The sequence below is a fragment of the Microtus pennsylvanicus genome, chromosome 11 (assembly GCF_037038515.1).
Source record: "Microtus pennsylvanicus isolate mMicPen1 chromosome 11, mMicPen1.hap1, whole genome shotgun sequence".
In the NCBI taxonomy this organism is placed as follows: domain Eukaryota; kingdom Metazoa; phylum Chordata; class Mammalia; order Rodentia; family Cricetidae; genus Microtus; species Microtus pennsylvanicus.
This window is the reverse complement of record NC_134589.1, coordinates 77136836-77208287: the sequence shown is the minus strand read 5'-3', so window position 1 is coordinate 77208287 and position 71452 is coordinate 77136836. Positions and strand designations below refer to the sequence as shown.

Genomic DNA, 71452 nt, shown 5'->3' with positions numbered 1-71452 from the left:
CACACTTGAGATGTTTCCTGCCTTTTCATTCCGTAACTGGGAGAGAAAACAAACCTGACCAAGACTCCTAGATGGTAACCATTCTCTCCTCTGGTGACCTTCAGTTTGGTAGTGAGCTCTTGGGAGGTGGGTGTCCCCAGGCCAGCTGGGTTGTCCTGATTGTTGCCTCCACTGCTGTCAAGGTCCTCACAGGGAAAGCCATGAACTCATGTATATACAGAATGTTATAGGGAAAAATCCCAGGGATTTGGACCAGAACTATGCATTTAGTCCATGACTCTATGAGGAAATGGATCTATCTGTAATTGATGAACTGACTCTTTCGTTGCCATGGGAAGACGGTATTTACTCTCCACCCCATCAGAAACATACAGGGGAGATGGCAGGAAGAAGTTTTTCAAGTCGCCCACATGGGCAAGGAATGACATGATGGTGTAGGCAGTATCTACTCTGAAAGCTGGGGTAGGGGGACCACAAGTCAAAGGCCTGCCTAGATAACTAGGGAGACCCTGGCCCAAAACAGGAAGTAGCTAGGCACTTGTTGGGCTCCAAAGAGACCTCAGCCTACTCACTTTCTCCAGATTTCCCCAATCTTAGGCCACTGCCCAGCTGCTTTCAGTCTCCATGGATTTACATAGGCAGAATCTGAATGGTGCGGTCAACACGTCCTTTGTGTCTTTTTTTGTTGTTCTACAGCCATCCAGGGGGTATACTGATTTCTTGTCATTTTCATTTGCATTTATCTGGGGGGTTAAAAAAAGATAAAAGTGTGCTTTTGTATTCTCCTAGCACTACTGTTACCTTCTGCTTAAGGCAGATTAGGCCCCCACCCCCAAAGTTTTTTGTTTGTTTTGTTTTCGAGACAGGGTTTCTCTGTGGTTTTTAGGAGCCTATTCTGGAACTAGCTCTTGTAGACCAGGCTGGTCTCGAACTCACAGAGATCTGCCTGCCTCTGCCTCCCAAGGGTTGGGATTAAAGGCGTGCGCCACCACTGCCCGGCTCAAAGTTTTTAAATTAAAAATAAAATAAAGCTATGGAAAAACATTTTTCAAATTCTCTTCCCTTACCAGTCGTTCTGTTTATTCCTGGCTGTCCTGACAAAAAGGAAGACCTTGGGGTGGGTTTGGTCTGGCAATGGGGTGAGTGGGATGCGAACCAGTCACCCCCTCCCCTACAGTTAAAGGAAGAAGCCACTTTCCAATCCTCCAATAATAGAAACCACTTTAAATGCACTTCACAGTGCCGATTTGCACACACATCTTTGTGTAATCGTCCCACTTGCCTGTCTTCTGAAGCACGCTCTCCTGGACTCAGGAAAGCTAAATCACTTGTGTAATGTCATTCGGCAAGGCAATGGCTACTTTAGCTTAGAGAATCAAAAGTCACTGCCTGGATGAAGGAGCTTCTGTGACAGTACTCCACAGTAGTGAAGAACGGCCCTGCAGCCCTTCCGGCACTGCGGCCCTTCGAGATAGAGCGTTTGGGAGTCTGAGGAAGGAGACCCAGGAGTTCTAGGCCAGCCTGGGTTACACGAGACACTGAATGAACTAACACACAGAATAATATCAACAAAAAGAGTGGAGTTGGGCTAGGCCTAATGGCCTGTAAGTCTACCACCCAGGGGGCAGAGGCAAGAGGATGTCAAGTTGGAGGCCAGGCTGGGCTACATAAAAAGACTTGTCCGAAAGGGAAAAAATATTGTGGAAAAAGCCTTACGTTACTTCTTTTCATTCCCCAGCATGTATGTGTGTGTGTGTGTGTGTGTGTGCTGTTGAAGATATATGATTTCCATTTGTTCTTCACTCCAAAGCTCGGGTTTGGTTTTGTTTGTTTTTTGCAGGTGTGTAGTGTGTGTGTGTGTATGTCTGAGTGTTCTCTGTATGTGGGCACATGTGCAGATATGTGTGTGCGTGGGCCTATGGAGGCTCAAGGTTGATCTCTGTCTACCTTACTCAACAAAACATGATCTCTCAATTAAACCTAGAGCTCACTGATGAGCATACTTTAGCTGGACAGCTTGCTCTGGAGATGCTTGTCTCTGCCTCCTGAACCCTTAAGTGGGCATTTAAGTGGGTTCTGGAGAACCAAACTCTCATAGGCAAAATGATTTGACTGCTGACTCATTGTTTCAGTTTATATTTTTTCTTTTTGTTTAAAATTTTAGGATTTATTCAAGTGTGTGAGTGTGTACACTCATAAAGGCTAGAAGTATCTAGTTCTCCGGGAGCTGAGTCCCAGGCAGTTGTGAACGGCCTGATAGTTGATCCTGGGAATCAAACTCAGATCCTCTGGAAGAGCAGCAGTGTGCTCCTAAGTACTAAGCCATCTCTCCAGCCCTCACACCCACATCCCTTTGAGCTGTGGTCTGGTGTACCCAAAGTTGACTCCAACTAAGTAGCTGAGGATGACCTTGAAGTCCTAATTCTCCTAAACCTCCCTGAGGTCGAGGGCTTGGACTACTGTGACCTGCAGCTTGACCTATCGTGATGTACAGTTAGTTTTCTCATTTTAAAAGAACATTATAATTTTCAGAATTAAACGAGCTAATTCACTTGCAAATTCATGTCAGATGTGTGGGTCTTTGGCTACAGAAGTTCTAGTTTAGGCTGCTAATGAAGACCTTATGATCTGATTGCCACAAACACCAGTGGTAATCCTGGTAAGTATGAGCCCAGCTTGGCACAGAAGGCCAAGAGCCAGGCTATCTAAAGGGTCCTGTGCGTCCATGGTTACCAAATGCAATGAGAACTAAGCCAGGGCTCAGGGCTTCTGCTTTAAACCTGGCTGTACCAGATCTGAGAGTCTCAACAGTAGTCCATGTTCGCTCTAAACTGGAGGCCTAGGACCCAGAGGCAGGTGAATTCCCTGCCAACTCTGACCTTTTCCCTTCTGCTTAGAAGAGGACCACCTATCCTCCTGGACTCACAGGGCTTAAAGGCCTCATTTCTTCAATCTCCCTGTCTTCCAGTGCATCCAGTCCTTGCTTCCCAGTGGGCGGAGAACTCAGGGGTGGTCTTATTGTGAATGAATATGAAGCAATAACAGCAGGGTTGTGGCTTCAGAATGAAGTCACTATGGTGACCAAAGCTGAAAGAAAGGGTACAGCTTCAACAACCCTCCAAGGTCTTGCCTCTTTTGTTCCAGAACTCTGCTAGGTTCCCCATTGATAGCTCTGCTGAGTTAACTGCCTCAAGGTCAAGGAAACACCTAAATCTGCTCGTCTGCTCCTGGCTTCCTCAGCATCCACCGATTGGCATGGGGTAGACCCCGTCTGGAAAGAATATGAGAAAGGGGTTTGCTTCTGAAGTTTCCAGGGGCAGGAGAGAGGCAGCCTCAGGCAGGACCCAGGCCTTGCCTCTGCTGGAGGGCAAATGCTCTTCATGAATCATTTAGAGTCCTTGCGAAGCTATTCTAGGAAATGCTTCTCTTCTTCCTCCAGCAAACATACCTCAGCAGGGAATGTGAAGGTATCGTGACCCACAGAAAGGCAAGGGCAGGCTGCTGGAGTCCTTGGCTTCTCAGATAGGGTCTCATATATCTCAGCCCTCAGATCAAGAAGGTTCTGGGAATCCAGTCACCCTACCCATGCCTCTGCAATTCTTATTCAAGAACCAGGTTTGGGATCCTCCTGCTACAGAGGACCTCAGCACCACCCCCACCTCTTCTTTGTTTTTGAGACAGCGGCGGCTCCCGTAGCCAGTGCTGGCCTTGATCCTTCTACTTCTAACTCCCAAGTGCTGGGGTTTCAGGCATGTACCACCAAACCTATCCCAGGCCCTATTTTCTCCACTTATTTTTTTCCTCCTGTCCTCCCAATCTTTTCCTTTCCCCTTCTTCCTTTCCCTGTCTCTCCCTCCTTTCCTGCATTGCTTCCTAAGGGACCCAGGGCCATAAGCACACCAGGCAAGTTCTCCATCACAGGGCCACACCCCAAGCTTTCTGTGTATTTTCCTCCCCAAGAAATCCATGTTCACTGAAGAAAAGTTAGAAAATTAGGACAATTGAGACATGTGCCTGAAAACACATGAGACAGAAAGCCCACAGTAATATATCACCTAGAAATAATTTTTCATTTATTCAGTCAATTGTTGATGCTACAAATATGTTTTGTTTCAAAAGCCTCCTGTATGCCAGCCAGGCTCTACTGCCTGCAAGGGGTGCAGTGGTGACCAAGACAGATTTTGTGGGGCTTTTTCCTTTAAATAAAATTTACAGTATATGCTGAAAGTTCCAGGGGACTTTTATTCCATTTTATTTAGTTTGCATGTATGTGTGTGTGCATGCATGCATTCATGAGTTGTAAGTCAGATGCATTCACACGTTGTAAGTGAGATGCTAACTTTCAGAGCTGGTTCTCCCCTTCCACCATGGCTTCTGGGGATGGAACTCAGGTCCTCAGGCTTGTCACCTATTAATCCACCCTACTGGTGACACAGGGATCTATGTAGAGCTCTTTGTATACAGATTTTTATGCTTTTTTTTTCTTTTCTTTTTTGAGACAGGATCTCACAGAATCCAGGACGGCCTTAAACAAAATAGCTGAGGCTAGTCTTAAACTCCTGACCCACCTGCCACACATGTGGCATTAACAATTCCATCTGTATATCTATCTATCATCTATCTATCTATCTATCTATCTATCTATCTATCTATCTATCTATCCAACCTTGATAGTACTAGAGAATAAAACCCCAAGGCCTCATGCATGCTAGGCACCTTCTATCACTGAGCCAGAGCCTCAGGCATCTGTCTCTCAGGTAAGCCAAGTGGAGACACCAGTTCCCCAGAGTAGGATCTTTGCTGTCATACAAAAATATAACAGAGGCTGAAGTTCCAGTTCCAAGGGATCTGACACCTTCACATCATTGCACATAAAAAAGAATAAAACATAACTCTCACTTCAAAGAGGGTAAGATACAGTTCATTATGAAGCCAAGTATGAATGACTATGGCGTGGGAACAGATTCCCTAGAGTCCATGTTCCAACATGGTCATAGTTTGCTGAAGTTTCTATAGTAGCAGAAGGGAAAGCCGTGCATTCAGGCTCTTTACAGATCCATCGGTGGTAGTTTCCATGATGGTCTAGTGGTTAGGGTGCAGCACACTCACAAATACCTTGGAGGAAACATTGCATAGGGGGCACAATGAAGTGGGGGACATCTCAGTCATAGGTTTCAGATGCGGCCCCAAGGCATTCTCAGCTTTTTGGTTGGTGGAAACTAAGTTAATACGCTCTAAAAGGTTCTATCTGTTAGTCACACGGATTTTAGGTCAGATACAGAGGTAGGCAAGGGATGTTTATTTAGGGGGCTAAAGACAGCTCCAGATAAATTGCAGTTAGGCTCTGGACTTGCAACATTCCAGCCTTTCCACAATCATTTCAGTTTGCCTTTGAATAAAACATTTGTTTACTTTTGTTTTATGTGAATGAGTGTTTCGCCTGCGTGTATGTATGTGCACCGCCTGTGTGTCTGCTTCCCTAAAAGAGCCTAGAAGACAGTGTGAGATCCCCTAGAACTGGAGTTATAGACGATAACTATAGAGAGCTACCGTGAGGGTTATGGGTCCTTTCAGAGAGTAGCCACAACTCTTAACTGCTGAGCCATCTCCCCGGCGCCATCACTGAAGCTTTAATTAGTTAGCCAGTGTTCCAGAAGGTTTGTTGTAGGGTACGGTTTCTTTCCAGAACTTCCGTTCAAAAGGTCAAATTTAAAAACATCTGCAGGTGGGGGCTGGAGAGATGGCTCAAAGGTTAAGAGAAGTGGCTGTTCTTCCAAAGGACTTGGGTTCAATTCCCAGCATCCACATGGCAGCTCACAACTGTCTGTTACTCCAGTTCCAGGGATCTGAAATCCTCACACAGACAAAACATCTAGTGCACATTAAAAAACAAACAAATAAACCAAAAATTAAACAACAACAACAACAACAAAAATCCAGCCATTATTTGCTGGGTGTGGTGGTGCCCACCTTTATCTCAGCACTCAGGAGGCAGAGACAGGTGGTCTCTGTGTTTGAGGCTAGCCTGGTCTACAAGGAAACACAGAGAAACCCTGTCATGAAAAAACAAAAAACAGCCAAACAAACAAAAAACGAACCAAACAACAACGAAAAACATCTGTAGGCAAAAACACTCATATACATAAAACAGTAAATCTAAAAGCAAGCAGACAAAACCTACGCGAGAGGGTATAAAAGCGCCTCTTGACAAGCTTGGCAGCCTGACTTAAATCACCAAGCAATGCACGATGGGATGAGAGAACCTAGTCCTGCAGGTCGTCCTATGACTGCTATACATGGAGCATGGCATGCACGGGGTCCCCCTCCCCACATGCACAAAGATAAAATGAGACTTTTTAAAAGGCCATGTTGATGCAGCAGCAGTCACACTGGGTGTGGTGGCACATGCCTACAGACTTAGGTGAAAGGATCGCTTGAACCCAGACGTTTGAGATGAGCCCAGATCACACAAGAGATTGCAAAAGTCCGTGTGTGGGGCTGGAGAGATGGCTCAGTGGTTAAGAGCATTGCCTGCTCTTCCAAAGGTCCTGAGTTCAATTCCTGGCAACCACATGGTGGCTCACAACCATCTGAAAAGAGGTCTGGTGCCCTCTTCTTCTGGCCTGCACACATACAGAATATTGTATACATAATAAATAAATAAAATAAAATATTAAAAATAACCCCCAAAGTCCGTGTGTGTGTGTAGGGATGTCCATGCATGTGTGTGCTTTGCAATCAGGCAAAGCAGGGAGGGAGAGCAGGAGGAAAGACCACCGACACTATGAAGGAAGATACCTCAGGACAGTGCCTACAGTTTAAGGGGCTTGATTCCCCAAGCTCACCCGGTTACTGCCTCTGCCTGGCACACAGTGGGTGTTCACCAAAAGGTTGGACTAGTTGCGGCTCTTGTTATGGAGAATGCTGTCATTACTGGGGTTATCTTTGCATTGTGTGGGCCCTTTTCCAGACGCTGGGCTGAGTGGGGCTGTCACCTCAAGCAGAGGTAAGTGAAGAGGGCACTCAGGGGAGCAGCAGCTCCTAACAGCCTGCCAAGGTGTGTGTGTGTGTGTGTGTGTGTGTGTGTGTGTGTATGTGTGTGAGAAGGGAACTGGAAATACCCTTCCTGTGTTGTTTAGACCTTAAGCCAGGCAGCGTTTACTTCTGAAGGGATCTCGGTGAGCTCTGCCCTGTGCTCTTGCTCTCACACGGTCCCTGGTGGGATTCTCTCCCTTCTCCTAGGACTCTGGGACTAAAGTGACAGACTTGTGAGTTTAGGGTACAAATACACGTGGCTTCTCTTTCACTCACATCTCTTTGTTAGTCCTCTGAGCTCATTCTTAAGAAGCGAGCTACACATTTTAAACTGTCCTGTGCGGCAGACTCCTGTGGCCAGGAGCTGAGGACTGCCTCTGGGCATCACACAGGAGAAGAATGCCCTCAGTATTTGTGTTAGCTTGCAAGTGTCTGCATTAGTCAGGATTCTCAAGGGAAGAGAGGAACGGATCTTGGCTTGGTGGCTCATGTCTATCACCCCAGCACTGACACTGAGGTCGGAGGATCACCAAGAGGTAGAGGACAGCCTGGGCTATATAGTGAGTTCCAGACTAGCCTAGGCTACAGAGTGAGGCTCTGTTTCCAAAAGATAAAACAGAGGGGCTGGTAATGTGGCTCATTAGATAAAGCTCTTGCTTGGCTAGACTGACAACTTGAATTCAGTTCCCAGAACCCACAGAATATTTGGAGAGAACCAGCTCCATGAAGTTGTCCTCAGACCCCTACGTTCACATGATGGTACCCATGTACCCATAGCAACAGTAATAATAATGATGATAATGACAAAGGCAACACAAATTGGGCATGGTGGTAAATGCAATCCCAATTTGGGTGGTAGAAGCAGTAGGATTAAGGGTTCAGAGTCATTCTCTGCTACAGAAGGAATTTGAGGCCAGTCTGGGCTACATGAAATCTTTTCTTTTTTTTTTTTTTTTTTTTTTTTGGTTTTTCGAGACAGGGTTTCTCTGTGGCAATCTTTTCTTTTAAAGAAAAAGTTAGCTTGTTTGATTTGGAAGTGAAAAAGTCACCCACACCCAGCACTCGGGCGGCCAGCCTGGTCTACAGCAAGTTCCGGGACAGTCAGGGCTACACAGTGAAGGCCTGTCTCAAACAAAAAGGAAACAAAAAAGTCACCCTGACCTGATATCTGCAGGCTGGAGACTTTGAAAAGTCAGCACTGTTTTCCCCCAAAGGCCTGTAAACTGAGGAGGGAGCCGCTAGTGTAAATGCCAGTTCAAGGGTTGAAGAAGACTGGCATTTCAGTTCCGGCAAGCAGGCAAGCAGCAAGAGGGTGGGTTCTTCCTTTCTTTGTCTGCCAGGCCTTTGAAGGACAGACTAGGTGACATGCAGCCACACCAGGAAAGGCTATCTTCTGAAATGATGTTCAGTCTGGGCTCCCTGTGACTCAGTGACGTGTAAATTAATCACCACATGGCTTCTTCTTCCTTAAGGACCACAATCCCTGCTGGTGCCTAGATAGCAGCCCTGTCCAAGAGGACCCAGTTAAGTCTTGCCCGGGTCCTGATTTAGTCATGAAATGCATGACTATTGTTTAAGAAGTGATGGCACTAGCAGTTATAGGTAATACAATTTACCTATAGAAAAGTACACAGGAGAGCAAACTTATAAAAAGTCAAACATAACTGTGTAACCAGTATCCAGGCCAAGACACAGAGACTAGGTTAAGAATGGCCGCTCACATTTCCAGGTAGTGACCCCCCCCCCACACACTCTGGGATTACAAGTGTGAAGCACCATGCCTGGCTTTGGCTTTGTTGTTTCTATCTTATCTATATGGGTTCATACCATGTGTGCAAAACAGCTTCAGCAGATTCTGATTCCAAAGAAACTGAAAATCACTGAGACACACAAAGAGAACCAGTGCTTGACAGATTCACCGGGAGTTAACCTTTACTGACTCCATCTGGGAGCAGGCAGATTAATTCTAGAACAGAAATACTGGCGTCTAGACGGAAATTGTCCCAGATCAGGAGAAATACCTCATTTGGCTCCTGTGTTTGGCCCTTATGTCCCATGAGTCTTTAAAGCCATTCCCTTTACTCTGGTCTCTGCTCCCTCGCCTTTTCCCTATTACTCAGCTTTCAAAATAAGCATACCCCAAGGAAAGAAAATAATCACTAAGCCATATTTAAGCACTTTTCCCTCTGTGAGCCAACACCCTAGGGCTTGGGGCTTTTGTTTTCAGAAGTCTTTCACAGGTTTCATTATTAGCGGTCGGCAGCTACCAAGTGTGATTAATCCAGGATATGGCAATCAGATTGAGCTGCTGGACCTAGCTGCTAATAACTTAGTATTCTTTAAAACAACTCTTACCATGATTAGAGGTCTATGCTATACACTCAATATAAGTTATGTAACCAGGCGTGGTAGGATAGTTCTGGATCTCAGCGCTTGGGAGGCAGAGGCAGGAGAATCACCAAAAGTTTCAATCTGTCATGGATTACATGGTGCATTCCAGAGTACTTTGTCTTAAAAAGTCAAAAGAAAATATGCTTGTTACATCATTTAAAAAATAAAGCAAGCAAACAAACAAAAAAAAACAAAATCAAATCCGAGGGCTGGAAAGATGGCTTGATGTTCAAGAACACTTGAAGAGGACCTGGGATCAGTTCCTCAGTTCCCAGCATCCCAATGGCAGCTCACAAACACCTGTAACTAAAGCATCAAGGGATCTGATGCCCCCCCTCTAGTCTCTGCAGGCTCCAACCCTCCCACTCTCTTCTGATCTCTGCATGCTCATGGTGCACACACACACACACACACACACACACACACTAAATAAACTTTAAAAAATTCCCCAAGTCAAATTCTCTTGGCAGATAGTTATTAAAATATAAGATTCAACAAAACATACAGGGATTGGAGAAATGGCTCAGTGGTTAAGAGCACTAGCTGCTCTTTCAGAGGATCTGAATTCTGTTCCCAGAAATTTGTGTCAGGACTATCTGTAATTCCAGCTCCGAAGGATCCAGTGCCTACGGCTTCCAAGGGCATCTGCATTCATGTGTACATACCCACATGTGAAACACACATGCCAAAGGATCACTTTTAAAAGGATTACTTTTAAAGTAAATCTTCAAAAAGAGCAGTATTCAGTGGGGTGTGATGGCGCATGCCTTTAATTTCAGCAAAGAGGCAAAGGAGATTTCTGTTGAGTTCGAGGCTAGCCTGGTTTACAAACTGAGTTCCAGGGCAGTGAAGGCTGTTACACAGAGAAACCCTGTCTCAAAAACAAAACAAAACAAAACTACAAAATAGTTTATAACCAAGGAAACAGAAGTCAAATGATTTAGCTGAGATCGTGGAAGTTTCATATATCCCAGAAACAGACTAACTGGAAGCAGACACAGGTTTAGTCTTGAGGTCTAAACACTCTTGAGGCTTGGCCAATATTGGAGCACCCCAAAGAACTTGAAACTAAAGTCTGTGACAATCAGGACAAGCTCAGGCTGAGCTTCTTCCTCTCGCTGATATGGGGTCTCACCCTAGCCTAGCCTGGAATTCAAACTTGTCAAAATCCTCCTGCCTTGGCCTCCTGAGTGTGGGAGCTATGAGGCCCTGCTCCATCCATCTGGACCCCCCTTTTGCTTTTTATCCTAGACGGGGCCTTAGACATTACCGGCTGGCCCTGAACTCTGACTTTGTGGTCCTCCTGTCTCTACCTCCTGTGTGCTGTCTATGTCACTGGGCCAGGCTGGTTTCTCTTTTTCTTTTCTTTTTTGAGACAGCTCTCATGCTTGACATGCTGGCCTTGAACACAATATGAAATCAAAGAGGACCTTGAATTCCTGATTCCACTGCTTCCAGCTCTGGTATGCTAGGCATGAGTCACCACGCTCAGCTCAGCTGGATCTCTCTCTTTCTGAGGCAAGAGCAAAGATTCTTATTGTCAATATAGGAGACAACACAGATAAATTCTGATGACAACTTTAGATTCTAGGGTTTCTGTGTGAGGTTAGCTCATTATGTAAACAGACTACTGCCCCAAATAAAATCCAACATTTGGGACAGTGCTCAAGATGGTGGACCTGTGCATGGTGAGGAAAAAGAAAAAAGGCATCTGCTTGCTTTCTCTCCTCAGTAAGATATGCACAGCACGCAGCTCGTTTGTTGGAAAATGTTTTCATTACAGAAAAGATTTCAATTTTTCCTCTTCCTCTCAAAGACCAAAATCCTAGGCCTTGACCTAAACAAGGAAATCAAAATAAGGTGGTTTCAAGAGAGCCTCAAGTCTACTACTTACCTGCCATCGGTACTCTTAAAAATGGTTCTCTAGTCACGAGACGTGGAGCTTAGTGAACGCAGACCTAGCATGAACGAGGGCCTGGTTCAAGCTCTAGTAAGGAAAAAAACAAAACTGTAACAAGCCCACTTAGAATGCTTTTATCAATATGAACTTAGTAGGCTCAGTTTTCTACTGTAGGAAGTTTTCAGCCAAACTGGAGTTAAGCTAAATTTCACTTGCAAGGGAGGCCCTGTGAGACTAGTATTTATTCTATGACATTTAGTAATGAAGTTCATTAGGCTAATAAAAAAAACCACACACACACACATAGTCTCTAGCTTCAGTGTGAAGAAGCAGGTTAGTTAAACCCAGGTCTGAGACAGGTTCGGCCCTGCTGAGGAAGCTAGAAAATGTCAGGAGGTCAGAGTTTTCCAGGCTCGGAGGTGAACATCTTTGTCAATACCACTGTTGGTCACGGGAAAAGAATCAAGAAACCTAGGTTTGGGAATTGCATAAGCACTATTTACTCAGGAAGCAAGGATCAAAGTCCTTCTCTAGGACAAAGGATTCGAAAATAGGTCACGAGGTCCTCCAATCAGCACAGCTAGCATTTTGTTCAGTCAACTTTAAAGCGGTGCAGAACCGTGTCTTTCACAGAAGGATAATCGCCGCACTGAATGTCACTCAGGCCTCCACTTAGAAATACCACATTCTTATTTCAGAGTTAAGATTAAAGAACAGAGTCCCTGGGACTCCTCGAAGCATTCTGGAAGGCAATGGGCATGACCGCATTCAAGGCATGGGGTCTGAGATTATGGGTTCATGGTGTTTGCTTTTTCCCTTCTAAAGTTGGGACATTCATCTTGGGCATCTTGAAGGTTGCTGGATTGTCAGCTACTTGGGTGGTGTGGACAAGTCTGAGCCCCTGAGAGAGAGAGAGCTCTGGGCTCCTTTGTAGGGCTACATGGCAAAACCATTAAAATCAGACCTATGGATCAGTCTTGGTCCAAGGGGCTCCACTTATCTGATGAGTTCTTATCAGTCCCACTTCCATGGTCCATAGTGCCAAGATTTGGGTCAGATACAGGTAGGAAGGAAGCAGCGGTAAAGCAGCCTGTGATTTCTGCTTATTGGATGAGTGAGGGGTGTTCTGTGTGGTAGATGAACATTCTGAAGCTTTAACTTACGTAGTGCTACTTGGCCTCCTCAGTGGGAAGGCCCTGGTGACAGAAGTAGCCAGCATCTCTCAAAATGTCAGATGCTCTCCTAGGTTCATTTTGTGGTGAGAGAATTTATGATGACATGGGTAGTCTTAGCTTTCACCATGGAAATTTTGTTCACTGTCAGTAGTATTGACAGAGTCTTACAGTGGGGAGGTGACAACTGGCTTCTCCTTCCTCTGCTGGATGAAGTGCTGATATGTGCACTTTGGAATCTCTGGCTTCCAGGGGATGCTGCTCATGTCCAGTGGAGAAGGAGTCACGGGTGCAGGGTCCTCAAGGCCATCATCATACCTGGATGCCTGGCAACATAGCTCCATGGGTAGGGACATGTCTAGATGCCTTGTGTCATTGGGCCGGGAACATAGTGAAATGATGTTAGACTATGGGGAACATTATCCAGGTACTTCACATGAACAAAGCTTCCATTCAGAGGGTCTGCCCAGCTGCTGCAGCATGGCTACCAACCAGGAGATCCAGATCTCCACAGGGGGCTGTACCATACATAGCACAAAGACAAACCATTATGAAAGGGCAACACCCACAGTCTACACTACCCCTCTAGAGTGCTGTTGGATTTTGTCTCTCCATGTGAATCCCATGCCAGAAGGAACCTGATGGCAGAAGTGCCTAGGTTACAGCAGAAGATGTAAGAGCCAGGTTCTCTACTAGCTCTGGGGTTCCTAGAAGAGGCATTTCTCACTAAATCATAATCATTTAGGTCCTGTTTGCTTTCCAAGCTCATTTTACCTACTCATCTCTTGGTCATTGTCTTCAACCACCAATGGTCTTTCTTCTTTCTGACCAAGCCAAGCCCTCCTTGGCCTTGGAATTTTAAGCAACTGCTCTTCTTTTGTGACATGAATGTTCAGCCAGCCATGTAAAGAGCTGGCTCTGCCCGTCCCTTCACATCCTAAAGTGTCCTGTCTTCAGAAAGGCCTTTCTATACCCACCTTCTTTAAAGCGTGCATCTTCCACCCTGCCCACCTACTTTATTACCTCACCCTGTTTATTTCTCTTATAGAATGCCTCAGGATCTCTCATCATCTTGCTTATTATTTTATAACTCACCAATAAAGAAGAAGAAGACCCAAATGGGAAGTTACCAGATCGCGTATTCTTTACGGCATGCCTTCTGCCTGTCTCCCTGATTGCAGTTCCTGGGGCACAGCAGTCCTTCAGTGCTCGTTGAATGAATGAGAGAAAGACGCATGAGTAGGCCTTCCTAATATTTGAGAGACTTAAGACTGGTAGAGAAGAGATTCTGGAAGAAAGAACGGGATTTAAGAGAGGGTCTTACTGGTGAAGCAGAAGAGCTGACTTCACGTGAACACAGGATGAGTGGAGTCTCTTGAGGGGTACGGTGAAAACAGTAGCTTAGGAGGGTGTCTTGTTATGTATGCCATGATCTGTGATAAATTAGAGATTTAAACTACTCTCTGCAGAATCTTGTAATTACTTTGAGAAGTAATGAGGTCCCAGGACCCAAGTTATATTTTCCTCCCTGTGGGGATTATACAGCATGGGACTTCAGAGTGTCATGGCTTTCATAGACTGCATGTTATTGTTTAATTAGCTGATTATGGTGGACTATAGACATAGTGTCATAACAAACATTTTGCAAGGTAAGACCCATATATGTTTAATGTAAGCATATAGCTCATAAGAGAGTTTTTTTTTTTTTGGCTCCCTCCCCCCCTTATACTATGCTAGGTATCAAAACCAATGTCATGTGCATGTTAGTAAGCACAGACTTTTTGAGGAAGGCTTAGTTTCTTCATCTGTAAAAGAGAGCTTAAACATATCAGTGGGTTTTAAAAACTGACTATTGAGATAGGGTCTCATTTTGATAGATGCCCTGGCTGGCCCAGAACTTGTTAGATAGACCAAGATGGCCTTGAACTCATATAGATCCACCTGCCCTTGATTCTTCTACTACAACCAAGGATTCCAGATTTCATTCTTCCCTCCACATACATAACTTTTCTTCTTTCTCTGTAGGTGTTCTCAGTGCCTCTGATCGCTCCTACAGGAAAGGACTGACTGAGGAACAATCTAAAGAAATGGGCTCAGTGCTTCTTCTAGACTTCAAATAGTTTTAGTTGCTAAACACAGCACATGGGAGACAGAGGCAGGCCGTTTTCTCTGAGTTCCAGGCAAGCCCGACCTCCATAGTGAGACCCTGCTTCAAAGCAAAAGAAAACACCCAAACCAGGAAAACAAGAACATTAGGATACTGGAGAGACTACCTCCCCTTTATTTATTTATTTATTTATTTATTTATTTATTTATTTATTTATTTATTTATTTATTTATTTATTTATTTTCTTTCTTGAGACAGGGTCTTATTCCATAGCTCAAGCTGTCCTGAAACTCAGTATGAAGCCTGTGTTGGCCTAGAATTTTCGCCATGTCTGCCTATGACTCCCAAGTGCTGGTATTACCCCCCCCATGGATAACTATGCCTGGATTGAGTTTTTTTGGTTTGTTGTTGTTTTCTTTCTACACTCAGCACAGGAGAGGGCAAGGAACGAAAAGGCTTCCACAGTGAACTCTCTCCAGTGGATCTAGGGAGAATAAGCAACGCGGCAGGACTTCACGAATGCTAGCATACGGGCTGCCTTTCCTCTCATTAGAATTTTCCTTCTTTGAAATGAGCAGGTCCCTGGAAAGAGGAGATTAGTCCTTTGTTTCTAAAAAGTGAAGCCAAGAAAAACACTCTTCGTGCACACGGTGGAGTTCCTGTCATGTGGTTATGGAGACTGTCTGGTCCATCTGTCCTAGTCCCAGCACCTGGCAAGTTGACTACCGGAATAGCCACGCAAAAAGTGTTTCAGAATTATTTTGGAACTTTAGTTATCTTTCCCACAGAAGCCTGTTGTGCCCACACTCGGCCACAAGCAATTCCACGCCTAGAAATAACATTCATTCTAAGGATCTCTGCGCAAAGATTCTTGGGAAGCGGTTCCCCTTCTGCATTCTCCCGCTATTCCTCCCCCGGGTCGTCTTTGAAAGAATTGGCACGACTCGCGTTTCCTTCCCTTCTCCCACCTCCCAGGAACAGTCCGAGGACGGGCAGGGGCAAACACCAATCATACAGCTGTATTTTCCTTCCCAACCAATAGATCCAGGCAGCAAGTATAGATGCTACCGTCCATCCCGCCTCTCACGCCTCCGCTTAGAGTCGACGCTTGACAACTCACCCGACCAATGGGAAGTTCCTACTCCGAGCGCGGGGGCGGGACCCAGCCAGTGACAGACGGCTCCCCCTGGCCAATGGGCTGACCTACGTGCGGGAGGGGTGGAAGGCGGAGCCAATGGCGCGGTGCCAATCACGAGCATCAGGGAAAGGGCGGGACGACAGTGTTAGCGGGAGGGAGGGGAAGGCCTCGGGAACCCAGCCGCGCTGCCGCCGCCGCCGCCGCCGCAGCCCGAGTCGGAGGAGGGAGAGACCAGTGAGAAAATGGCGGCCGTGGCTGCTGAGGCGGCGGCGACCGCGGCGTCCCCCGGGGACGGGGGCGCCGGCGAGGCTGAGCCGGAGCTGGAGCCCATCCCCGGCAGCGAGGCCGGCACCCCCCTCCCGGTCACGGCCACCGAGGCGGCGGTGCCGGACGGCGAGGCCGACGGGCGCCAGTCCGCCCCTCAGGCCGACGAGCAGCCGCTGCCGCCGCCGCCACCGCCGCCGCCGCCGGGGGAGCTGGCCGGTAGCCCCGAGGCTGAGGCAAAACCTCCCGAGCCCGCGGCCGCCCCGGCCCCGCCGCCCGAGCAGCCCCCGGCCGCCCCCGAGCAGCCCGAGGACGCGCCGCGGCCGCCGCCGGCTCCGGTGCTCGTGCCGCCGGCGGGCGGGGACTCGGCGGTGTCTCAGCTCATCCCTGGTTCGGAGGTGCGGGTCACGCTGGACCACATCATCGAGGACGCGCTCGTCGTGTCGTTCCGCCTCGGGGAGAAGCTCTTCTCCGGGGTCCTCATGGACCTGTCTAAAAGGTACCCGCCGGCCCCCCGACAGCACGCCGTCCGATCCGCCGCCAGGGAGAGCGCGAACCCCGGCTGCTCCCGCCCCGCCCTCGGGTCCTGCGCGCCGCTGTCCTCGTGGGGCGCGCTCCGCGTGGGGCAGACGCGCGCGGCCCCGGAGGGCGGGCCGGGCCCAGGTGTGCGGCTGGGGACGCGCGCGCGGGTGCAGATGGCTGGCGCATCCCGCCTCCTCATCTCCGGCCCTCGGCGACCCTGGCTTGCGCACCGGGGCAGATGGGTTAATGCAAAATGCAGATGGATCCCCCGGAGGACCGGGTGCCGGGCGGGGGAGAGGTGCTGCCGAGGCACTGTCTTGTCCTCACATCAACCTTTAAGTTTAGAGGGGCCGAAGAAAGGGGTGTGTGCATTGGGCTTCCCTAAAGGTTACCTGTCACTTGTTAAAAGAGGAACAACCTTGAGTTACTGAACCTTTTTATGCTGTTATTCTTAGTGCTGGAAGTAGTTTCCCCGGGGAGGGGGCGACTCTTCAAAAAGGAGGCGCATTTTGCTGATTTTACTTATAGCTTAAAGAAATAGGTAAAGACGGGATGAAACCCTTGCCTTTTAAATCTTTAATTTCAAAGTAGTGGGTTTACAAAAAAAAATGTTGGAAACACTTTTTCTTTGGTAGTGCTAGAGATTGACTCCCAACTGACTTCTGAGACTATGTTTACAGTTAAATTTGTCTAGACCGGAAGGTTAAGTTCACCTACAAACCTCTGTCTAATTCAGTATATTTTCATCTTTTTTTTAAAAAAAAATGTTCTGGGCACTGCTTTAAACAAGTAAAGAAGATAGTCTTTTTTTCAGTTTAGAGTTAACCTTTTTATTCTCTTCTTTTGCAGATAGGAAGTGCAGAGACTCCCATTCATGGCTCTCCATTCTGTTTCCTGCAACAGCACACACACTCTGGTGTCTCACCTGTTTGGAAATGGTTTATTATTAGTGTGTTTGGTGTGTTTCTATATTTATTTAATTTCTTTTTGCTGTACTGGGGGCTGCACCCAGAACCTCCTGCATGCCAGGCAAGCATCCTAGCATCAAGCCACACACACCCCAGCCTTTTCCCACCTTTCTGTTATTTTTGAGACACGGTTGGGTTAAGTTGTCCATGCTTGCTTCGAACTTGCAATCTTCCTGACGCAGCCTCTCCCAAGTACTGGTATGACAGGCATTTCCCATCATACCCCATATCCTGGCTTATGCTTTGCTTCTAATTCCTTGACCTCCCGTCAAGACACAGGAATCCTTTTCCATTTGGGAACAAGTCTTTAAAGTTCTTAATGGAATATGGTGGTTTGAGGGGAGGGGGCGGCGATGGGCACCTGTTCTGTCAGTCTGTATACTTTGTTAGTTTTCAGGGTTTTTGTTCTGTTTGATTTTTTTTATTATTTTTAGCAGATTTGGGTTAGTGCTTTCATTAGTACTTTAGTTTTTATGGTTAGAAAGCTGAATAAGACAGTGCTTTCCGCTGTTGTTTTTAATAGCAAGAGAGACACTCTAATGTGTATGCTATTGAATCAAACAGAAGAAGAGGCCAGTGATTGTGTGAGAATCTGAATTTCAAATCTGCAAAAGAAAGGTGCAGAAAGGTAAGTTTTTGGAAATAGAGTGGATTGTTTTCTCTTGTCAAGGTGCTCATTGTGTCAGCTTTAGAAAATTGTCATTTTGAGTTGTGATCTATTTTGCTAATAGCATTTCTTATAAATAGTAATTTCTTTTGTTGGAGGAGTTGTTTTCTGTTTGGAAAGGATATGGATTCTTAGTCTTGCTGTTTTGAACTCTTGGGCTCAAACTGATCCTCTTGTCGTAACTTCCACCTGCCTCAGCACCGACAGTAGCTGTGTCCTCCCTTTGAGCTGTATAGCCAGCCTCGGGAGATACTTTTTATCCACTGCACTCAGGCAATAGCTACACTGTATTCAACAGACACTTTAAAAATAATTTGTATCTTACTTGAATTGGCCACTTCCTGGTAAAAGTAACAAGCGCTCCCAATTGAATGGTAGACATTGTATCACATAAGTTAGAGTTCTCTTAACTCTAGTGGTGGTGTATCATTTATATGGGAGCCAATCGAGGCTTATTTAGCTTGGCCAGTTAGTTAGCTTATTAGTGGCAATGTAAAGACTTCAATGTAAGTTAAAAGTTGGATGGGGTAGCAAGTTTTTTTTTTTTTTTTTAAGCAGGAAGTAGAGAATTGTGTGCTTTTCAGTTTCTGTGCTTTTCTTGATTTCTGGTGGCTGTGCAGAGTAATGCAAAGGATCCTGGATCTTGAAGCCAAGCAGAGTGGTCCATTAATAGGCTGCTCTGGAGAGTCTTTATTTCCTTTCTTTTAATATAGGAGAACATATATAATAATCTCAGAAGTTGGAGTTCTGCCTATCCAATGAGATAATTGGGAATGTGTCAGTGTATTTGTGCTTTGCTTAGTCTTCAAGAGGGTTTGTTATTGCATTTATTTAGTTATTTAGTTAGCTTTTTTTGGTGATAAGGATTGAATCCAAGGTCTCAAACATGCTAAGCATGGCTTCTACCCCTATAGTTCTTTTGAGGGTAATTTGTTTGGCCAATTCACATGAATACATACAAACATAAAAATGCACATAAACCATGTGTCAGCTTACCAGAAAGGACAGACTGTCTTTTGACCAGCTGTACTTTTGATGAAGACTCTATCATCCTGTGATTTCATAGTTCTCTAGTTTGTACAAGTGCAAACTATGATGTTTTCAACAATGGCACTTCTCAGAATTTACCCTTCCTTTAAGTAGTACATCAGCTGTACCTCCCCTTATCTCTAGAAATCTTGGCCGTAAATGGCATGGTTAGCCTAAAATGAGGGTAGTTTGAATAGCTAGTTAAAAACAAATTTTGTTTATCATAGCATAAAAAAATATTGAATACCTTTAAGTGAAGCATATAGCTTCTAGTTCATTTACACTAGCTGTTGTTTAATACCCAGTCTCCTTAGCTAGTTTAAATTACTTGTTTATTCAGGTCATTAGTATTGTGTAAGCAGTTAGCCTTACACATGGATTTTATTTTTTTCTTGTCAGTCTCAGCTTTTACAATTTTGTCATAAAGCATGCTTTAGTAAACTGATTATTTTAGACAATAATAAATTATGGAGTATTTTTTTGGTGGGCTTTTTTTTAAATCATGGGATATAAGTCAGTATGTATACACTGCCCAGCTTCAACGTTTATTATAGTTTAGCTAAATGTATTATATCACATAACTGCTTTTGAATGAGACCCCAGGCATATCCATAAACATTCCATCATAGCCCTTTGTAAAAATAAGGACTTTTAAAAAGTAACCATACTACCATTATTATTCCCAGAATTCTAGCATTTCCTTTGTATCATCAAACCTTTTGGTCAGTAAATGTTAATGTTAACATCTCAGGATTGTTTTGTTCAAATTAGAAAACAAGTAAAGTTCATACCTGTACATGATTAATTTTCCAGGCCTCTGTTTATCTGTAGTTCTGCCATTATATTTACCCCTTGCTATTTGTTATTCTGGATCTTTTTCTGATTGAACCCCAGTAGATACAGTTTTGTTACCTGTTTAGTAATTCTCATAGCAGATTGAAGGGACAGCAGTTTCATTCCGGTCCCCTCAGGACCCTTTTTGCTCAGAATTGAATTAGTTAAAGTATCTTTTACTTCCCTGCAGATTTTTTTCAGTCCATGCCTGAAGGAACATTTTATATGCAAATTATTTTTTTTGTTTTTTGAATCGGAGTTTTAAGTGGCCCAAATTGGCCTTGACCTCTGGATCTTCCTGTTTCTACTTCTCTAGTGCTGGAATTAAAGGCACGAACCACCAAATCTGACTTTTTTTCATTTTTTAAAAGAAGAGGTCTTGTGTGTATAGCCTTTGCTGGCCTTGTACTAGCTCTGTAGCCCAAGTTGGACTCCTCCTTTTGACTCCTATTAGGACTATAGGAGTATGCCATGTCCAGAGGGATTATTTTATTTATTATTATCTTAAAAATAATTATGAAGCTACTTTGAAACCCTGAAAAATATTTCTGAATCCCTGAATTACGGAATCATGAAGTAAGCATTGGTACATAAAAGGCTTGTATATTTTAATTTTGTGGCACATGCATATTACTGTATTTTTACAAGTATCATATTCTATGTATGGGGGGCCATTTAATAAAAATTGAAATGATTTCTTTTGAAAACTTCAGCATTTTCTGTTTAGGATCTTAAATTTGTAGAGCATTTATTTGTTTTAAAGGAAATGTAAACCAAGACAATGATTTCTTTTCTTTACAGAGACCATGAACGTATGGTGCAATAGCCCTACTTTTGGTGGGAAAAATATACAGCCATTCTGGTGAAGCAGTGAGTAGTGGTGTCAGTAGTTTATACTACAGCTTTGAGGTTGAGGTCCTAGGCCCTCGAGTAGTATGTGTGAAGGTTGGCTTGAGCTGTACATTCTGAATTTACTGGTGATGATATCTTATCTTGAAATGTATTAGAGGGCTTGTATAGTAAGTAAAGTAGCATAGGCAAGTGCCAGTCACATTCTGATCCAGACAACTTCTAGGATGCTCACTACTGCACTGAGTGAGGTCCTCCATTGCATATTGCTCTAATCTGACTGTTCTGGTGAGCACAGATTCTTAGTTGTTGGTAAATAAAAACCCAGTTTGAATCTGAGAACAAAGAATTGTGATAATTTTTCACTTTGAGACAGGGTTTTACTGTGTAGCTCAAGCTGGCCTGGGATTTGCAATCTTTCTGCCTTAGCCTCCTGAGTCCTGGAATTTCAGGGTTATAATTGTCTAGCTCCCAAATAATTTTTTTATCAATTTTATTAGATCTATTTTTATATTGTATCCCCCCCCCAAAAAAAAAAGTCTTTTGGACAGGCTTGCCACATACCCATGCTGGCCCTGAGCTCAGATGTTGTTCTTGCCTTAGCTTCCTGAGTGCTAGAGTAACAAGCCTGTGTCACCACATCTACCTAGAGATGTTATATATTAGGTAGCTATTCCAGACATGCTCTATTGGACTTGAAGCTTTTCTTTCTTTGAGACAGAATCTTTGTCTTTGGCCCAGGCAGGCCTTAAACTGTCCTTGATCTTTTCTGTCTTAGCCTTTTTAGTGCTGGGATTACAGGCAAGGCCATGCTTGGCAGGAGTTTCTAATAAGGTTAATTTTCAGTTTTTTACACATAAATAAAACCATACATTAGTGTGTGTTCTTAAAAACATTTAAGTCATGTATTGGTAAGAACAACTTTCTTTGGGGTTCTATTAAGTAGCGTGAGTATTAGTGCTCATCTTCACTGTCTCACTGATTTCAGATTGTAAAAGAGGAAAGATGTTATTTGGCCTATCAAGTACATCATTTCTTAGTAGCTTAGTTCTCTCTGAACTCCTAAATTAAGGTGCATGCTTCCAGAAAGAAGCTTGCTGTAGTGGCTGGCAGATAGAGAAGTGATAGTTTAGTTACATTCTGTTTGGATTTAATGCAGAATAACTTTGCTAAACACAGTTTAGTCAGTGGTTCTCAAAAGTGTATAGATTTCTGGGGTTGGAGAGATGGCTTAGCTCTTCCAGAAGATACAGGATCAGTTTCTAGCATACACAAGGCAGTTCACAACTGTCTTATTCCTGCTCCAGGGGATCCAACCTTCTAACCTTCAAGGGTGCAGCACATATGTAGTTTGCATAAATACATGCAGGCAAAACACCCATACATTGAAAATATTTTTGAAAATAGATTTCCTTCCCCATCAATTTGATTTCATTCTGTGATTCTGGACTTTTCTTTTTCCTTTTTTTTTTTTTTTTGTTTTGGTTTTTTGAGATAAGGTTTCTCTGTGTCACTTTGTTGCACGCCCTGGAACTAGCTCTTGTAGACCAGGCTGGTCTACAAGTGATCCTCCTGCCTCTTCCTCCCGAGTGCTGGGATTAAAGGCGTGCACCGCCACAGCCCAGCAGGAGATACTAGTTTTTAAGGAATAGTTTAGCTCAAACAGAAGGGTAAATTTCTTAATCCTGCTACAAGAAGTTAATTTAGAATGGCATATAATTGCAAACTAAGAAATGCATTTGGAGAATGCACAACTTGGGTAGCATATCCAGATTATTGCTGTAAAGCTGGTATGTACACTTGGAAGTGATTTCTTAAATTTAGCTTCCTGTTACAGGTATAAATTGTCCATAATTTTTGTTTTCTTCCCTCTGAACCAATTCTGTATAGCTGCCTACCCCTGTAGTTTCTCTTCTCTCCTCATATTCATATCACCTAACAGCTGCCAAGCTTTACTTTCTGGACTTTAATAACTATTCTGCACTTGCCATTTCTTTCCCCCTTGATGCAGGGTCTTTGGTTTGATCAATTACTGTGTAGTTGAGGATGGCTTCTATCTTGAGTGCTACAACTATAGGTGCATGCTACCATTTCTTTTAAGAGGTGTTGGGGACCCAGCGCAGGACTTCGCTTATGCTTTGTAAGCACTCTACCAGCAGAACTACTTTGGTAGCCCCTACAGTTGTGTTTCTGTGTTGTATACATTGTTTCATTTCATTCTGAAAGGTTTTTCAGGGTTAAATTTGTAGACATAGTGCCAGAGTAAGTAAATTACTTGAAATTATAAATGGTAGATATTAGTAGGGATATATAAAATGCCTGTTACTGGAGACCACAGGGCCCTGTGCCTTGGCTGGCCTTAGACCTTAAGGCTTCCTGTCTTAGCCTTCTGAGCCCTGGAATTGCAGTGTTTACAACATATCCTAGCCCTTTTAGTTTTTTTTATTTCTTTTTCTTTTGTGCGTTATTGAGAGAGGGACTCATAAAGTCCAAGCTTCCCTCAAACTTGGTAGCTGAGCCTGCTTGAAGTCCTGATCCTCCTGTTTCTTCTATTCCTAAGGGCTGGGATGGCAGAAATGTGCTTTGGTTCCTAGGTAATTCTCTTGCCAGTATTGGGGATTGAATCTAGGGCTTCATGTGCATTAGAGGAGAGGAGCACTCTGTCACTATTCTGAAGCACTGTCGATTGGCCTAGATTGATCTGTAACTTGTCCTCTTGCCCTAGCCTAACCAGTTACTGTCCCCACCCCAGTAGTCACAATGCCAGCCTACTAACCCTACTCTTATTTTATCTTGTGTTTTGGAGACTGAGTTCAAAGGATGTCTTGCAGGATTTGGTGTTCTCTTTTACCATGGTAATTAAATTCAGGTTGTTGGCTTGTTGGCAATCACCTTTACCCACTGAACTGTGAACCATCTTGCATGGCCTTTTATTTGTTAGTTTTTTTGAGACAAGATCTTGTTATTTAGCCTTGGCTGGCTCGGAACTCACTGTGGAGACTAGGCTGGCCTAGAACTTACAGAGATCTGCCTGCCTCTGCCTCGCAAGTGTTGGGGTTAATGCCTGTGCCTTTTTTTTTTTGAAACAAAGTCTTCTGTTTTCTAGCCTACGGTTCACTATGTGGGAAGAAAGTCTTGAACTTCTTACCTTCTGTCTTCTAACTCTCAAGAGTTGGGATTACAGGAAAGCACTACCATACCCAGTTTTGTGTCGTACTGTGGACTAAATTTAGAGTTTTCTGCATGGCAGGAGTAACATTTGGCCAAGTGGCCTGCATCCTGAGCTCTGTTTTTTTATTTTTTATTTTTTTTCTGAGCTCTGTTTTTAACTTACTTTTATTTATTTGGTATGTATGGGCACTCATGTGTATGTAACTGTGCATGCCATGGCTTATGTGTGGAAGTCAAAGACCTAATTTTGAGAATCTGCTCTCTCCTACTGTGGGTCCTGGGGTTCAAACTCTGGTTTTGTCAGGTTCGGTAGATGATCCCATTTACTGGGGGAACTATCTCACTGGCCCTCAATTCAAAAAAAAAATTTTTTTTTCTTGTTTTCTCAAATGCTTTGGTATAGCCAGATATACCTAGTTCCTGGGCTATATAAGAAGACCATGTCCAAAAGAAGAAATGGTTCGGTAAAACAAAGATTGATGGTAGTGGTAGCAGTGCACGGCTTTAATCCCAGCACTCGAGAGGCAGAGTGAGTTCTAAGAGAGGCAGGCTACACAGAGAAACCCTGTCTCGACCCCACTCTAAAGGTTCTTAATCATGGTTACCTTTTTAATTTTAAATTTTTGTGTATGAGTGTTTTGCCTGCATGTATGTCTGTGCATGTATGGCTGGTACCCATGGAGACCAGTAGGGAGTATTGAATTCCCTGGGACTAGAGTTACAAGTAGTTATAAACCACCATGTGTGTGCTGGAAATCAAATCCTAGACTTCTGGAAAGAGCAACCTGTGCTCTTAAACCCTAAGCCATTTCTCTAGCTCCAAGATTAGATATTTTTCTAAAAAAAAATATGTAAATTTTTATGTGCATTGGTGTTTTACCTGCATGTGTGTCTGTGTGAGGGTAATCAGATCCTGGAGTTAAACACAGTTGGGAGCTGCTATGTGGGTGCTGGGAATTGAACCTGGATCAATCAAAACAGCCAGTGCTCTTAACTTCTGAGCCACTTCTCCAGTCCCAAGATTAGATTTAAAAAAAAAAAACAAAATAAAACTATTTTTAATGTATTTTTTTGGGAATTATCTGTCTAAATGGTGTATTAATTGAGAACATTATTTTCCCTACCACACTATAGTAAATGATGTGTGTTTACTTATTGGTAAGAGAGCATAGGCTTGCCTACATGTACACATGTGCTTGCAGATGTCAATTCCTCAGGTGTCATGTTATCAATTATGTTTAGCTATGTGTGTCTGCATGTGAGTGCAGGTGACGGGTAGACCAGAGGTGTTAGATCCCCTGTCTAGAGTTATAGATAGTTGTCAAGCCACCTGACTTGGGTGCTGGGAACTGAGCTTAGGTCCTCTGGAAGACAGGTAGTGCCTTTCTTCTAGTAGCTCTGCTTTGCTTTTGAGACAGGTTCTCTCAGTGGGACCTGGGGCTTGCAGTTTAGACCAGAGTGGCGGCCAATAAGTTCCAGGGATCTGCCTCCAACATCCTCAGTCAGTGCTGGGATCACAAATGGTTCTGGCAATCAAATTATGTTCTCTTGCCAGTAAGGCAGAACTTCACGTACTAATTGATGTTTCTAGATCATGTTTCTGTAATTAAGTTTGTTTTGAATTTTTCTTCTCCCTCCCTCCCTCCCTCCTTCCCTCCCTCCTTCCCTCCCTCCTTGTTTTGTTTTTGAAACACAGTCTCACTATATTATAGCCCTGGCTGTACTGGAATTCCCTATGTATACCAGGCTAACCTCAAACTCAGAAATCTACAAGTGCTGGGATTAAAGGCTTGTGCCACTATGCCGTCTTTTTTAATTATTGTAGAGAACTCTTGTAAAGTTTTTACCTAGGGTCTTTGATTTGTATATCTCTCTCCCTCCAGTATCTAATAGCTTAGGCTGGCTTGGAACACAGTCTGTAGCTGGGGATGACTTTGTACTGATTCTCCTACCTCTCCTTCCCAAGTGCTGAGATTAGAGGCAGCATCACAATAGCCAGATAATCACTGACTAATTTTTTTTACACTTTGCCCCATTGCTTTATCATTAAATTTTTTTGTTTTATTTTTTACTTTAAAAAGATTTTTTTAGTGTGTGTGTATGAATATTTGTGTGTGTGTGTGTGTGTATGTATATATGTATGTATGTATGTATGTGTATGTGTATGTGTGTGTATGTGTGCTTGATGTCAAGGAGGCCAGAAGAGGCCAATGGATCTCCTTGAAGTGGAGTTAAAGTTGTTAGCTGCCATGTAGGTACCTGAACTTGGGTTCTATGAAAGTGCTACATGATGTTCTTTACCACTGAGCCATCTCTCCTTCTTGTTTTAACATTAAAAAAGATTTATTTTTATTATTAAGAATTATATGTATATCTAGTGTGCATATATGCATGTGTGTGCAGATGACTGAGGAGGCTAGAAGTGTGAGAATTCCCTTTAGAGCTGGAGGTACAGGTAGTTGTGAGCTGCCTGATGTGGGTGCTGGGAACCGAACTCAGGTCCTCTATAAAGCAGCACACACTCGTAACCACTGAGCCACCTCTCCAGCCCCTTGTTTTATCATTTTTTGTTTGTTTTTTCAAATACAGAGTTTCTTTGTGTAGCCCTGGCTGTCCTATACTAGTTCTGTAGACCAGGCTGACCTTAAACTCAGAGATCTTCTTGCCTCTGCCTCCTGAGTGCTGGAATCAAAGACATGTGCCACTTGCCCAGCATCAATCTTGATATCAACATCTTTCCCTAAACTTTTTACTATTAGGTTGAAAACATTTTCAGATGTATTTGTATATATTTAAGTTTTAAAAAACGTTGTTGCCGGGCGGTGGTGGCGCACGCCTTTAATCCCAGCACTTGGGAGGCAGAGGCAGGCGGATCTCTGTGAGTTCGAGACCAGCCTGGTCTACAAGAGCTAGTTCCAGGACAGGCTCCAAAACCACAGAGAAACCCTGTCTTGAAAAACCAAACCAAAACAAAAAAACCCCACGTTGTTGTTGTTGTTGTGAGTGTGTGTGTGTGTGAGAGAGAGAGTTCAGGTTCACGTGTTCCACAGTGCCTGTGTGGAGGTCAAAGGACAACTACGAGCAGTTCATTCTCTCTTTCTACCTGGGCTTCTGGAGATCAAATTCACATTGTTGATGTGGATGGCAACACATGTGCCTGGTTAGCGGCTCCACCTGTCTTATTTTAAGATGGGCAGTTTGTCTGTAGTATACAGGCTGGCCCGAATTTGCATCCTTTTGTCCAAGCTTTCCAAATGCTAGAATTAGGCTTGTGGTTGATTATTATTGTAGAACACTTTTATGAAATTTTTGTCTTGGATTTTCTTCCCACATTTATTTTTCTTTTCTTTTAAAAAACAATTTTATTAGACTTACTCTTTTGTTATTGTGTGACCATTTTGCATGCGTATGTGTCTGAACACAATTCCCTTGGAACTGGTGTGTTAGGGATGGTTGTGATCCGCCATGTGAGTGCTGGGAGTCAAACCTAGAGGCTCTGCAAGAGCAAGCCGTGCTCTTAACCACTGAGCCATCGCTCTGGGCTCATCTCTCCAGGCTCACCTTTCATTTTTTAAAATCAACTTTATAGCCTACAGTTTCATTTATTCTACTCCCCATCATCATTGTATATTTAGTTGCAGTCTGATTCAGAAAATGTAAGGATTGTTTCTTAACTTGGGTTTGACTGATGTACTTCTGGGCAGTATAAAGAAATACAAATGTTTTCAGGGCACCATACCTGAAGCCACCAGGTACAATCTTGTTTCCCCAATGAGAAATTTATTTTCCATGCACTAGTAATCACAAATATTATTCTTTTTTTTTCTTTATTGAGCCATCTCACTGGCCTACAGATATGATTCTTTTCACTGTATTTCCTATATATGGGTAGATATTACCTGTCTTTGTTTTATTTGCTTGTTTGCTTTTTGAGATGGGGTCTCATATAGCCAAGAGTATTTTTGAGTTTTTTATCTAGCAGGGATGACCTTGAACTTCTGATCCTTTGCCTCCATTTCATGATGCTGTTTGTTACAGGCATACGCCCCATACCTGGTTTTTGCAGTGCCGAGGATCAAGCCCAAGGCTTTGTATTTGTACATGTTAGGTAGGCACTGTCAATTGAGCTACATTCACAGCTATTCTTCTCTTTGACACCAGTCTCATACTTTAAGGCAAGGCTGGCCTGGAATTCACTGTTTAGACCAGGATGGCCTTGAAGCTAGCTTGGCAGTCCTACTCCAGACTCAGAGTACTAACTGAGCCACCAACCCACTTTCACATTAATTTCTTTTTAATGTAAAAAGTACATACAACATTTAGCATCTTAACTGTTACCTGAACAATTCAGGATGATATTGAGTGTGTTTAATTGTTGAGGCAGATCTCCCATCTTGCAAATTAAAGCTTGCTAGACTACATAGCCTTTTCTCCTTCCCCAGTCCCTGGCACACCATTTCTGCTCTCTGCGTCTGCTTGTTTTTTGTTTCTAGGAATTTAAGTAGAGTAATTCCTCTATTTATGGGGGATATTTTTTAAAGTTCCCTATTGTCTTAGTCACTTCTTCCACGGGCCACACCTATATGAACATATGGGGCCATTCTCATTCAGACCACCACATTATACTCCCTGGTCCCTACATAGGCTTGTAACCAGTCATATCATAATGCAAAAATGCTTTCAGCCCAACTTAAAACGTCTCCATAGTCTATTACAGTCTAAACACTGTTTAAAAGTCCAAAGTTTTCTCTGAGATTCATGGCAATCTTTTAATTGTAACTCCCTGTAAAATCAAACTCAAGGCACACCACATACTTCCAAAATACAATGGCATAGAATATATATTACCATTCCGAAAGGTAGGAAATGGAGCATAGCGGACCAAAGCAAGACTGAAAACCAGCATGGCAAACTCCAAATTTTGCATCTTCATGTCTGATGTCAAGGGCTCTTCAACTTTTAGCCCTGTTGACTGCAGCACACTTCTCTCTCTTGGGCTGGTTCCACATTGCAAACTGGTTCTGGTCTGCAGCTTTCTTTGGCAGGTATCCCAAGACTCTGACATTTGTAACATCTGGGGGTATCCAACACAATCCAGGCTTCTCTTTCACAGCTTCATGTAATGGCCTCTCTGGGCTTCCACGCAGGGACACTCCTGCCTCACACACCTGGCCTTGGTGACTTACCATAGAGCCAGATATCATAACCCCTTTTATTTTAGTATCCCTGACTCTAAAGCTAGTGCCACAGGGCCATAGCTGAAGTTTGCCAAGTTCTGTGCTTGCTAGGTCTTGATTTGGCCCCCACTTTCTTTTCTTTCTTTTTAAAGATTTATTTATTTATTATGTATACAGTGTTCTGTCTGCACGCATGCCTGCAGGTCAGAAGAGGGCACCAGATCTCATTACAGGTGGTTGTGAGCTACCATGCGGTTGCTGGGAATTCAACTCAGGACCTTTGGAAGAGTAGTTGGTGCTCTTAACCTCTGAGCCATCTCTCCAGCCCTGGCCCCCACTTTCAATGACATTTGCATTCATCTTTCTGTTGCCGGTTCCTTTCATTGCTTAAGCTTTCCTTTAATTCGTTTTCACAAGTTGGAAGCTTAGCTTGGAGTGGGGGGGGGGGGGTCTTGTTCTTACCCTGAGGTTACCACCACGCCCTTCATTCCATTTAGCTTCAGGCTTGTCTTTAAACTTTTTACCTCCTGGAGCATAAGACTTGACTCTAATTAAACATTTCCTGATACTCCTTTTCTCTTCAAACTGTACTTTTTGTGTTTCTCCTTGCCCCCTTGTTGCTTTTCATTGTAGATCCTCATAAATGATCACCAGTAACCACATGACAAGTCAATACTAGTTTGTTTTGAAATCTCTGCCAGTGCTATTAACCCAAAACTCTTAAGTTTAGCAGCAGGTAGATTTTTAGACCAAGGGAAAAAAAGCAGCCACTTATTTATTTATTTATGCCAAAATATCACAAGAATGGTCTCTAGGCCACTCTTCACCCCAAAACATGGTTTCTTTGTGTAACAGTCCTAGCTGTCCTGGAACTTGCTTTATAGACCAGGCTGGCCTCGAACTCACACCTGCTTCTCCCTCCTAAGTGCTGGATTAAAGGCGTGTGTCACCACTGCCCAGTTTCCATGCCACTTGTTAATATTCTTCCCCTTTGAGACTTTTTTTAGCTGGGCCCTAAGTACCACCATCTTCCATGCTTCTACTAGGAAGGCCCCGTAAGTCCCCCTCAAAGCTTCAACCATATTTCTAGTTTGAAGTTCCAAATGTTTTGTAATTTTCCAACAAACAGCATGGTCAGACCTGTCACAGCAATACCCCGCTTCCTGCTACTAACTTATGTCTAGGTCACTATGAAGAGACACCATGACCAAGGCAACATTTATAAGAGAAAGCATTTAATTAGAAGTTTGCTTACAGTTTCAGAGGTTTTGTCTGGTATCAGCATGGCAGGAAGCACAGAAGCATGCAGGCAGGTGCTGAAAGCTATAGGCAAATAGAAGCACGGGGGTCTTGCATGGACTTTTGAAACCTGAAAACCCACCCCCAGTGACACGCCTTCTCTCACCAGGCCACACCTCTATGAGCTTATGGTGCCGTTTGTATTCAAACCACCACACCAGTGGGTTCCTGAAACTGAAGTCCAAAAAAAATATTGGATTTTCTTTTTCTATACACTTAAATTTTTTTATTTGTTTTGTTTTGCTTTTTGGGTAGTGACCCCAAAGTCAAGTATATGTGATTTTAAATTCTTTGGTAAATAGCTAATTTGAAGTTAAATAAAATTGGTATGTCTTCACAGCTGTCACTATCAAGTGTAACTTGATCAACTTTATTCTGTTTGGGGCACTAGTTAAGCTGATGATTATTCACTACTTTCTTTACAGCATGTGCCTGTCATCCTAGTACTCCTGAGGCAGGAGGATCATGGTTACATAGTGAGATACCGTCTCAAATTTTAAAAAGTACAGGGTCTGTAGATATAATTCTAATTAAAGCGCTAACTTGTTTTGGGGGATATTGACACTGAAACAGGGTCACGTGCATATTGGGCCCCATCACTGAGTTCAATACTTTATCCGTCTAATCCAGTTATTACTTCAAGTGTTGCAGTGCTAATGATATTTTATAATGATCCTACAAGTGGTTTTCTTGTCTTCCCGATAACTCACATTAATACTACATTAGGAGTAGGATATTTATTATAGATAAATACAGATCTTCTACACATGCTAAGATATTAAAATGTTGATTACTGAACATCAGTTTAAAGCAGCATGTTTCTTGTATTTCATTTTTACAGAGAAACTAAAAACCTTTGGATCTGTTGATAAACACTTTCTGCTATGCTGTAAAACTGGTCTGTGAGCAAACTGGGATGATGCATTAGTAAATGGTCCAAAGTACAGAAAGCTAGAATATAATATTTTCTATTTCCTAGATTAAAATTAAAATTAAGATTAAAATTAAAAGGTTACTTAGGGTTAAATTACTTTATTTTTTTAAATTTTATTCATTCACTTATTTATTTATTTATTTTTTGTTTTTTGTTTTTGTTTTTTGAGTCAGGGTTTCTCTGTGGTTTTGGAGTCTGTCCTGGAACTATCTCTTGTAGACCAGGCTGGTCTCGAACTCACAGAGATCCACCTGCCTCTGCCTCCCGAGTGCTGGGATTAAAGGCGTGCACCACCACTGCCCGGCCACTTATTTATTTTTTGAGACCGGGACTAGGCAGCACAGGCTGGTCCTGAACTCTTGTAGCCAAGATGTGTATATGTGTGTATATATATATATATATATATATATATATATATATATATATATATGCCCCCCACACCATTAAAATACAAATAAACATTGTTAGAGGATCATTAAGTAACAATATGTACTTTGGGGGTTTGGGAATGAAGGAATTCAGGCAAGAGTCATGGTCCAGCAGTGTGGGCCTAGTCCTGGTAGGGGGTCTGGCTTTGGTCATCTGAGAGGATGGGCTGCAGGCCCCTCAGCTTGGGCAGCAACTAACTCCTGGATAAAGTCCTCTGTGGGATTCGTGTAGTACTCCAGGAGCTTCTGAATTTTTTGGTTTCTTTCTTGACTGTTCAATTCCCACAATTCATAGGTGTTGACTTCATTTGGCAAGTCTGACTCCGCGATAGTACAGCTTCTCCTGGTGCCTATCCATCTGCTTTTCTACATCCAGCTGCCACTGCAGCTTCCACTGGTTGTACTTGATGCTGACTTGTGTGCTGACTCATGCACTTGCTGTTTCTGCAGCCTGATGGGGCTCACCACCCAACTCCAGCTTGCTCAGCACACACTTGCCCAGCTGCTGTGCTTCCATTGCTCCTTGCTGCTCTGCCTCCCCCCCCCTCTATTTTTTTTAATCATGTATGTGTGTTGCTGTGTGGGTAGATGCACCCTGAGGTCAGTGCCGTAGGATCCCCTGGAGCTGTAGTTAACAGGAGCTTGTGGGTCACTTGACATGCATCCTGAGAATCATATTCAGGTCCTCTGGAAGGGCAATAATGCTCTTAACCACTTAGCTGTCTCTACAATCCCAGCCTTGATTCTCTTTATCTCATAAATTTTGGGATTTGATTACATGCATGTGTACCATGACTAAAATTATAATCAATATATTATCATAAAGTTTTATTTTTGAGAAAGTAAAGGTTTATGATAACTAGGACAATATATTGTAACAAAAATTATTATGTGGTCCCCTGAAACTGGAAAGTGACCTTTTATATGCATTGGTGTTTTGCCTGCATGTTTGTAAGTGTGTGGGTGTTGTATCCCCTGGAACTGGAGTTACAGACAGTTGTGAGCTATCATTTGGGTGTTGGGAATTGAACCAGAGTTTTCTGAAAGAACAGCCAGTGTTCTTAACTGCTGAACCTTTTGTTTTTTAAGTCAGACTTCATATAGCTTCTAAATCCTAGAATGTAGGCACATACTTCTATTCCCAACTGGTAGTTCTGTTTCAAAAGGAATGGTTGTAATTTTGTTGGTAAAATTTTCTATTGTATTTAGATGCAGTTGAATTAATTTCATTTGTCCTGATTAAGTATTGGCCTAACCAAATTTCACAAAGAAATGTGAAGCAAAATAAGCTTGCTTCACACTTTCCTGTCTTTATAACCTAGTCTTTTTTGCTGATTTTAAGGACACATAGGTTCTTTTTGTATGTGGGGTAGGTACATATGTATGTAAAGGCCAGAGATCAACCTCAGATGCCATTCTCAGGAGATGTCTACTTGCCTCCCCCCCCCCCCTTGTCTTTTGAGACAGGGTTTCAGTGGGACCTGAGCTGAGACTCACTCCTTAGGCTAGGCTAGCAGGCCAAAAGGCCACATGGATCAACCTGTCTCTAGCTCCTGAGTTTGGATTATACACATACCATCACACCCAGGGTTTTACATGGTGCTAGAGATTAAACTCCGGTTCACAGGTTTATGCAGCTTTAGTTTGTTGACCGAGGTATCTTTGCAGGGACTGGAGAGGAAGTTTCTAAACACATCTGTTTGAAGTAAAATAAACGTGGATATTTTTCAAGTGGTTAAACAATTTTTTTTCCTGTTGTAGGAGGAGACTTCATTTTTATTTTCTGTTGACCTGTTTGCTGAGAGGGTGGTTGGGTCTATTGAGAGCACTTGAGCCTATTATATCAGCTAACTCTGATGATTGTTTTTTTGAGTGATTAGTTTCTTCCAACTCCTTTGCTTGTCTACAGATGCTAATTCCTTTGCATTTCTTTATTTTTATATGTAATTTTTTAAAGAATCCCCTCCTGCATTTACTTCTTGGCAAAAAGAATTGGAAGGGAGTAAATGAGAATCAGTTGTATTCAGCGGAACTGCTCTAAACAGAAGGAAAAGAATTAATTTGAAGTTAGGAATGAGTTGATTGAGGGTGCTGGTAAGTTCATGCAGATGAATACTGCCATCATTAAAACAAACAAACTTTCCAAATCAGAGGTAGGAATTAGAAATACAAGTAAAACCAGATGTGGTGGCACAGGTCTGTAATACAGCACTCAGACGGTCATATGTTAGAAGCCAGCTTGAGCTACATACATAGTGAGTTTCAGGCAGACCTGGGCTACAAGACTCTGCCTTAAAAATCTGAAAATTAAAAAAAAATTAACCTAAAAATATACCTGGCTTAAAATAGGTAGTTGTTGGTAAACATTTCATTTAGGGTTCAATGTTCTCCTGAAAAGGAATTTGGGTAACAGTTCTTAACCCAGGAAACAGTGTGAATTTAAGGATAGAATTGATAAGCAATATTAGAAATTGTGAGTAAAATGATGAATAAAACTTATATCTTAAATGGGATTCAAATCCTAGAACGAAATAAACCATTTCCTGCTTTGGGATTTTAGAAACAAGGAGTCTCACTGTGTAACCCAATCAGACCCCAGAAGATCTCCCTGTTTCTGCCTGTCCTAGTCTGGGGTAACTAGTTTGCTGCCATTTCCAGTTCAGAAGATCACTTTCATACCGTCATTTATTCCCAGAAGTAACATGGATTTGTTTGTTTGACAGGGTCTTTATGAACTTCTGACCCACTTCCCAAGTATGCTGGGTTTACTAGTGTAAGCCAAGTATGAGCCTTCATGCTCGGTGTTTGCATTGCTGGGACTTGAACCCAGGGCTTGAATCATGCTAGGCGAACCTTCTACCATCTGAGCGACATCCCTAAACTCCTAGACTGGGGCTTTTCACTTATATCTCTTGTCTTGACAAAAAATGTTAAATACCAATAATTCTCTTCTCTTTGACACTTGCTACTCATTCAAAAGACTCAGTTTTGAAATCAGTTTTAAGTAATTGTAGCCACAGGAAGTGCAAAGACAATACAGAGGTCTCTTGGACCTTTACCCGTTTTTCCTCATAAAGGGATTTCTTTATTCTTATTTATTTTGTGTGGTGCTAGAGATTTATGCTAGGCATGCCCAGGCAAGCAGTGAGGTTATAACCTTTGTGACCACTTTAGATTTTTTTTTTTTGAGACAGAATCTTGCAATACAGCCTAAGATGCCTTAGAATCTAGATCTTCCTGTTTCAGCCTCTGGCAGAATTTTTCTCCCTCCCTCCCTGCCTCCTTCCCTCTCCTTTTTTATTTTTTTGTGCTGAAGATTGAAGCTCTTGGGTGTAGCACATGCTAATGCATGCTCTGCCATTCATCCGTACCTCTAGTCAGACATTCTGTGGTAATTAAAGACTAAGAGGGGAAAGGTTCGAATGAGTCACCCGTGTCTGAGTGTTGCACTGCACGTGGAGTAGGAAGACACGCATGTCACCCAGCTCTTGGAGCTTTTGCACGCAGTTCTGTAGGAGGAAGCTTGTGCAGGGGATGCCGCTCCACCTTTCATCTGCACAGTGCTCATTGACATTTCCCTGGCTGAGCTTGCTTCTTTCTTGGTTAGCACTGATGTGGGACATAAATGTCTGCTTTAGCAAGACCTAAGGCAGCAGTGCTTATGGAAAATTCAGATTTCAGTTTTAGAGAAGATTGACGATTCTGTGCCATGGCACAGGGCAAGATTCTATTTCACCCTCCAGGAGATTGATGAGCTAGAATTTTTAAGCCAGGCGTGGTGCGAATACTTTCAATCCCAGCATTCGGTACACAGAGGCAGGTGGATCTCTGAGTTGGAAGGTCAGCGTAGTTGAGTTCCAATACAGCCAGAACTACACAGAGGAAACCGTGTCTTGAAGAAATAATGATTGAAAAAGACTGTAATTATGTTGCTACTTTTTCTTTGACAGTGCTGGCGATCAAACATGGAGCCAGGGCTCCACCACTGCACAGTATACCCAGTCCTTTGATTTATTGAATTGAGAAAGGACACTGTGTTCTAGACTGGCCTCAGCCTTGTGCTCTCCTGCCTTAGCCTTGATAGTGCTGGAACTGCAAGTGCTTAGCTTAGTGCTGCAGTATAGTCTCAGTAATCTTTTGATGTTAATGGCTTTCAAACTTTGGTTTATAAAAATAAAAATATATATGTGTCTGCATGGGGAAGGGGTGGTTGAGACAGGGTCTCATGTATCTGAGACTGGCCTTGAATTGATCATTCTGCTTCACCTCCCAAGAAGTACTCCTGTTTGGTCATCTACAAATACATGAAACAGATATTGCAGTTATGAGTATTAGTATTACTCTTGCTGTTCTTAAACACAGATTTTGATTTAATCGTAGTGTGACCCTTGAAGTTGGTTTCATAACTAGTCTCACTGTGAGGTGGTAACATGACTGGGATGAGTGAGGACATGTGATCCTCTTTTTCTCTTAAAGTGATTGTTTTTCTAGTCTCTGAGGTCATTTTGTAATTATTTAAATATTTTTGGGACAAGGCAGATGTTTCACTGGTTAAGAGCACTACTGCTATTCAATCTAGATATAAGTAATTGGTAAGATATACAAATTCTAAGATCTACATTAGCAAAATATAAAACTATTTAAATGAAATAAGATTTATGCCTAATATTTGTTGATGAGTTTGTTGAGGATTACTAATCCATGAGCTGGGAAGTAACTTTATACATGCAAAACTAAAATTTACAGTTAATAAGCGCTCTGAAAACTTCTCTTTAGATAACTAGGTGTGGTGACATGTCTTGTTGGTGGCACCTGTGAGGCAGAGGCAGGAGGATTTGAGTTTAAGGCTAGCTGTACTACATAGCAGCTTCTAGGCCAGCCTGGAATACATAGTGAGACACTCTCAAAAAAATAAACTCATTAATGTTATTGTGTCTTAAGTTCTCTAGTCCCAAAGAGTTGTTATTTTTTAGAGAGGAACATGAGAGGGTCCTGTCTTTCTTGTTTTGTTTTGTTTGAGACAGAGTCTCTCTCTGTATATTCCTGGCTGTCCTGGAACTTGGGACTCACAGAGAGCCTCCTGTCTCTGCCTCCTGATTGCTAAGATTAAAAGCATGAGCAGCCATGGCATGGTCTTACCATGACTGGGTAAGAGATATTCTTTTTTTTTGTTTGTTTTTTTGTTTTTCGAGACAGGGTTTCTCTGTAGCTTTGGAGCCTATCTTGTAGACCACGCTGGCCTCAAACTCACTTAGATCCGCTTGCCTCTGCCTCCCAAATGCTGGGATTAAAGGTGTGTGCCACCACCGCCCGGCTTAAGAGGTATTCTTAACAAGTAATTCTGAACCATTTGGAGAGCATTTAAGAGGACAGGAATATTAAAACAAAACAAAACAAAACTTGTTCTCGGGGAAAATTGATATAGAAAACATTTTCGTTCAGTTTACTGGGTTCTCCGTGACTGTCTAGCCTACTGCTGACTTTGTGTTCTCTGTAACTCTGCCTTATAAAACTGGCATTAGCATTGTCTTGCACAAGGTGCTACTGTCTCAGTGTTTAAAATAAGCATGCTAGCATACACTGAGATTGCTTGGAGTATGGTTTCATTTTTATATGAAGGCAAAAAATACAGCAAATTTAACTTAACATTTCACTATTTCAGCCCCGGTATATTAAATCACTTACATTTCTAAGTTTGTCTGAGAAACAGTTTTTATTGATGCGTGCTTTTCTGCGCATTCCCATTTTGTACGGAAGCTGGGATCTAGGCATGCATACCTGTTGTGTAACTGGTTTTTAAATTGGATTACATTTGAAAATACTGCTTTTGCTTTTTTTTTTTTTGTTTGCTATTCTTTTTGAGACAAGAGGCCTTGTTGTGTTATACAAGTTGGCTTTGAACTCAGAATCCTTTGTCACACTCTTCTTTGATACTGCCCCTACAGATGTGTGCTTCTCTGCTTTTCTGAAATTATTTCTGAATGTAGTATGTGATTTTAAAAAGTTTGAAACTTGGTGAGTGGAGGGGGTTGGCAGGTGGTGCTGAAGTGACAAGTTAGCAGTTAAAGGCTCCTCTTTAAAGACATCATCCACAGATCACAGTCGTTTGTAACTCCAGTCCTTGGTACTCTCTTCTGGCTTCTGAAGGTACAGCACTCATGGTACATATAGATATTTATGCAACCAGAACATACATACATACAAATAATAAAAGACAAACTTTTAAACCACACAGCTCTGTTTCTGTCAGAATTGGAAATAATTTGAATATCTAAATTCTGTTCTTTTCAAATTGGCCTGGAACTTGAGATCATCCTGTCTTGAGTGTGGGAATTACAGACAGGTACCACTACCACTGTTTTTTATTAAGCTTTTGTTGTTGTTGTTGTTTTTCGAAACAGGGTTTCTCTGTAGCTTTGGAGCCTGTCCTGGAATTTGCTTTTGTAGACCAGGCTGGCCTTGAACTCACAAGAGATCCGCCTGTCTCTGCCTACCGAGTGCTGGGATTAAAGGCGTGTGCCACCACTGCCCAGCTTTTACTAAGCTTTTGAGAGAAGTTAGGCCAAAGGAAAGTGATTATATCTAAAGTATGGCTGCATTTACTGAAAAATGTCCATGCTTCAGTGAGTATAATACCACATGGCATTTCATATTAACTTGTCTGATAGCAGAAAGGTCTATTGTAAGTAAAGCCAACTATTCTGGTATTGTTTAGGGTAACCATTTGGATTATTTCTGGTTTTCTCTAAAATATAGAACCAAAAGAAATGGAGATTTTTGTTGCTTTGGAGAAAGCAATGGTATATTTTTGATTTTTGTTGTATAGATACTTACTAAGTTGATTATGTTTCAGACGTTGAGTTACAGATGAAACTCACTAGATTTCTTTTGTTCTTCCATTTCCTTAAAGGTTTGGGCCCCATGGGATCCCTGTGACAGTATTTCCCAAAAGGGAATATAAGGATAAACCGGACGCCATGCAGCTCCAAAGTAACACATTCCAAGAAGGGATAGAAGTCAAGCGGGAAGTGAATGGTGCTGTTCCCGATAACCTTTCTCCAGTCCCTCCTCCTGAGCACCTGTGGACTTCCAAGCCACCTCCTCTCTTCCACGAAGGAGCACCTTATCCTCCCCCCTTGTTTATCAGGGACACATATAACCAATCAATACCTCAGCCACCTCCTCGGAAAATTAAGCGACCCAAACGAAAAATGTACAGGGAAGAACCCACTTCAATAATGAATGCGATTAAGCTACGGCCCAGGCAAGTCCTGTGTGATAAGTGTAAAAACAGTGTTGTTGCAGAAAAGAAGGAAATTAGGAAAGGTAGCAGTGACTCTTCTAGGTATGAAGATAAAAAACGGAGAAATGACAGTGTAGCTACTGTGAACAAAAAACTGAAAACTGACCATAAAGTGGACGGGAAAAACCAAAACGAAAGCCAGAGAAGAAACACTGTGGTGAGGGTTTCCAATATTGCTCACAGCAGAGGCAGAGTAGTCAAAGTTTCTGCTCAGGCAAACACGTCAAAGGCTCAGTTAAATACCAAGAAAGTGCTCCAGAGCAAGAACATGGATCACGCAAAAGCTCGGGAAGTATTGAAAATTGCCAAAGAAAAGGCACAGAAGAAGCAGAGTGAAACCTCTACTTCCAAAAACACCCACCCGAAAGTCCATTTCACACGGCGCTATCAGAATCCTAGCTCAGGTTCCCTCCCACCTCGAGTGCGTTTAAAACCGCAAAGGTACAGGAATGAAGAAAATGACTCTTCTCTGAAGACAGGACTGGAGAAAATTCGGAGTGGCAAGCTGGCCCCTAAGCCGCAGTCTCGCTGCACCTCCACCCGCTCAGCAGGTGAGGCCCCTTCAGAAAATCAGAGTCCCTCAGAAGGCCCGCAAGAGGCCGCCAGTGAGGTTCAGGACACAAGCAAAGTGTATGTGCCTGGTGAGCAGGAGGAACTGCAGACGGTGGGCAAAAAGGGCAGCAAAAGCAATATCTCTGTTTACCTGACCCTAAATCAAGAGAAATCTGACTCTTCCGGTGCTTCAGTGTGTAGCATTGATAGCATGGATGATTTGAAATCCTCCAACTCTGAGTGTAGCTCTTCTGAGAGCTTTGTTTTTCCGCCAGGTAGTATGCGTGCACCTTCCACTTCTTCCACTTCCTCCTCTTCAAGGGAAGAGAAAAGCCTCAGTAATTCCTTGAAAATGAAAATCTTTTCCAAAAATGTCTCTAAATGTATCACACCAGATGGGAGGACCATATGTGTAGGGGACATTGTTTGGGCCAAGATATATGGCTTCCCATGGTGGCCAGCCCGAATTCTTACCATAACTGTAAGCCGGAAAGATAATGGCCTTTTAGCCCGACAGGAGGCCCGTATCTCATGGTTTGCATCTCCAACAACATCTCTCCTTGCTCTTTCACAACTCTCCCCCTTTCTAGAGAACTTCCAGTTACGCTTTAATAAGAAGAGAAAGGGTCTGTATCGCAGGGCTATCACAGAGGCAGCTAAGGCTGCTAAGCAGCTGACCCCTGAAGTGCGGGCTTTGTTGACACAGTTTGAAACGTGAACATGGAGAGTAAGGTAGGCGAGAACCGCTGGAGCAGCCGCAGGTCCCTGGTTAGTTATGAATTGTTTCCACCAGCTAGCTTGACCAAACTGGAAAGAAGTTGCACTCACTTGGCTTTTTATACGTATATAGCCATTTTTAGACTAAGAAGCTTAAAACTGAACATTCTATCAAATTTTCTCTTAAGGAAGTGAGATTTTTAGCAGTATTTTCCAAATTTGAAATCTAAAACCATCCTAAGGCATAGAAGCCATAGCCTCAAATGAAATTGAATTTTTGCAGGGACTGTTATTTGCCATTTGTACTTATTGTATATATACACACATATATAAACTATTGCCTGTCACCATGTGACACGGGTTGCATATTTGGGGTTTTAGTAAGGGCTGGTGAGCTGGGAACAGTGGATATTTAATGACTACTTGTTTAATAGTTAGTGAACACTTAGAAGACTTTCTATGCACATAATGGTATAAAATTTGATATTGGGTGTTTGACAAACTGAGGTGCCTGCTATGACAAATTGGAATGCTTGCTGTTTAGTTATAGACCAGGCTATACATGTCCAGTATTTGGGATTAAAACTATAAAGACTGGACAGGCCGGAGTTACCACTCTTGTCCAGTGGGAACATAAACAAACTTTCAGACTTTTGGTTGGGAAGTTTAGATAGGTTTTATTTGGGGTATGTGAATAGTGTATATTTGGTCAGATTTCTCCTGACTGGCTGGTCCTGAATTATTAGGACAGTGCCCTAGTGATTTACACTTTGTGAACTAATGTCATGTGTAATTGTTGCATTTTGAATGTATCTAATTTGATAATTTTTAAGAAGCATTTCCGTTTAAGGTAATCTGTTTGCAGGTTAGAAAATGAGAAATGTAATTGTATAATGCATTGGAATGTAAAAAAAAGCTAAATAAAATCAACTAAATCCAAATTATTTGTGTGTGTTTCTCAAAAAGCTTTGAACAGTTTCAAAATAGTAGAAAATTATTCTTTGTTATAGTGATTAGAAAAGGTGAGAAATCAGATTTAGTTTTCTATTTGCCCTGTCAGGGAATGTTATCAGAGAATAGGTAAACTTCAAATAGCAAGAGCTGTAGTGAGGCTCTGTAGTAATGTCACCTGATTGAATTCTAGTTCCCACCAACTTCATGAATGCTTTTAATTTTTTTCAATTTTAGCCTTGATAAATTACCTTTTTTTTTTGAAAATTAGCTAATTGTAGTTGTTTGCTCTGTTTGGTCTTTTGCCTCAGATATCACTGCCTTTGGGGCTAGTAATCCTATTTTATTAAGATTTTTTTTTTTTTTTTTTTGAGAGAGTTTCACTATGTCACTGTTCCTGGCCCGGCTGACCTCAAGCTCAGAGTCATGCCTCTGCCTCCCGTATGCTGGGAAAGTAGTCTCACTGCCTGTGGAGGCAGAGTGATTGCAAAAAATACCTTGCTTTCAAGCTTTTTTTTTTTTAATTTTTGTTTTTTAAATTTGGTATAATTTCAGTTTGGTACTTATTGAAATGTAAAAAGGTAAACTTTTTTGTGGGTTTCTAAAGTAATCCAGTGAGATTTATTAGTTACTATGGAATTAATAATAAAGTTTAATGAAATTTGGAAATTAACTTCCTTAAGCTTTATACCTGATTATTTTTGGGAAAAAAAAATGAGAATTTTTTTGGGGGAACTCAGTCAATGCTTTTTGATTTTAATAAACACACAATAAAAGAAAAAGATGCATATTCTTTCCTGCAAACAGAAACTGTTTAAAATGATCTGATATGACAGGCCAAAAGTTCACCATGTGATAGAGGGTTTACAAGGGAAATAACTTTTTAGGTTTTCGGAGTATTTGTTTTAGATTAAAGTACTTATTTATTTGGATCTCTTTGGAAAAATGATTTAAGCAAGAGTCACCTAAAGTGCAATTTTAAAGCTTGTGTAGTGATCTGGGCTGTTTTGTTGTAGTAGTGACTTTGAAAGTAGGTGTGGTTAATATAGTCAGATGCTTTGGCGAGTGTATCTTGATGAATAAACCATTTGTGCTATTTTAGAAGCTGCAAGGGAAATACAGTATGTGATTGTGGAGTATGTAATTAACATTCAGCTAGGTGTAGTGGTGTGTTCTATTGTTCCTAGCATTTGGGAGATGGAGGCAAGAGGATTTGATGAGTTTGAGATTGCCCAGGCAAACATAAACTAATGTGCTGGTGCACACCTTAATTCTAGCAGGCTGATCATCTCTCTGAGTTTGAAGCCAGCCTGGTCTACAGAGTGAGTTCTAGGCTATATAACGAGATACTTTAAAAAAAAAATATTCCAATAGAGTTTTTCAAGCCAGGTGACTGACTTTTGCAAGTGGAGATACTAAGTTTTCTCTGAGAAGATAAAGGGCACTTTTTGTATGGTGATAACCCAAGTGAGCATTTTTGGTTTGGCTTGTTTTCTCTTTGTGGAGAGAAAATCGACTTAGACAAATCTCCAGTGTAAGAAAATTGGCTAACAGGCAAGGATGAGCAAGCGCAGAAACAAGTGAGAAAATTGTAAAAATGGTTTTTCCAATTGTGTAGCTTGGTCTGTTTGTGGGGCCTCTAGCAGTGGGACCAGGACCTGTCCCTGGTGGGTTTTTGGAACCAGGGATGCTTCGCCCGGCCTTGATGCAGGGGAAGGAGCTTGGTTCTGCCTCAAAGTGATGTGACATGCCTTGTTGACTCCCATGGGAGGCCTGCTCCTTTCTAAACAGAGGAGTGGTGGGGGATGGGGAGACCGGATGGTATGTAAAATAAGTGAAAAAATTTAATAAAAAAAATGGTGTCTTTAGAAATTTAATACCTCAAAAGTATGTTTTCCTTTTCATTTTTTAGAATTTGGCAAACAAGAAGCAGACTGATGGTTTGAATAGAAGAGAGGTTATTCCGTCCTAGTTTACTCGCAGAGAACAGGAGACATGTGAGAGTCCTGAGAAGGAGTGGGGAGACTAGGATGCACGAGTCTGAAATCTGTGACTTGGATGGTTTGTCCCTAAATGTTTTGTTTCATGTATTCTAGGCTGGCCTCCATCTTTCACACTGGGATTTCAGGTGTTCACCACTACACACAGTTTTTGTGGTGATGGGGTTTGAACTCAGATTTTTCTTTGTACTAGCCAGGGACTCTACTAACAGCTTCATCATTTCCAGTCTTCCTGATGGATTTTGCACTCTCTCTCCTTTTCCCTTCCCTCCTTCCCTCCTTTTCCTCCTTCCTTCCTTTCTAATTTTGGAGCAGGATCTTACAGCATAGCCCAGGATATCCCAAAAGTCACTATATAACCTAGGCTAACTTTGGGCTCTTCTGTGTTGGTATTATAGGCATGCACCATCATGTGGCTGGGGACAAAATGTTAGTGATGGTGATTGTAACTTAGTACCAAGTAAAGCAAACAGGAACTTAAAACTGAAGACATTGTAGGCAGGCAACATGGAACTGATAGGAAATTAGCTTTAATGGGTCTGAGTTTTACCCCATTAAGAGAGACTGTGCCCTTCTAAAGTTGGTTATTGAAAGAACACATGTTCAGACATTGCAAAGGGCCAGTTTTCCTGTGTACTGAATAAGTGAGCAGAAATCAGAAATTTATAGTATACATGTGAAGTTAGATTTTCTCATCTAATTTGTGAATGTTCTGTGGTTTGTGCTGAAATGGTGGCAAACTGCTATCTCTAGAAAAATTAGTAATGAAGGTTTTAGTTCACATGGTAGTTTCCAATAGGAAATTGGCCAGGGATAGTAAAGATATTTTTGTTTCTTTCTCCTTCCCTCTTTCTTCCTCTCTTCTCTTCCTCCTTCCCTCCCTCCATTTCTTCTTTTCCTTCCTTCCTTTCTTGTTTTTTTTGAGACACAGTTTCTCTGTATAACTGCCAAAGCTGTCCTGGAACTTGCTTGTAGACTAGGCTGGCCTCAAACTCAGAGATCTGCCTGCCTCTGCCTCCTGAGTGCTGGGATTAAAAGCATGCCCTAACACCACCTGACTGTGAAGGTCATTTTCTAAGAAGGGACAAGTTCAGTGTTGGCTTTGGAGCTGTGCTAATATAGCTATTAATACTCTAATGTAATATCTGGAATTGAGAACTAATGTTGGGCTGGTGCCATCCCATTTCCTGCTAGGAGACAATGGCCAAGCTGTTTACAATTTCCACCTAGTTCTTACTTGAAAGACTCTTACTAGTAGTGTTTCTACAGGTTAGGCATGATTACTATATTCAGTCACAATTGCATAATTAAAAGGTCACAGGGATAAATGATTTTTATAGTTTTTACAGAGTATTTGGATATTTTTCCCATGATAATTGATTCTAAGTTTAATCTATAGTCAAAAGGAGGCATTATCTAAATTTGTCTTTGTGGTGCTTGCCCTTGTAGTGTACCCAGCTTGGATTTCCCTCCTTTATTTTTCCCACATCTTTAGTTGAAAACAACTGTCTCATTAAAATGAATTATAATTTTATACATATTTAAATAGACATGACAGAAAATTTACCATTTGGGGGGCTACTTGCTTCTTAAAAGATTTTGTTATGTGGTTATGTAGTCCAGGCTGATTGAACATGCAGTGATCCTTCTGCCTCAGCCACCTGAGTATTTGGATCATAGTCTAAAGTCTTTTTTTTTTTTATTAGATAGGCTCTCATTGTGTAGCCTTGCTATGTAGACCATATGTGGTGCCTGCCTTCCATCTTAAAATCATTTTAATTGTACAATTTAAAAAATTTAAAAGTCATTTATATATTTGTATTTAATGTGAGTTGGTGTTTTGCCTGCATGTATGTCTATGTGAGGGTGTCGGATCTTGGATTTATAGACAGTTGTGAGCTGGGTGCCATGTGGGTGCTGGGAATTGAACCCTGGTCCTTTGGAAGAGCATTCAGTGCTCTTAACCGCTGAGCCATTTCTCCAGCCCTAATTGTACAATTTAAAAAACTAGTGTGTGTGTGTGTGTGTGTGTGTGTATGTGTATGCCTGCCTGCCACAGGTACAGTGCCTACAGAGGCTAAAGGAGGGAGAGTGTTAGTGACCCTGGAACTGCTGTTGTAGGTCATTGTGAGCCAACTGATGTAGGTGCTCAGAAATGAGCTACAAGCTTTTGGAACTCTGCGCCTTCTCTTCAGCCCCCAGTTGGGCAGTTAATTTAAAGGGTGTTAAGTATGTTTGTATTGTGCAACCATGACCACTGTCGTCCATCTGTAATTTGCATGTTTTTTTTTGTTTGTTTGTTTTGCTTTTTTCCCCCTCATTTTGGTTTTTTGAAACTAGGTAACTCCATTCGGGGCTGGTTTCTAGCCCACAGGACAATCTTGCTTTAGCTCACAAATGCTGGGATTGAAGAGTGACTTATAATCTGTATTTTTAATAGAATTTTAAATTTGCTGGGAGTTGGTGCTAGGAATGCTTGTTTCCAGGACTCCTTGCTGAGTACTTGCAGTCCTACATGGGGAGATTCTCCAGCTATCCTTGTTAATATGCATTATACGTAAGAACTGCAGCTGTGCCTTTGTAAAAGGTGTATTAATATGTCTACATTTGCCTATTAAAGAATTTTTAGTTAAAATAATCTTCAAATAGTAACAATTTAATAATTTTGGATAACTTTTGTCAATAATGGAGCCATTTAACTTGGAGGTGGACAGATGGTCAGCAGGTGAAAGTACATACTATCCCAGAATCCACATCCGGCAGCTGACAGCAGCCTGGAACTCCACTTCCAGGGAATCCAACGCTGACTTCTGACTTGGGAGTATCAGGATTGTAGGCCTGTACTACTATGCCCAGCTCTAGAGATGTGAAGACAAATTCTACATTGTTTTGTAAAAAACAGGAAGGTAAGCATTGGTTAAATAGCAGGTTTGAGGCCAGCCTGGGGTACATAGATCTGTCTTAAAAGAAAACTGGAAAGAAAAACCTCAAAACTTCTATACTGGTATTCTTGTCTATAAGGAAAGCCAAGTCCTTCATAGCTGAAGTATTGGGACATTCTCTCTATTCTCTCTCTCTCTCTCTCTCTCTCTCTCTCTCTCTCTCTCTCTCTCTCTCTATCTCTGTGTGTGTGTGTGTGTGTGTGTGTGTGTGTAAATTAAAGGTTTTTGTTGTTTGAAAGAATGTCTCATATAGTCTAGGCTGACTTTTCGTTTCTCACTTTTGAGTAGTAATTACAGGCATGAGTTACTACACTAGGCCTGGATGTCAAACTTTTATGATCACTTTTTTTTTTTCAAAAAGAAAAAATATGCCAAGCAATAGTGGTGCACACCTTTAATCCCAGCATTTGGGAAGAAAAAGCAGGCGAATCTCTGACTTTAAGGCCATCCTGGTCTACAGAATTCTAAGACAGAGCCTGTCTCAAAAAACAAAACATCAAATTATAATGCATGGTAAATTTTAGCAGGAGTGTCTTTTTAAGTGTTCAAGGTATTTTGCAGTTATTAATGTCTCTTATTTAACTCTCATGTAAGATTCTTTTAGAAGCTATTAAAGAAGCCTGGTATAGAGATAGGAGGATCCTGATCTGAAGCTAGCCCAGGCTACATAGTAAGATTGACTTACTTTGTGTGACCCCACAAAAACAAAACAAAACCAAATTATTGAAAGCCTGAGGAGCATATTTTCCTCCTCTGGAAAAATGAAATGGAAATTTTTTGTTACTTAAAGTGGTTGCTTATGTAGAAAGGTAAGAGGGTAAATTAGTGATGGAGGGAGTTTGAACACCATCAGTTTGGCATCAGCTGTGCTTGACAGCAGCCTTTTATCAAACAAAGAATATTGTTTGTCCCTTTTTAGGCACATATTTAGAAGTGTGAGCTCTTGAGCCAGATGTCCTAGCCTGATTTCAGTTTCTTCTTACAAACAGAGCGATCTGAGGCAGGTTACATCAGTGTCTGAAATGGGGAGAATGGATAGCACCACCTCAGAAGGTGATTTTGGTAATTTATGTCTTTAAGGCCATAGGAGAGTGTCTGGTGGCCTATGTGAATGCTGTTCATAATTACCAGCCACTTGTGTGTAGCAGAGAAACCTCATTCTGGTAGCTTTTAATACTGTCTGTCAAACGTTATGGACTTAGCATAAATGCAAAGTTTTATTTAAGCTTCTGTAATAGCATTTTTAAAAAAATTTATTTTATGCACATTGGTGTTTTTGCCTTTGTATATGTCTGTGTGAGGGTGTTGGATTGCGTGTAACTGGAGTCACAGTTGTGAGCTGCCATGTGGGTGCTGGGAATCGAACCCTGGTCCTCTGGAAGAACAGTCAGTGCTCTTAACCTCTGGGCCATCCCTCCAGCCCCCTGTAATAGCATTTTGAATCACAAATAGCTAGAGGTAGCATATACTCCCTGGGAGTTTGGCTGACTTTTCTTTTGTTTTGAGGTTGGTCTTGAACTGTTGATCCCGTTTTTACCACACTGAGTTCTGAGATTACAATTTTGCCACCATGTCCGGCTAAACTGGCTTTTTTTGCTGGCATTCATGGAGACTAACTGTTGGAGGTCATGGGATTTATGAGATATAGAAACCATGGTTAAAGTTCATTATAGTATCATATTTAACTTAACACACCTCAAGACTATCTAGTACTCTCTCATTCTGCTTAGAGTAAGCATAGGTATAAGTAGAAATTCTCATCCAGGGCTGGCAAGATGGTGCAGTAGGTAAAGGAGCTTGCTGCCAAACCTGACAGTCTGAATTGATCTCTGGGGACATGGTAGGAGGAGAGAATTGACAACTGCAAATTGACCTCTGACCTGCACATATAGGCTTTTGTGTATGTATGCACACAGAAGAAATGATCTCTACTTATAATGAATGAGGACTGACTGAGACATCTAACCAGTCACCGCTTTGAAAGCCTTGCACATTTCACATTCTTTCCAGAGGTAAGAGAAGAATCTGAGCTTGGGTGTCCATGAGCAGAGCCCTGCTGGGACTTACAAAGGAGCTACAAGCTGCACTTGTTACCTTTTAGGTTGGCCGGTCTGCACAGCTTCTGTATATTCTTGATATTTTAACAATTGAGTAGGAGATTTAGGAGGGCGATACCTGGCTTTAATCTGGGTGTGCTGTGGTCATATTTCGCAGAGGATAGTCACTGTTACTCATGTTAATTTTGAGATGTTGTTGGTCAGTCCTTCTCCCTCCACTTGGTTTTTTAGTGAAGGATCTGTCTGGGAGTGGCACATCTTGATGTGAGTCCAAGTATACTGGGAAGAACTGTGTGCGGTTTGTCTAAAGCTCAGACATGTAATCAGTAACTGGTCTCTTCTGCATTTCCTTCTTGCTCACACTGCATCATACTTGTATTGGAATTTATAATGAGTATTTAGTGGAATCATGCATATAGTCAGAAACTTACGTTTTTAGTCCTGATTTGCACTAAGTATGGCCTCCTGTTCCTCCTTTCCTTGACTCTACAGGGGAATTGTGTACTTATCCTCTTCTGATTGGCTTCTTGATCAATGAGAGCATTATTGTCACATATAGGATTTATTTTAGAGGACAAAACAAGGAACTTCTGAGCTTGAAATTGCTGCCTTTTCATTGCAGTGGGGTATCTTTCTTTTTATTGTGTCTTAGGCAGAGTTCCTTGGCTCTTTCTAGTAGATATTCTACATGGGTCCTAAGTTTCCAAAGAAAATTTGAAGACCCTGAAAGTATTGACGGGAAGCTCATCTGCAATATTAGCACCATGCTCCAGGCAGACTGTATTGAAATTGACATGCTGAGGTTTTATGTAGCATGTTTAAAGCTGCAGTAGGAAAGGTGAACTCATCCCTGATCTGTTTGTTTACATAAAATCAATTTTTTTGTAAAAATATGGTTATTTGAGGCTGGAGAGATAGCCCAGTTGTTTCTCAGCACCCATGCTAACTCCAGTTCTAGGGGATCTCATGCCGCCTTTAGATTTCCATGGGCACTAGGCAGACATGTAGTGCTCGTATGTGTAGACAAAATTCTCAAACACAAAAATCTTAGAGGAATCCATACTGTTTTGGTCTTATCTGCTTCTCCCCCTAACTGCTGCCAGATCCACCCACCAACTTCATGTCCTCTTTTTTTAAAATGTATTTTTTACTATAACCCTCGATGTCCACCACTGGAGCATGATTGACTTGATAGGGCTTTACCCTTAGACAAAACTGGCTGGGTTAGCATGGTGGTGCACACCTTTAATCCCAGCACTTGTGAGCTAGAAGCAGATGTACCTGAGTTCTGGGCCAACCTGGTCTACATAGCAAGTTTCAGGATAGCCAGAGTCACGTAGAGAGACCCTGTTTCAAGAAACACACTCACCGTGGGGGGAGGGGGTAACTCCCTCAGCGTCTGCCCACTGTCTGGAGCTTAGGTGGTGGCTGGAAGTTGATCTCATGATAGACATTTCCCAGAACAAGCTTTAGGGTGCTGGCTCCTTTTTTCCTGTGTAGTTGCTGTTGCTTTAGTTAACAGTGTACTCCCATGTAAAACCTTACTATTGAACCTCATTTTAAAGAATTATTTTCCTCTAAACTAGAATTCAGAGGTAATTGTATTTATACATTGGGCATTTCGTGGTAGGACAGCTTACTTTAGAAATTTTTATAATTCACAACTTTACTGCTTCTGATCTGGAATTTTAATGAACTTACTGAGACAAGGCCTTACTACGTAGCTCTGGCTGTGCTGCAAACTTGCTATGTTAGGATCCACCTGCCTTTGCTTTGCTGAGATTTAAGGCTATGCATAGCCATGCCCTGCCTGATTGTGATTTTTAAAAAAGTTTTTCAAGACAGGTTTTCTCAGTGTATCCCTGACCATCTTGGAACTCACTTTGTAGATTAGTCTGGCCTCAAACTCACAGAGATCCACCTGCCTCTGTCTCCTGAGTGCTGGGATTAAAGTCATGTACCACCAGCACCTGGCTCTGATTATGATAAAGTAAATAATAATAGAATGGTCCCAGAGCTGGCTGTGCTGATAGAAGTACACACACAACCAAATACCTTTAAAATATAAAACTTAACAGCAGGATGTGCTGGCTCATGCCTGTCATCCCAGCACCTAGAAAACCAAGCTAGAATTTTGAGGCTAGCTAGCCAGGGCAACAGAGTTCTCGGCCAACCCCAGCCTGTAGTGTAAGTCCCCACCTCAAAGCAAAACAACCGCCTTAATATAGTAGTCTTTTATTTGAATTCTGCCCAACACTTAGGTTCTGTTCTCAGAAAATTTATCATGTTAATAAAACCTGTTCTCAGCCAGTTAGAACTTGAAGCTATGCAAGGGCGATCATTAACACTCAAGCAGAAAGGGCTTGTGATGGTCTTTGAGCTTCTGAATGATGTAATATGCGGGAGGTGAAAACATCAGCCCTCTGAACTGTCCAGGTCAAGACTCCAAGAATAGGCTAGTGTTAGACAGTAAACTTTTTGTTTTTGTTTCTTTTCTTTTTTTTCTTTTTCTTTTTTTGCTCAGGGCCATAAAATGTGAGTTAGCATTTCCTCTTCCATTTATAGGCTTATTGGAGGGCACCTTGCCTGCATCTAATGGGATGTGCACACAAGAGTGCCCTCTCCTGGCCATGCTTGGGGTACCCACATGGCTATGAAGCTCTGCAGTACCAAAGCTTTGTTGTTGGAAGCTGGCAAGTTCTCCAGAATAAACCCATTAGGAAGTTTAAATTAATTTTGGTCTTTTTTTTTTTTGAATTTTTTGTAAGATGGATTAAAAAGATCTCAACTGACTGCTCTATTTTTGTTAACTTGGTTTTTTCTACCATAGGTCTCAACAAATGGCAGCTATTACATCAGACAGTGACGAGTCCTGCTGCTCCCTTACAGTGTCTGACAGACCACTGTGGATTCAGACTGGGAGCATTGAAGTTAACAGTGAAGCGGGCAGGTCTGTCTGTCTTAAGCCCTGCCACAAAGTGAAGAGGGCACCGCATCATCACTTACCCACATCCCTGAAGTAGATTAGGCTAGGCTTCAAAAGATTTATTAGTTTTCATTGACCTTGGTAGTTGGGTGTACTTCCTCTAGGTAATCATTTCTAGGAACTAAAAGTGAGTTTTCTAGAGTAGAGCCTTCTGTTAGTATCTATATTGAGAGTAGCCTTGTGAGAATCAAATAGGTACATTGTAGGCTTATGTTAGATGGCAGCTGATGGTTCCTGGAAAGCAGGGACTTGGTTAGTTTTTCAGTTTCAGTCTTTGTCACTTTAACTTCTTCGTTAGTTAGTACTGTATGTATAGGACTATAGGGGATGGGAATGAGACTCAGTAGGTAGAGTGTCTTTGTCTGCCTCCGCCAAGTTCTGAGTAAACCAGACATAGTGATGCGTGCCAACCGTGCACTCAGAAGGCGGAGGCAGGAAGGCCAGAAGCTCAAGATTGTCCTCATCTACTCTAGCGAGTCTGAGGATAGCCTGGGGAAACCGAGAATCTGCCTTTGTGTAAGAATAGGAATGTGGCCAGGCATGCTGGACCACGCTTTAATCCCAGCACTTGGGAGGCAGAGGCAGGCGATCTCTTGAGTTTCAGGACAGCCAGGAATACATAAGTAAGACCCTGTCTTGAAAAAAAAAAAGAAGAAAGAATATGTATGTGGGGACCTATTGTGGTGGTGTACGACTTTAATCTCAGTACTCTGGAAGAGGGGCAGGCGGATCTCAAGTTTAAGGTCAGCCTGTTTTACCTAGGGAGTTCCAATATAGCCAGGTCTACATAGTGAGACCATGTCTCCAAAAAGAAAAAGAGACAAACATGTATGCGTGTGCTTAGTAAGTAAATCTTAAAACTCATTGTCATTTGTATAAGGTGAGTCAGAACTTTAGAGGCATGGTAAGATAGCATCAGAATGTGGTTGTAATCTAGTTCTATAGATGACTTAATGGATAGTGTATAAAATTGTTTGACTTTGGACTCTTAAATGGGAAAGGTTTAGGATTTTGGTTGTTCTTTTGAGTTTATCTTTTTATGTTTTGTTATTTTTATTTTACTTGACTGTATGCCAGTGTGTATGACTATATGCCAGATGTGTGTGCTTGGAAGCCAGAAGAGGGCCTCAAGCCCCTTGGATTGGATTTATAGGCAGTTGGGAGCTGCCTGATGTGGATGTTGGGCTCTTTGCAAGAGCAATAATGTACTCTTAACCTCCGAGTTATGTCTCTAGCTCCTAAACTTATCTTTTATTGCTTTCCTTGAAACAGTATTTAGAGCCGGGCGGTGGTGGCACACGCCTTTAATCCCAGCACTCGGGAGGCAGAGGCAGGTGGATCTCTGAGTTCGAGACCAGCCTGGTCTACAGAGCTAGTTCCAGGACAGGTTCCAAAACCACAGAGAAACCCTGTCTCGAAAAAACAAAAACAAACAACAACAACAAAAAAAGTATTTAGTCCTCTGGATAGAGGTTATACCGTGGTTATTTGACCTGCTGTTTGTGGAGCTCCTGGAGAATTGTATTGTTATTATGTAAAATGTAGCCTTGATCCTGGTTCAAAGTGAGACATTTGGCATTGAATATTGTTTAAGAATTTTGGACTCTTATGTAAATAGGCATGGTAGCTACCGTAATATAGTCTATTGAGGTAATAGAGCCTTTGGCTTGCTCTGCTTCTCATAGGAGTCCTTGGCTTTCTTGTTCTGGTCTTCAGTTGAACTTCAGTAGGCCTTACATTAAAACCAGATTTTGAAAGGCACAGTTGGGGCACTGCCCCTCCCTCTTTCTCCTTAAGTTTATAAAAGGGTACATTTACTTCCTCAGTTCTTTGTGAATGAGTCTGTGACTTACTATTGCAGTCGTGTTAGCCAGCCATTTTATTTCCAGAAAGTTGAGTTAAAATCAGCATTCATTAATCATCCTTTTTTTCAGAAGCAACAAATACATGGGCCCTTCACCTTGAGGCTTGCAGTATTTTGGCTTGAAGTCATTTATTGCTGCTTGAAAGACACATGACAGAATGCTCTGTGGAGTTTATTTTATAGGCCCTGACTCAGGGCCTACATGACCAGGACAGTGAACCATGGTAACACTGGGAAGCTAACACAAAATCAAGTCTTTCAAACCGTGGGGGGATCTGACTTTGATGTTATGTGTTAAATATTAGGAAAGATAAGTGCTTTTCCTTCTTTCTGCATTCAGTTTGTTTTATTATTCCACTGCAATAGCATTATCTTTGGTTTAAAAATACAGAGCTAGTTCCAGGACAGGCTCCAAAGCCACAGAGAAACCCTGTCTCGAAAAACCAAAAAAAAAAATACTAAACGAAGATCATCTTTCTTTCCTGGGTCTCGAGCTCCGATTTTGTGGGCACAGCTAAGGACCGGAGGGTAGTGGGCACCCACTTCTTTCCGTGCTGTTTGCTAATGTTGGGCAGTCTGACCGTGCTGCATGACAATGCTTCCTGTAAGCCACGTTGTCTGCCAGTTGTGCCTGGGCTCCTGCCTTTGCTCAGAAGTCTACTGAAGGATGCCTTGTGGGTGGCCAGGTGTAATAAGGGGCACTGGTCAGTGCACTGAAGTGGTCTGTAACAAAATAGCACTTTCCTTGCCTTCTGATGTGTCTGACTCTAGGAGCCCCCCCCCCCCCAGACCCCTTGTGGCTTGTGTAAATAGTATACTACGCTCTGTAGCTGATTTTTAATGTCACTTGATTCTGTATATAAATTTGCTTAAGACTGAGCAGCTAGCTTTGATGATGTGTATGCCTTAATCCCAGCACTCAGGAGATAGAGGCAAGGAAGATCAGGGGTTCAAGGTCAGCCTTGACTGTATAGTGAGTTTGAGGTGATCCTGGGCTACAAGAGATCCTGTCCCAAAAAAAAGGAAAGTGGGGTGGTGGGACTCACTATGGTGGCTCACACCTTTAATCCGAGCAGGGAAGGCACAGGCAGGCAGTTCTTGATGAGTTAGTTACTGGCCAGCCAGAGTTACATGGTGAGTCCTTTCTAAAAGAACATTTAAAAGAGACTACAGGTTTATTGTGCTAAGGAAAGGCTGGTATTTCCTAGGAGTCTCTCTTTACTATTTTGATGTATTGTAATTTAGAAATAACAACATAATGAAGGTAGTGAACACCTTTAACCCCAGCACTCTGGAGGTAGAGGCAGGCGAATCTCTGTGAGTTTGAGGCCAGCCTGGTCTACAGAGTGAGTTCCAGGATAGCCAGGGCTACAAAAAGAAACCCTGCTTTGAAAAAATAAACAAAATAAAAGTCAAAATTCTGCAAATATTCCTAAGAAAAGAAATAAGGTGATAACCATGTGTGATGGAATTTGGTTAGCTAATGCTTCTACTGGTCTAGAATGGCAGTAGGCTGCATTTAAAAAGTCAGCATGATTTAAAAGAAGTGTGGTGTGTGACCCCACAATCTGTGGGCTTCTTTTTCTCACATGTTGTTACCTGTGCTTAACTACATTCTCTTCCTTTTGTTTATTGTATTTCAGCACAAAGACATTAACAGACTGCTGGTTTCTTGGATGTGTGCCACTTTGACAGAGCAAGAGCATCAGGACTGGCTAAGATGGGAGTTTGAAGCTGCACTAAGAAGTAAATGTTAAAGCAGTGGCTAAACCAGTCATCTGTACAGGGCACTGGCAGAGTAGACTGAATGGAAGAAAAGGTATTAGGGAATTTTTATATGTATAAAAGAAACAAACTGCTGCAATAACTTATGCATGAGGTGAGAAGAAAAGTGGTGTGAACACGTGCAGGATGCGCTCAGTGCGATGCGGAAGAATCACTGACGATAGCTTCTTTTGAATGTGAACAGTAGTTTGGACAGGCCTACCAGGCATGGGATGGTACAGAAATATGGAATTGTTTTGCATACTTAACCTTTGTGCTTTCTCCAAGGATTATGTTTATCAGTTCAGAAGTGAGCAGAGGTGTGTTTAAATGGCGCTCCTGTGAAACAGCAATGGTCACATGTGCTAAGGCCACTGTTTCCTTCAGGTGCCCATGGAAACAAGAAGATGATCTGACATCCTGCTGAAAGGATGGCTAAGTGCCCCGTCCCACCCACAAGTAAAATGTGGATCTTCTCTTTTTTATTTTTTTTTTAAATAAAACAGGGCTGTATTATCTTGAATATATGTTTGCTTGTTAGAGCATATTAAGATGTATTTATTTGCCACTAGTATTTAACGTTTTGTGCACATTTTCATAACTACATTCTTACCTTTTCATATTTTGACTCCCAAGTGGATAGGCTAGTGTTGACCTTGGAATGAAATCGTATACTCCCAAGAACTAGCTCATAATTCTCCTGAGCTGGACAGGCTTTGATTATCGCCTCTCCCCTACTGAGTGGTGCTGTTCAGAAAGGGTGACATCATCAGTGTTGATCTGGACCTCTTTCCACAGCAGGAAACCCCTACTTCTCAGTGCAGGAAGTTCTCGCAGGTGTCAGGGAAGACTTGGCCATGGGGGACAAGTGGCAGAAACAGATCCTTGAAAACAGCCTAAACGTTTGGTGCATGGAACATGAATTCTTAATAGAGACCACAGATTTTCCTTGTCTTTGCTTACATACATATGAAAATCCTTAATTTTTTTGTTTAATAAATGGAGAACACATGAGAAAATCAGATGGACCTGTTAGTACTACATTTTTAAAGCATTTTATATTTGATGGTGCCGTAATTTTAATAATAAAACTGAAGATTTTTAGTGGCAATACTGATTTATTTTTTAAACCAGAAAGATAACACCATATTGATTACTTACTACAAAAAGAAAAAAAGAAAAAAAAAGCCAAAAGAAAAGAAACTAACTCACAAAACTCATTCAAAGAAACACAGCAGATGAGCGAGCACTTGGCTCAAGAGTTCACTTTCTGTGATCTTTCTGTGTGGGTGAGATTACCCAACAGCCCATTGCTCAGGATTAACAAATGCTCTGGGTGGGATTTTGAGATTGTTTAATATACCTGACTGTGATTTGCTATATAACTCAAGAAGAAAAGCCGGGTAGTCTGGAGTCTAGTGAGCTTAATTCAGATCCTAACATACTGCAAGTGCTGGCAAGTACTGACTGCATTTTACAAATGATCTCTTTGGATCTACATCATGACGTCATCTTATCAACAGCAGGGAGCTGTGGAGAAGACTTGAAGCACAGCTCCAGGCCCTGGGGTCAGTCTTAGACCCCCAACACCAGCAGTAACCTTTATGCTCACTCAGGAACCAGGTGTCTCCCAAGCCATGTGAAATATGCATGGATTGTATCAGGAAACCTTTAAGCTTTAGAAATCTTTATTTGTAGACTGATGGAATTGACCAAAAAGTAATATTAAGAAGGCAAAAGCACTGGGAGAGATCAGGTTTTAAGAATCTACATATTTTTTTCTTCATGACAAATCCTTAAAGGCATTTTATTACAAACTAGATTTTCATTAAAAAAACAAACACTTGGTGGTGTTTAAAATCTGGACCTACCATGTGACAACTTCATTTTTATTGCTTTAGTTGCTTAATATTTAAGCTCTGCTTCATGCTACCTTGTCTGTATTTCAAATCCTCACAGGCCTATTTCATTTGTAGACTTGAATGACACATTGTTCTCACCTTCAGTCTGCTCAGAGTTAAATGTTAAAGAATGTTGTGTAACGTTATCCAATAAAGTCTTTGATTTTTTTTATTTAATTATTTAAAAACTGTTTTGCTGTGTAGGGGGTTAGCTGTTTTTGTTTTTAGGGGTTACCTTTAAAAGTGGATTTTGGTTTTTCTTTAAAAACAAAACAGCTTTAAAATTCAGCTGAGTTGTGTGTTCTGGGAAGTAGTGCTGCTTCCTAAGAAACACGGAAGGTTTCAGGCACTTAGGCTTTATGGGTCTCCTGTGACTAGGCGGAGCCGGCTGCAGTCTGATGGAAACAGCTGCCTTAGAGTGGGTAACACAGTATGGGTGGGTACATGACCTACAGTCTCAGCACTCTGGGTTATGGTTCAAGGTCATCAAATACATACCAACTTTAAGCACCCCTACCCCACAGGAGGAGTTCTACCCAAACAGACTGATTTCTGCCATGACCTATAGGACTGATCTGTGACCCAGAAACTCTTGGTTGCCAGGAAAAAAATTTGTTTCAGAAAACCTGTCAGGCAATTGAGATTTGTGTGTGTGTGTAACTGATAAAGACCTCCGTTGCAGTAAAGCAAACCTTTAGAAGGCTGCCTGATACTACAAAGAATATATACAATGGACTCTTTCATCTCAACACTGTTTGATTCAGTTGAGCTGAATATCCATAAGAAGCCGCCACTGGAGTCTGGATCAGTTCATGAGGCAGAACTGCCAATAGCACATTCTGGGGTGGTCCATCCATGCTTGCAAACTGTCCGACACCCTCAACATCTAAATGCTTACTTCTTTTGCTTCATTCAGTCCTCCAGCAAAGTTCTTCAAGTTCTGAGCTTGTGGACTTCTGGCTTCAAGGTACTGACTGGAAGCTCATTTTGTTGGTGCTTGATGTGCCAAGTGTGAGCCCAGGCGATGGCCCAGTTTGAGTATCAGCTTGGCACTATACCCACAGCGGGACAGTGCTGCTTTTCCAGTGCTGCTTTTCAAGTGTTTTTTTTTTTTCCCTCACATCTTCTGTGACAGCCTAATGGCCTCTTACTCTCAGGGTTTGCTAGCAGTTCTAGCAATGAGAGCTAGCAGCTGACTGAGGAGTGACCTGCTGACAGTCACCATCACAAGCTGCTCTCTGTAGACTGCCATTGGCAGATATTGGGGGTGGGGATGGGGAGCAGTAGGCCTTGCTATGCCCAGAATGGGAAACCGTTGATGGAAGTTGCTGTCCCACCCAGACCCATAGCCATTCCGTTCCAAAGAAAAACACAGAGGCTTATATTAATTATGAACTGTTTAGCCTATTAGCTCAGGCTTATGATTAACTAGATCTTATAACTTAAATTAATCCATAATTCTTGTCTATGCATAGCCACGTGGCTTGGTACCATTTCTGAATGAGGCATTCCCATCTTGCTTCCTCTCTGCCTGCCTTTCCTCTTCCCAGAATTCTTAGTCTTGTTTGTTCTGCCTAGCTACTGGCTAATCAGTGTTTTATTAAACCAATACAAGTAACAAATCTTTACATAATATCCCATAGCAGAAAACACGAATTCCAAAGTTTCTCAAGTGAAGGAAAGGAGGAGGTGGGACGTTTTGGCTTGGGAAGCCTGTCTGTGTTTTTTTTTTCTTTTCTTTCTTTTTTTTTTTTTTTTTGAATTTTCGAGACAGGGTTTCTCTGTGGTTTTGGTTCCTGTTCTGGAACTAGCTCTTGTAGACCAGGCTGGCCTCGAACTCACAGAGATCCACCTGCCTCTGCCTCCTGAGTGCTGGTATTAAAGGCGTGCGCCACCACCACCTGGCTTGGGAAGCCTCTGTATGAAGGTGGAAAATTGAAAGTAATCTTTAAAAAATTATAACCATCTCAAAAGAATTGTAAAGGTAGTGGCTGGTGAGATAGATGGCTCAGCAGGGGAAGGCACTTGCCACTAAGCCTTGCTGTTTGAGTTTGAGCCCACGTGGTTGAGAACTGACCTCCAAACACATGCTATAACCGACATGTATAAACATGCACACACACACACACAAAATGTGACCAGGGAGATTGAAGTTCTTGATGCTCTGAAATACAAGAAGGGTATTTTTAACCTTTGGAGGGTTTTATGTAGTCATTCTGATGTTCTAAGGCTAGCTTAGTCCAGCTTCTTGGTCACAAGTAGTACGTTTTTCTAATTTTAGGACCACTTACGAACTCTGTAGTGTCTCAGGTCAGCTGCACACTTCAAACATTAGGCTGATTAGATTAGAAATGACTAATATTCCCTGTACGGTATACTGAAGAGACAGACTCCCAGCTACTTGATGGAACAATCCCTGAGCTAGTACTTTTACCTCTGTCACCTAAATTCTAGGGTTACATTGACACCATGCCCAGTTAAGGTGCATAGCATATGTATGTGTGTGTGTGTTGGCATACAGCATTTGTGATATTTGAACTGACCTTAGGGCCTCATACCCACTAGGCAACCTTCCCATTGAGCTGTAGCCCTAGCACAAACTTTTTAATTATTAAGATTTTTTAAAATTTATTTTTGAGACAGGGTCTTACTATGTAGACCAGGCTGTCCTCAACTCATTTCCACCTGCCTCTCTGCTTTCTGAGTGCTGTGATAAAAGGCATATGCTATCATGCCTGGCCATTAGATATTATAAAATTTTATGTAAATATTTCACTTGCATACATACTCGTTTGTGTGTTTACATGTGCTATACATACATGCCTAGTTCCCACAAAGGTCAGAAAGCATCAGAGTTCCTGAAATGGGTTATGAATGGTTGTGAGCTATCATTGTAAGTTCTGCCTCTGCATCTAGAGGGTTAGGACTCAAGGTTTGTACCACCATACCCAGCTAGTTAAGTAGGATCAGAAACACCAGGCTCACTCTGTAGCCATGATTGGCCTGGAACTCAGTCTGCCTCTGCTTCTAGAGGGTTAGGACTAAAGGTTTGTACCACCATACCCAAGCTAGTTAAGGAGGATCAGAAACACCAGGGTACCAAGTGTTTTCTTGACCACACAGAGAGAAAGTAGATCAGTTTGATGCCCTTTGACTACCTCCCATTGATGTCTGTGGGACATGAGAAAAAGCATGCACACTTCCTACGCTGACACTGGGGTTACTTTGTAGCTCTTTAGAATGGGCGTAGTGGCACACCTGTCATCCTGGCATTTGGGAGGCTTGGGCCGCATAGAGAATCTGAGGCTAACTTTGACTGAGTCTTAAGAAAACAAAAGCAGTCAGGCGGTGGTGGCTGAACTCTGGATGGAGGCAGGTGATTCTCTGTGTTCAAGGCCAGCCTGGTCTACAGAGCTAGTCCCAGGACAGGCAGGGTTACAGAGAAACGCTGTCTCAAAAAAGAAAAAACAAAATATAAATAGCCACCATGAGACACAGGCAGGTAGAATCCCGGGAAAGCTGACTCAGCAGTTAAGAGTACTTGTTGCTCTCGAAGAGGACCCAGTTTTTTTTTTTTTTTTTGTGGTTTTTCGAGACAGGGTTTCTCTGTAGTTTTGGAGCCTGTCCTGGAACTAGCTCTTGTAGACCAGGCTGGTCTCGAACTCACAGAGATCCGCCTGCCTCTGCCTCCCGAGTGCTGGGATTAAAGGCGTGTGCCACCACCGCCCGGCAAGAGGACCCAGTTTTGCCTCCTAGCATCCACATGGTGGCCCACAACCGTCTGTGACTTCACTTTCTGGGGACCCTATGTCCTCTCCCGGCCTCCGTGAGCCCTGCATGAAGACGGTCTATATAAACTTACACAAACACAGAGGCCTTGAGGTCCTGCCCTGTCCTTGGTCTCTTCCTGAAAGCCTTGGAACCTAGGGGAAGGTGTGCAGTGTGAAACTCTTGATTCCCATGCCTGTCTTCCAGAACTGAGACTTAATCAGCCTGGAATTTGTGGTGATCATTGTGCCTCAGTCTTTCAAGTGCTGAGGTTCACAGGTATTGGCTACTATACTTAACTTTGCTGTCTACATGCTAAATCTGGCATCCAGTTTTCCTGAAAAGGGTATGTGGAAAAAAAGTCACACAAGTTGTACAGAAACACTGGCCAAAAGGTACTTGGTGTTAGGTGCTTTTGGCCAACCTAGATTATAGTGCAAGTTCCAAGGCAGCTGTCCCACACAGCTCACATAATGACGGCAGCTCATCTCCAAAATAAGGTCCACATGTCACTGGTGCCAGTTAAGAACTAAAAACTCACTAGCATCAACAGATGCCTAAGGAAAACAAAACAAAAAACCAACCCAACCTCTCCTTGCAACTTCTGCCTTAATGCAGTCTGAACAGGTTCTGCTTGGAAATGCATACCAATCTCAAGGAAGCTATTTTAAGCTGAGAATAGCACTGATGCTTGGTCAGAACCACTTTTTTTTTTTTAAGAGTATGTAAGCCGGGCGATGGTGGCGCACGCCTTTAATCCCAGCACTCGGGAGGCAGACAGGCAGATCTCTGTGAGTTCAAGACCAGCCTGGTCTACAGAGCTAGTTCCAGGACAGGCTGCAAAGCCACAGAGAAACCCTGTCTCGAAAAACCAAAAAAAAAAAAAAAAAAAACCCCAAAAAACAAAAAAAACCAAAAAAACCCAAACAAGAGTATGTATGCTGTGTTCTGCTTGCATACCAGAAGAGGGCACCAGATCTCATTACAGATGGTTGTGAGCCACCATGTGGTTGCTGGGAATTGAACTCAGGATCTCTGGAAGAGCAGCCAGTGCTCTTCTCCAAGCCATCTCTCCAGCCTAGAATCACTAATTTCACAACCACACAAAGCTAAAGGTTGCCCCAGATGGCTGTCTCCAGGATTTCTAAATTCTGGCACACTGGGTCATTTATTCAAGATAGTTAAACAGCAAAAATCTTCATTAGACTTGGGAGTTCAGAATCAGTGATTGAAAGAGAACTGGTTCTGAATGTCAGAGTCTGCTTCAGCTGCTATTAAGGAAACAAAATTGACAATGCAGTCCCCAACTGTCACAGAAAGCTTTTATTAACACAGAGGAACTCAGGAATGCTGAAGCCCCTATAGTGCAGTCTCTGAAAGAGTATGAGCAGGGAGGGGCAGCAGGAGGGGACTCTGTCCAGCAAGTATGGTCATCACCCAACTGACAGGCTTGCATGGTTAGGGAGAGGCTTTTGCTGGCTAGCACATTTGTGTGGCTCTAAGAGGTCAGCCTTGACAAGCAGGCTTCTCCCAGGCCAAAAACACCAGAAAAAACAAAACAAAACAAATAAAACCCCAAACCAGCCAAAACCAGGGACAGCAGCTGCACAGACACCACCTTAAAATGGAAATAACGAGGCTCATTACACCAGGAGGCACATTCCACCCTGATCATAAAATAAGAGCAAGAAGGTGGCTCGGGCTCTACTACACAGCCTTTTTTGGGTAAGATGCTTTTAAACATTAAACACTGGCAGGGTCTTGCCCCTTGTGAACAGTTCATGGCCTCCCAGTCAGCCTTTACGACTAATGCTATGTCTGTTATCTATTATTATTTGGATTTTGAACAAAATTGATGGAGTAGGAGCCAGTAGAAGAATCCTGCTTGATCTGGAAATTTTCTGTAGAGAGCCCAAAAGGTCGCAGAACCAAGTTGCCAAGATCTTTTAGTTTACCTGCAATACAAAAACAGCTCAGATAAATGCTGGAACAAACAAGCAGGAAGGTATCAGTTGACTTTGCCTTTTGTCACAAGTTATAGATATGCTTGCTTTCAATAACTTGACACTTTGGGAGGGTTTCTTGGCCTCTTCTCAGTGATGCTGTCTGTCGCTCCCCTGCCTGAGTGACGCTGGAGCTTGAGGTCCTTCAGGTCCTCCAAGGAAGATCAAAGCTGCCTCCTGTCAAGCTGGCTATATAATTACCAAAGAACAAGGACTTCCATCCTGAGTGCTGGGCGAAGGTGCTGGCCAAGCCCTGTCTTCTGGACCGTGAGGACAGCAGCCCCCAAACTGTCCTACCTGCTCCCAGGAACATGGTAATAGCTGCCTGCAGAATCCAATCCAACATGACACATGTCTACTCAGCCTTCTTCATTTCCAAGCACACTCAGCCTCCTACTCAGCCTCCATAAGACTCCTGGTATTTTTTTTTTTTTAATATTTTTTCATTTGTATAGCGTCATCAACCTCCACAGCTCAGTGTCTACTGCCCCAGCTTTCGGCTTTACTCACTTATCTCTTAGGTAATGAAGACATACCATAAACAAGGATTCTTCTACTGCTCTAGGACAGAAGAGGCCCATGAGCTTGTGTGTTGAGATGGAACAGGGGGTATTGGGGATTCATGCAGCAGTGGAAAAATTTTAAAACTCTTGAGTGTTTGGAAACTCCTGAATGGGACAGGAGAATACAAAGTTTCAATGTTTCCTAAACTGTTGACTTTTTTCTAGGTTTTTCCAATGGAGATAAGGATGAGGGTAGACTGGAAGAGACAGCTTAATCCTCAGAGCTACATGCTCCTTTCTGTGCTCCTTGCAGCAACATTTGCCACCCTGAGTCCCCAGCCAGAGTGATGACCAACTGAAGAACTTGTGGTCTCATGGTCTTCACCATGGGAACTTCTGGACTTCATCTGGAGAGCTAGTCCACAGAACGTGTCTGTGAAGAGTGAATCCATTCTTGGAGACAGCTACCAGAACCGGGGGTGATCACTCTCTTGCAGGTGTCCGGAACTGAAATCTGGAACACACATGCTCACTGCTGCTGTCTTTGAGCATCACTGACACAAACCTTGGGGACCTACACCCCCAAGCAGCCAAAAGACGAGGAGCACAACCATAGGGACAGATGTTTTGGTGGGGCATCACAGCATACCAAAATTAGGCAGGTGTCCTCAGAGAAGCCTGAATCATGATCAGCTCCCCAGAACTCCAGGAGCCAGCCCATTCTGAGGTTGTTAAAACAGGCAAGGAGAAAAAGTCACCAAAATACAAGGTATCTTTGGGACAGGTGTGGTGGTACATGCCTGTAATTCCAGCACTAAGAAGGCTGAGGCAGAACTATCATGAGTTCGAACTAGCCTGGGCTATAAAGTGAGCCGTCATGCTCCACAGTGCAGTGTTCTTAGGCTTGTCTGAATGGTCTTTGAGTATTAAAGACTATTGCGAGCTAAGAGTGAAGTACTCGAACTTCTCTAGGTTCTCATTTTCTCCAGCTGGCTGAAGGACCTGCCTATAGAGGACCTCTAAATTCCATGCTTCTCCAAATGCAGAGGAAACTACAATCTATCAGCATGCTCAAACCAAGGCCAGCCCAGGCATGTAGGGATAGGTCAAGTGGAGGCTACTCAGGCTTCCAGGGGCTTTGCTGAAGTTGTAGCGGAAGACCCCTCCTGATCTGGCAGGTAAAGACACGGAACAGAACAGGATTAAGTCTCCATAGCTGCAGAGACCTATGAAAGACCTTCTGATGGATTAATTCACTTAACATGTGCAATGTGCATGTGTGCAGATTCTTTTGTAGTACAGACAAAGTAAAAATGTGCACAATGTGGTCTACACAGTGACAAAGATTAAGAATTTGAGCTGGGCAGAGGTGGCAGATGTCTTCAATCCCAGAACTCGGGAGGCACAGGCAGGTGAGTTCAAGGCCAGCCTGGTCTATATAGTGAGTTGCAGGACAGGTGCCAAAGCTACACAGAGAAACCCTGTCTCAAATCCCTCCTTCCCCCCACCCAAAATAATTTGATAAATAAAAGACACAGAGACAGTGAGCCATACATCCAATGGATGGGGAAGAAGACAGGAGGCTGCATTCTGTATTCAGGTCCTGAGCCAGGCCTAGTGGCCTGTGGCTGTTATACTGCAGAAGTCCATTGACAGTTTGAAAACAGTTTCAAAGTTGACACTTCTGGTGGCAAAGTGAAGAACAGACCCAAGGGAAAGCTTAAGGGTGTTGTGGAAGTTAATTCTGTGGCATTATGCAAGAGGCCATCTATTTATGGAACAAGCATCTCTATGATATTTGGTGAAGAGTCTGAAGCCAGAACCTAGCCAGGGTGAACTCAAAGGAACACAATAACATATATGGTGGACTCAAATTATGAGTGTCTGAAAAAGTCACCTTTTGCTGTTTGTGATGATGATGCAGAGAAGCAGTCAACTTCCATGAAGACTGCTTAATACACACAATCACACGCACTTTCCTGCTGCTATTTAGACCAGTCAATGTTCAGAGGCTAAAGCAGCCTCCTCATCCCCAAGACAGCCTATCTGCCATACTTGTCCCTGCCCTGCTAATCCTATGTCTCTCTTACCTTGACAACAATCAGATTTCTTTATTCCCTCCTGTAGCAAACTTGGCACTTTCAACCTGAACATGCCAACATATCCCTTGTAAGGTAGAACCTATTGTACTAGGATGTTGTGGCAGTGAAAAGTTCAAACCTGCTATACTGACAAGGCTGTTTAGGACTAAAGATCCAGCTCTGATTAATCTTAGTTTCTCTGACTCAAAGCAACATTTTATCACAATATTCCAAGTGATTGATTATGTAAGCATCCCTCTGAAGATCCTAACTGTGTGAGAGACAGCTTACTGCAAGGACAAGCAGGGATATTCTGTGCTGTAGCTACAGCACAAAGAGGGAAAGATGAAACCCAGTGACTGACCTGATGTTCAGGAAATGCTTCTTAGCTGAGCCGAATTTCCTCCTTGTGCTTCTGTGGTATGGCCACATCCTACTCTGGCTCAGAAGCCCTCACGTGAGTTGCCTCTACCACATCTCCCTCCTCAAGTAGGGATCATTAAACATGAGTTGCCAAAACATGGATTGATCGCTGGGTTCCACTCCAATTTCACTTCAGTATGTCTGGAGTGGACATCAAACTGAGCATTTTGGCCACTCAACTAAATTTTGAAAAACAGTCCCCAAAGGCAACTTGGCAACTTCCTTTTGCAGTTAGTTACTGGAATCTTAAGACACTGATGAAAAACTAACTGTAACCTTCCATCTCTAGTAACAAGAGGAACACAGCAGCTGGAAAATCAGTCAGGAGCCTATTTGCACAGGTAGATGACTCTTACCTCAGTTCAAATAACTGAGATGACAGGAGATTCAGAAAGAACCACTAGAGCAGAATTTTCACAGTTCTACTTTTGTCTGGAAGGGTTCCTGGTCAGAACAGCATAGGATAAAGCATTTTGCAAATGATGAGAAATGCCTAGGTATATATAATCAGATACTTCTGAGACTTACATTAGCAGCATAGCCACTGAGTACAAACCTCTTACTCTCTCAGTAAACTGTCAAGAACAGCTCACATCACCCAATCATGCGCGTCAAAGCTATCCCTAAGCAAGCACTCCTGTGAAGGATGACAGCTTTGCTCACCAAGCAGCTACCTAAAGCTGGGTAGTAAGTAATGCTAGGAATTTATCCTTGTCCTTCTACAGCTGAACTTCAGGAACCACGAAAATGTCTGACCAGTTTCACTTTTATTTACTTTTTAAACAAAAACATTTATTTTATTTTTGATTATGTGTGCACGTGTATCTGAGTGTATGCGCATGGGTGCCTGAAACCAGCCTCAGATTCAAGACTACTGCATGTATCTTACTGGACATATGAAAGCCTTCTGCTTTTTGTTTGTTTTTATAGACAGAGTTTCTCCATGTGGATTTTTGACTATCCTGGAACTCACTCTGTAGACCAGGCTGCCTCTGCCTTCCTAGTCCTGGGATTAAAGGTGTGCGCCACCATGCCCAGCTGCTTTCTGCAACAATGGTTAATTATTGGAAACGATAATATTTTCCTATCATCATTCCCCAGCATTGTAAGTATCAAATTAGTGTAAAAAAATCTTTGGATTTTGTTGTATTAGAATACTTGATTTTAAAAACTGTATTGCTAATCCAAAAAAAAAAAAATGGAGCACAGATCTAAACAGAGAACTCTTCAACAGAGGCATCTAAAATGGCTGAAAGACACTTAAGGAAATACTCAAAATCCTTAGTCATTGACAAATGCAAATCAAAACAACTCTGAGATTCCACCTTATATCTGTAAGAATGGCCAAGATCAAAAACATTGATGACAACTTATGCTGGAGAGATTGGGGGGTAAAGGGAACACTCCTGCATTGCTAGTGGGAGTGCAAGCTAGTACAGCCCCTTTGGATATCAGTATGGTGATTTCTCAGAAAATTAGGAAACAACCTTCCTCAAGACCCAGCAATACCACTTTTGGGTATATATCCAAAGATGCTCAATCGTGCCACAAGGACATGTGCTCAACTGTTTCATAGCAGCTTTGTTTGTCATAGCCAGAACCTGGAAACAACCTAAATGTCCCTCGACTGAAGAATGGATAAGAAAAATGTGGTCCATTTACACAATGGAGTACTACACAGCAGAAAAAAATGACATCTTGAAATCTGCAGGCAAATGAATGGAGCTAGAAAATATCATTTTGAGTGAGGTAACCCAGACCTAGAAAGACAATTTCATATGTACTCACTCATAAGTGGTTTTTAAACATAAAGCAAAGAAAACCAGCCTACAAATCACAATCCCAGATAACTTAGACAACAATGAAGACCTTAAGAGATCGACATATATGGATCTAATCTACATGGGAAGTAGAAAAAGATAAGATTTCCTGAGTAAATTGAGAGCATGGGTACCATGGGAGAGGGCTGAAGGGGAGGGGAGAGGCAGAGAGGGAAGCAGAGAAAAATGTAGAGCTTGATAAAAATCAATAAAAAAATAAAAACTGTATTGTTGACTTGATTTTCATTTAAAAAATTCATGAGATTTTGGTTTAATATTAGGGCAGAATTTCTCAAATGGCCCTAAATATACTTCTGCCACTTTGTAGTATGTATTTATGTCAAGTGGCATTCTCAGAATTGATAATTATAAAACCAAAATATCACGCAACTCTGAAAACAATGCTCTATGTCCTATAGCATCAGATATTCACCCTAAATTTAATTATGTAAAAATACATTTTCATTACCATGCAAATTTGCTCCTATATTTAAGACATGGTAAATTAAAAAATAATCATTTCTAGAATACTAATTTTATCTTATGTGTATGTGTGTCTGAGTGTGTATATATGCACCATGTGAATGGAGAAGTCTGAGGTGGTCAGAAACAGCACCGGATCCTCTGAAGTTGAATTCCAGAAGGTTGTGAGCTGCCATGCAGTTTCTGGAAGCCAAACCTGGCTCTTTGGAAGAGCAATAAATGCTCTTAACTGCTGAGCCATTTCTCTTGCCCCTCAAAGAGTTATTTTTATATCTCAAACACACACACACACACACACATACACACCCCTGTATACATAAGATCATGTAAAAATTTCATGGGAGGCAGAGGCAGGCAGATCTCTGGGAGTTCGAAGCCAGCCTGGTCTACAAAGTGAATTCCAGTACAGCCAGGGCTGTTACATAGAGAAACCCTGTCTCAAAAAAGAGTGCAAAAAGTCCATTAATTCACCTACTATTGACCTATTGGAAAGTCTGTTTGAATTTTCTAGATACTGATGCTAAGCCATATATGCCTAAGCTAATGTGCTTTACATTTAATTTTCCTTTAGGCCTATGCCTTTGCAATGCACAGCAAAGATTCAGAAAGTATTCATAGGAAGATGAGGCAGCTTTTGAACAGGAATGTATGAGAAAGGTTAAACAGACAATGCAAGGTTTGTCTGGAACCTTCAGGTTTTTAGGAAAATAGAATGCAAGAGACTCTGATTCCATCTTGGAAATATTCTGGCAAATATGAGAAATAATAAAATAATGGGATAAGTGATTGCTCCAACCACCACTTGACCCTTGCCCCATTTTGTGTGTGAATAGAGACCAGAGGTCAACAATGAGTATCTTCTATTCCTGTCTATTTTTTCATACACGGTCTCTCAATGAACCTGGAACTCTCCAATCCAGTAAGAGCAGATGGCCATCGAGGTCAAGGGACCCTTCTGTCTCTGTCTCCCCAGCATTCGGATTATAGATGAGTACCACCTTGTCTGGCTAACAGTAGGGCTTTGAACTCAGGGTTGCTGAGTAATCTCTTCAGCCCAACCCCCATCTGTTTCCCATATTTCTCATGTCTTCTCAAGCCCTAAAGGAATATTTAGTGCCATTTTCAAACAAAAACTCCCGTCATTCTGACATTACTGGCTGTAATGACTACACATTAATAAACTTAAAACCTTAAGAGGAGATTATGCAAGGGAGAAACCCAACTGTTTTATGAAATTATCATGTAGAATTTCCATTCCTAAAAAAGCTGATCCCCTCTCTAAGCCATACTGCATCCCTTGAAATTACAAACAGTTGAGCAGGTCCTCATTCCCAGTATTGCTGCAAAGAAACATCCACACACACACACCCCAGTCTCAATGACACACATGCACATGAGTACACACCTTAAAGCGCACGCGCACACACCCACACACACACACCTCAGTCTCAATGACACACGTGTACATATGAGCACACACCTCAAAGAGATTCTGAGCTGCTGTGCTCTCTAAGCCAATAAAAACACCGATGGGCCTAATCTAGTTCTCCTGGCTGTTATGATCAAGGGAATGGAAAGGAAGCAAACTTACCTAACATCTCTTCTTTTAATCTTTCATTACGTTCTTCAATTTGCTTAGGTAATCTCTGAGGAAAAAGGGAGATTTATTTAAATCTCAGAAGCGTTTTAAAATACGATGTAAGTAAAAAGCACGTTAAAGAAAAAACAAAAAAAGGCCCGATGTTGCAAATGACTAAAACTGAGGAAACAGCATCTTGTCTAGTTCACACTGTATTTGCAGCTCATTCTTTAAGATTTTTTTTTTTTTTTTGGTGAGACAAGGTGTTGTTCCAGGCTGGACTTGAATTTATGGCATTCTTCCTGCCTCAGACTCCCAACTGCTGGGATCAATGGCATATGTGCACCAGAACACTAGGGATGTTTCATTAGGGTTAGTTAATTATACAAGCTAATGCATTGCATTTTAAAGTATATCATGTACTTTAACCACATTCACTTCCAATTACCCTTTTCCTATTTCCTCATATGTTGGTAAATAAGAGCTGTAATTTAATAATGGAACAAATGAGTTCTTTATCACAAGCCTCACTCCCACTAACCTCCTATATTCAGTTCTCTTAAAAATAATATTTATTTTAATTTGTGTATGTGTGTGTGTGTGTGTGTGTGTGTGTCTATGCCAGGAGGCCAGAAGAGAATGCGGGATACTCTAGCTGGAGGTATAAGTCGGTTGTGAGCCACCCGCTGTGGGTTCTAAGAACTGAATTGGGTCCTCTGCAAGAGCAGGAGGTACTCATAACCACCTGGACATCTCTTTAGCTCATGCTCGCACGTGTGTGTGTGTGTGTGTGTGTGTGTGTGTGTGTGTATCAGAAAACAATTTTCTGGAGTCAGGTTTTTCCTATCATGTGGGGGTTCTAGGGATCACTCCCTAGAGTTCATCTCAGGACATCAGGCTTGGCAGCAAGCACCTTTAACTGCTAAGCGTTCTCATCACCTTCTCAGTTCTTAACAACGTCTAACCCAAAGGAAGACCACAATAAAAGATTGGTGAATAGGCTAGTTGGTGCACACACCTGTAATCCCAATAACTTGTGATAAGCAGAAGATCACTGAGTTGGAGGCCAGTCTGGTTTATATGAAGAGTTAGCAGCTAACCAGAGCTACATATTAAGACTTTGTTTCAAAAATCCCAAAACAGGATGAGACGGAGTGATTGCTCAGAATTTAAGAGCACTGGCTGTTCTTCCAGAGGTCCTGAGCTGATTTCCCAGCAACCACATGGTGGCTCACAACCATCTAGAATGAGATCTGGTGCCCTCTTCTGGCCAGCAGGCATACAGGCAGTCAGAATGCTGTATACATAAAAAATCTTAAAAAACAAAACCAAAACAAAGTAAGGGATAGCAGGATGATAAATTTGAGGTCAACTTGAGCCACTGTCTCAAACAAAAAAATAACACAAAGGGTAGTTCATAATCACCTATTACCTCCATTTCTGGGGAATCAGATGCTTTCTTTTAATCTCTACAGGCACTGAGCACCATGTGGTACATATACACTCACGCATGCAGGCAAAACACTCATCCACACAAAGTAAGATAACAAAGTTAGAACTCACTATGGAGAACAAAATACCCCTGATGCAACAAAGACAAGCTTATACAGGTCACTTATTTATTTAATTTTTTGAGCTAGGGTCTTTCTATATATATATATATAGCTCAGCTAGTACCAAATTTATGTTCTTTTGCTCCAGTGCTGGGATTACAGGAGTATGCTGTCATGCTGGCTCCTGTTTCTTTCAGAGTGCAGATCAAATGGTACATGGTCACAGTGAGTAGGTAGCTTCATAAAGATCTATCTCCCATATATTTGGGTAATCATAAAAACAGAATTTAGTTGTAATCCAAAAGACTAAAAAGTCG

General features: G+C 42.3%; 2 protein-coding genes across 10 annotated transcripts in view; one reads left to right on the top strand and one right to left on the bottom strand.

Annotated features, from left to right (window-relative positions):
- Nucleotides 1-15985: 15985 nt before the first annotated feature.
- On the top strand, nucleotides 15986-57099 carry Pwwp2a (PWWP domain containing 2A). 8 transcript variants are annotated; one of them, XR_012907043.1, is made up of 5 exons: nucleotides 17382-17487; nucleotides 18021-18125; nucleotides 20829-20897; nucleotides 38796-48362; nucleotides 51238-51317. XR_012907043.1 is itself a non-coding variant. In XM_075941292.1 (4 exons), exons 1-4 carry the CDS (start codon nucleotides 15986-15988, stop codon nucleotides 54912-54914), a joined length of 1599 nt encoding a protein of 532 aa, XP_075797407.1. In that variant the 3' UTR covers nucleotides 54915-57099. The 8 variants fall into 8 exon arrangements, 2 of the variants coding, with proteins under 2 accessions (XP_075797407.1, XP_075797408.1); XR_012907040.1 differs by lacking the exons at nucleotides 17382-17487; nucleotides 18021-18125; nucleotides 20829-20897 and adding an exon at nucleotides 15986-16506 and having other exon boundaries at nucleotides 38796-46314; nucleotides 48243-48362; XM_075941292.1 differs by lacking the exons at nucleotides 17382-17487; nucleotides 18021-18125; nucleotides 20829-20897 and adding exons at nucleotides 15986-16506; nucleotides 54901-57099 and having other exon boundaries at nucleotides 38796-39739; nucleotides 51238-51357.
- Nucleotides 57100-61998: 4899 nt separating this feature from the next.
- The window catches only part of Ttc1 (tetratricopeptide repeat domain 1), a 25229-nt gene continuing 15775 nt past the window's right edge, over nucleotides 61999-71452 (bottom strand). For both annotated transcript variants that reach the window (XM_075941290.1, XM_075941291.1), the window contains exons 7-8: nucleotides 69595-69649; nucleotides 61999-62645 (exon numbers count right to left, since the gene is read on the bottom strand). In XM_075941290.1, coding sequence (XP_075797405.1) covers nucleotides 62512-62645; nucleotides 69595-69649 — 189 coding nt within the window. In that variant the 3' untranslated portion in view covers nucleotides 61999-62511. The remainder of the gene's footprint in view (nucleotides 62646-69594; nucleotides 69650-71452) is intronic.

Bases quoted from the DNA above. Each gene is read 5' to 3' on its own strand.
- Pwwp2a (XM_075941292.1), top strand. From the start codon at position 15,986: ATGGCGGCCGTGGCTGCTGAGGCGGCGGCGACCGCGGCGTCCCCCGGG. The intron at 16,507-38,795 runs GTACCCGCCGGC...ATTTCCTTAAAG, and splicing joins CTCATGGACCTGTCTAAAAG to GTTTGGGCCCCATGGGATCC. The intron at 39,740-51,237 runs GTGAGGCCCCTT...TTTCTACCATAG, and splicing joins CACCTCCACCCGCTCAGCAG to GTCTCAACAAATGGCAGCTA.